Genomic DNA, 72,089 nt, shown 5'->3' with positions numbered 1-72,089 from the left:
GTGAGTTTGTTTCCAAACAAGAGCATGTAGAATTTTTCAAATTGCCGCCACCACGTAGAGGGCAGCACGGTGCTCTCATGATTAAAGATGGCTGCTGTCACGCGGAATTGCCTGCCACCACAGGTATCTAGCTAAAGAGGGCAGCACGGTGCTCAAAGATGGCTGCTATCAAAAAGCATTTTTCAAATTATCCGCCTCAAAGGTAAGTAGCTAAAGAGGGCAGCACTGTGCTCTATAGATTAAAGATGGTGGATGACAGCTGTCAAAAAAGCATGTGGATTTGTTTATCTCACGCTAGTGAGGTTAAGTTGGTAGCACTAAGGTTTAGACCCGTCAAGATGGCAGCACTGCGGATGACAGCTGTGACGAATTTACATCTACTACGATAAAGAGGGCAGCACTGTGCTCTATAGATTAAAGATGGCGGATGTCAGCTGTCAAGAAAGCACATGGCTTTGTTTCCAAACAAGAGCACGTGGAATTTGCCGCCACCACATTTCAAAGGTAAGTAGCTAAAGAGGGCAGCACGGTGCTCTCTGGATTAAAGATGGCGGATGACAGCTGTCAAAAAAAGCGCATGGGTTTGTTTCCAAACAAGAGAATGTAGAATTTTTCAAATTGCCGCCACCACATAGAGGGCAGCACGGTGCTCTCTTGATTAAAGATGGCTGCTGTCACGTGAAATTGTCTGCCACCACAGGTATCTAGCTAAAGAGGGCAGCACGGTGTACAAAGATGGCTGCTGTCAAAAAGCATTTTTCAAATTATCCGCCACCACATTTCAAAGGTAAGTAGCTAAAGAGGGCAGCACTGTGCTCTATAGATTAAAGATGGCGGATGACAGCTGTCAAAAAACACGTGGCTTTGTTTACCTCACGCTAGTTAGGTTAAGTTGGTAGCACTAAGGTTTAGACCCGTCAAGATGGCAGCACTGCGGATGACAGGTGACGAATTTTGCAGCTACTGCGATAAAGAGGGCAGCACAGTGCTTTGTGGTTTAAAGATGGCGGATGACAGCTGTCAAAAAGCACGTGGCTTTGTTTACCTCATGCTAGTTAGGTTAAGTTGGTACCACTAAGGTTTATTCCCGTCAAGATGGCAGTACTGAGGTTTGCGATGCGTTGTTGTCTGTCAAAAAGCACGTGGCTTTGTTTACAAATCTGTCAAAAGCACGTGGCTGTCAAAAAGCACGTGGCTTTGTTTACCTCGCGCTAGTGAGGTTAAGTTGGTACCACTAAGGTTTAGGCCCGTCAAGATGGCAGTACTGAGGTTAGCGATGCGTTGTTGTCTGTCAAAAAGCACGTGGCTGTCAAAAAACACGTGGCTTTGTTTACCTCATGCTAGTTAGGTTAAGTTGGCACTACTGGGGTTTAGGCCCGTCAAGATGGTAGTACTGAGGTTTGCGATGCGTTGTTGTCGATGACAGCTGTCAAAAAGCACGTGGCTGTCAAAAAGCACGTGGCTTTGTTTACCTCGCGCTTGTGAGGTTAAGTTGGCACTACTGAGGTTTAGGCCCGTCAAGATGGCAGTACTGAGGTTAGCGGTGCGTTGTTGTCTGCCAAAAAGCACGTGGCTTTGTTTATCTCGCGCTAGTTAGGTTAAGTTGGCAGCACTGGAAGAGGCCTCTGGCTGAGGTGGAGGAGGCCACTGGGAGGCCACTGGCTGAGGAGGAGGAGGAGGTGGCCACTGGGAGGCCACTGGCTGAGGAGGAGGAGGCCACTGGCTGAGGAGGAGGCCTCTCCCGAGAGCCGGAGGTGGCGGTGGCGGCCGAACCCGTATATTATACTACTCTCTTTCTATTTCTAGAATTTCTGATCCGTGACCAGTGTGACCAGCCTCTTGCGATGCTCTTATAAAGTTGTAATCGTTCAACGAGTAAGTTTGGGTCATTCCAGTATCTTACATCCACATACGGCAACAAAGGCTTGTAGATAACGTCTAGACTACGTGCAGTCGGAAACAGCTTAGAAAAGCTCACGATACTTGTAACTCTTATTCGCATCTACAGCTTCTGTTCTCTTGTGATTACGTCGTGTTGCATCAGTAGCAAAAAGTGTTGCTTTATACTTTTTAAGATCATCTTGTAAAATTATATCCTTGTTAGGTATTCGTGAGAAAAGAAGTTCTAAGAGTCCTTTCGTAGGTTTATAGGTAACACCTTTTACAATGAGTTTGTTGCTATTAATCTTAACATTTGAATTTCCTATCCGGAAACAGTCATCTTCGTAGCGAATACCGTAGGTAGTGTCAGTTTGTCCTGTAAAAAGTTTTTCTATATAAGGTGCGAAGAGAGATCCATAGGTATCTTGAATAAAAGTTCTAAACTGATTGCGATACTCTGGTGTAATCATAACCTCAGACAAAGATTGTAGATTTTGCGTCGATGTAGTAGGTGTTTCAGCAATAACATCTGTAGTTAAAAACTCAACACGCTTAGATGGTGATGTATCATTAAGTTCTTCTTCTTCTTCTTCCTTATCTTCCTCTTCCTCTTCTTGATCTACATACTGCTTCTTCTCTTCCATATCTTCTTCATGCTTTTCTTCTTCATGCTTCTCTTTATGATATGATGTTTGCATAGAAGCAAAACTTGAAGTAGACTGCGGTAATGAAGTAGAATTAAAAATTTCTTTGAGTGGTGTACTTAGTTGTGTTTTTAAAAATAAATCCGTGTCTGCTTGAATACGTTTAAGCTCTTTAAATTTCCGTCGAATATTGTTTCGAGCTTGGATGATATGTTTTGTGATCTCCTTGCTAGATGTTAACATGATGGTGGTTTTTAATCAAGTAGTTACTGTAAATCTGTGTTAATGCATATGAAATGAACGAAACCCAGGCGATATCGTCCATGCTGTACATCACTTTCTTTATCAATAACTAAAAAGCTGTAACGGTGTAATGACCAACATTTAGCACACATACGTTTAAAGTCATCGAATGTCATATCAGTGTTAACATGATCGTTATACACATGTCGCATGTTGCGCTCATCTTGCCGAAAAAGCACAATAACATTTGCGTTGTCGCGTATCAACTGCTTAGGCACACGAGAATAGGTTTGGCACAAATAGATGCAATCAACATATTTATGCCGACCCATACTAAAGAATGCACGAATAACGTTTTGCTGTTCTGTTGCGACATCATCAAAGATCATAAGAGAATTAGGAAGCACATCGTCTGGTGATGGTACTTGCTCATGTGAATTAAATTTAAAATATCTTATTCCATCTTTAACTAGATCGTGCATTACAGTTTGTAGAATAGTATATAGCGGCTGATAGAGTGACTTTGCGAAAACGTAAATATTCTCGAAGCGTACACCATTTACAGAAGTAATAAGTGTGAGTAAAAGATTTGTTTTACCGCATCCCGACGGACCTGATATAATACATCGAACAGTAAAAGAAAACAACGTTCCATGACGTTTTCTTGTAGTTGTACTAGAACTAGGTAAGAGATGTGGTACAATGTCGGTAACAAGTAGCGTGTCTTGCTGCTTTATAATCTTCATGATAACTGAATCATAAAGTGCGTAATAGTAATATATATATATTAAACGAAACAAGGGGCAACGGTTAGTTTATGATTTGCTCTTGACTAGTAAAGTCGTGTCCAGCACGGTGAAACAACGATATCCAAACGACATGAAGAAGAAGAAAGTAAAAACTGTTGGATGGAAAGATGTTATAAAGGCTGCGCAAAAAGCTATTCGAGGGGAATACAATCCTCGTGTAGCTATTACTAAAGCGTTACGCGCAGCAAGAGCGAGAATTTCTCCAAAGTACAGAGCAATATTTAGTAAACGTGCGCGAATTATTCCTGTACCAAAACGAGGAGGATTTCTTCCTGCGCTGTTTGCTGGCTTAGCAGCTTTAGGGTCATTGCTAGGTGGTGCTAGTGCCGTAGCGAGAACTGTCAAAGCTGTAGAAGAAGCGAAACAACAGTTGAAAGAGAGTGAACGTCATAACAAGACGATGGAGGCAATTGCGTTACGAGGCAAAGGTGTGAACATGAAGCTAGCGCCATACAAGAAAGGGCTTGGTATCTACATTTCTCCAAAAAACGTCTACTGAATGCACTGCCATATCGAGCTCTAACGCATGATGAAGTTTTTACGTTTGCTGAACAACTAGGAATTCATTATTTTCGAGGAGTGTATATGCGCGATCAACTACCAGTGCGCCCACGTGAACGTGAAAGTGCCGTAATTAACTTGGACGACAGTCGTGGACCTGGAACTCATTACGTTGCTTCTGTAAAACGTAAATCTAAAGTATGGTATTTTGATAGCTATGGAGATTTACCTCCTCCTTTTGAGCTCATACGTTATTTCGGAAGCAGTGCAGACACTGTTTACAATAAAAACCGTGTGCAAAACTTTAATGCACGCATGTGCGGGCGATTATGTCTTATGTTCTTATATCAAAACCAGACAGTAGAGAAAGTGCATTAGTGTCTACGTGATGACGAACAGTGAAAGAACGTTTGCTGTACGTGGAGAAGGACCTGAAACAACCGTCTATTTTAATCCACCAATCGAACTTGGTTATCAGCCGCATAGTCTTGGACTAGTATCGTTTGAAAGCTACAATAAAATCTATAATGTGCGTGATGGTTTAAACAAGTTCTATTGCGATGAGTATGTGCTAACACTACCCTCAGGTAGTTATACAGTAGACGATATTCATGACTATATTGAAAGTACGTTAATTGATCAGTTTGGGGAAGATAGTGTCAGTAATCATAATTACAAGTTCTCAATCACTATAAGCAACATTACACATAAATGTGTTATTGAATCATCATTTAAGATTGACTTCAAATCACAACCTGATTCGATTGGACCACTGCTTGGATTTTCATCGAGGGAGCTCCTACCGAACGTACGTTACGAGTCTGATCAACCTATAAAACTCTTCGATGATTATAATGTGAACATTACTTGTAATATTATTACAGACTTGAATAGTAATCTACAACCTTCGCACGTCCTGCACGACTTTATTGTTACAGAGGAACGTGGATATACTATTTGTGAGAAACCAGCAGTAGTTCTTTATCATCCTGTGTCTGTAAAACACATTAGCAACATTACTCTTAGACTTGTAAATAAACATAATCAGCTTATTCATTTAGATCAGCACGCGTACGTAGCTTACAAACTACATCTTAAACCAGTATGAAAACCATCTATAAAGCACGGTGTACATTCCGAAGACATACTACATGTGTGCAGAGACTCATCGAGTTAACAGATACCCATAAGCAGATACTCCAAGATTTAGGATATACACTACTACAACAGAATGGAAGAAATGCTAGACATTACGAATACAGTAGAAAGTCGTGAAGGTGTAGTACGAAGTGAGCTTCATTCCTATCAACCTTTTACGTTTGGATTAAATAACAATGATGAAATTCATTTTATTATTAATCAACAAGATGTTTACACCTTACCACACGAAAGCTACCTCTATATTGAAGGACGATTAGAAAAGTCTGATGGAAGTGGACCAAGCACTTCACAACTAAACAACCATGCTCTAGCTTTTCTCTTTTCTGAAGCGCGATATGAAGTAAATAATGTTGAAATAGATCGAACGAAGAATGTTGGTATTACAAGTGCAATGAAACTCTACCCTTCTTTCTGTGATGAAGAAAGTAATCTTTTGCGGATGGCTGGATGGTGTCCAAAAGCTACTAACAACGGGATGATTAATGAGGATGGTACTTTTAAGGGTATGTTATCACTGAAACATATTTTTGGATTCGCAGAAGACTTTACACGTATTATAATCAACGCAAAACAAGAGCTTATTCTAATCCGTGATCGAAGTGATTACAATTCTCTTAAAGCAGTAGAAACACCTGTAGAATCGAAAATAACACTGCATCGTATACTGTGGCGGATTCCACATGTAACCTTATCTGATCGTGAAAAACTTCGATTGCTCAAGATTGTAGAAAATGATACACCATTACCTATACGTTTTAGAAGTTGGGAGCTGCATGAATATCCTGTGTTACCACCTACAAACAAGCATAGCTGGGCTGTTAAAACATCACGTTTTACTGAGAAGCCCTTGTACATTATTTTTGGATTTCAAACTAATTGTAAATTCAATCACGAAAAAGATAGCTCACTGTTTGATCACTGCAAATTAAGACACGTTAGACTATATCTCAACGGAATTACGTATCCCTACGAAAACATCGACATTAACTTTGAGAGAAATAAGTTTGGGATGCTCTATGACATGTTTTGTAAATTTCAATCATCGTATTATCAGAAAGAAGATCGTCCGCTATTTACACCTCAAGAATTTAAAAATAAAGCACCGATTGTAGTTATAGACTGCTCTTACCATGAAGAATCTATAAAAGAATCTCCAGTTGATATTCGTTTAGAATTTGAAACATCTGAAAACATTCCTGCTAACACAGCAGCCTATTGTCTTATTATTCATATGAGTGATGTTACTTACCATCCGCTAACGAATATTGTTACGAGACTATAAATAAGAATAGATCTTTATCATTTTCATTAGTGTGTGCTTCGACATCGTACGCTATGGAACAAAACTGTAAATGTGCATGCTGTTTGCATGCTCATACGCAACATCTTATTTATGTTTCACGAGTGAGTGAGGCTATTAAGATGTTCTATAAACGTAGATCGTCGATGCCGAAACATCTTATTCAATACTTACTACCAGGATTTTTATATACGTACGCTGCCTCTTACGTACATAATTTTTTGGGACATCCTTCCTCTACACAGTAAGATGTCAATCGAAGTAGCTTTATGCAGAACTTGTGAACGACATTACAAGCATCGAGGAGAAAATGGTGATGATGATTGGGATGGACCAAATCCGAGGATTGAACACTGTACACAGTGTATGAATGAACTTTCTCTAGTACCTCATGATGATGATGATTCCGAAAAGGAATAACAGCAAGGTAAGAAGTATATGATCTTCTCTGTAAAGCATAACATACTTAGTATAATATATTTCTAAATGCTTTGTTTAATTTGAATGTTGCAGGAGGCATTTCAGAAGCATACGTTGTTAAGAAGCACACCAACCTTGTCAGCAGCAAAAAACGAACACTGTTGTAGTACATTTGTAAATAAATATTTGATCGCATTCAAAAAATGTTGTACTTATTGCATTGCTTTACACCGACTTACTCTTAAGAAAAACGATCAGGTCTAAACATGCACAATGACGTCATCACAACAGCACTTGCTTACTCTAGCTTTCCCGATGCATGTTTAAACTTGTTCGAATTTACCGCTACCACATTCCTTCACACCGACTTACTCTTAAGAAAACGGACAAGTCTAAACATGCATGATGACGTCATCACTGCAAGACGTGCTTACTCTAGCTTTCCCGATGCGTGATTAAACTTGTTCGAATTTACCGCCACCACATTTCAACTAAAGAGTGCAGCAGCAAGGTAAGCGATGTAAGATGGCGGTAGCTAAAGATGGCAGCACTGTTCTCTCTGGATTAAAGATGGCTGCCTGTCATAAAGATTTTTTCAAATTATCCGCCACTACATAGAGTGCAGCACTGAGGTTTGCGATGCAAGATGGCGGGTGACAGCTTGTCAAATAGATTTTTTGTTTCAAAGGTAAGTAGCTAAAGAGGGCAGCACTAAGGTTAGCAATGCAAGATGGCGGATGACAGCTGTGACGTAAAATATTACCCGCAAGATAGCACCACGATGCTCTTTTCATTAAAGATGGCAGCTTGTTAAATAGAATTTTTCAAATTAACCGCCTCAAAGGTAAGTAGGTAAAGAGGGCAGCACTGTTCTCTCTGGATTAAAGATGGCTGCTTGTCGAAAATAATTTTTCAAATTAACCGCCTCAAAGGTAAGTAGCGAAAGAGGGCACCACTGTTCTCTCTGGATTAAAGATGGCTGCTTGTCGAAAAGAATTTTTCAAATTAACCGCCTCAAAGGTAAGTAGCTAAAGAGGGCAGCACTGTTCTCTCTGGATTAAAGATGGCTGCTTGTCGAAAATAATTTTTCAAATTATCCGCCACCACAAAGAGGGCAGCACGGTGCTCTCTTGATTAAAGATGGTGGATGACAGCTGAAGAGCGCGTAGAATTTGTTTCCAAACAAGAGCACGTAGAATTTGCCACCACCACATTTCAACTAAAGAGTGCGGCACTGTTCTCTCTGGATTAAAGATGGTGGATGACAGCTGACAGAAAAGCGCATAGGTTTGTTTCCAAACAAGAGCACGTGGAATTTGCCACCACCACATTTCAACTAAAGAGTGCGGCACTGTTCTCTCTGGATTAAAGATGGTGGATGACAGAAAAGCACATGGGTTTGTTTCCAAACAAGAGCACGTGGAATTTGCCACCACCACATTTCAACTAAAGAGTGCAGCACTGTTCTCTCTGGATTAAAGATGGTGGATGACAGCTGTCAGAAAAGCACATGGGTTTGTTTCCAAACAAGAGCACGTGGAATTTGCCGCCACCACATTTCAAAGGTATCTAGCTAAAGATGGCAGCACGGTGCTCTCTGGATTAAAGATGGCGGATGATAGCTGTCAAAAAAGCGCATAGGTTGGTTTCCAAACAAGAGCATGTAGAATTTGCCGCCACCACATTTCAAAGCTATCTAGCTAAAGAGTGTAGCACTGAGGTTTGTGATGCAAGATGGCGGATGACAGCTGTCAGAAAATAGCACGTGAATTTGTTTCCAAACAAGAGCACGTGGAATTTGCCGCCACCACATTTCAACTAAAGATTGCAGCACTGTTCTCTCTGGATTAAAGATGGCGGATGACAGCTGTGACGTACTACATTTCAAAGGTAAGTAGCTAAAGAGGGCAGCACGATGCTCAAAGATGGCGGATGACAGCTGCACGTGGCTTTGTTTACCTCGCGCTAGTGAGGTTAAGTTGGTAGCACTAAGGTTTAGACCCGTCAAGATGGCAGCACTGCGGGTGACAGGTGATGAATTTACATCTACTACGATAAGGAGGGCAGCACAGTGCTCTGTGGTTTAAGGATGGCGGATGACAGCTGTCAAAAAAGCACGTGGCTTTGTTTACCACGCGCTAGTGAGGTTAAGTTGGTACCACTAAGGTTTAGGCCCGCCAAGATGGCAGTACTGAGGTTAGCGATGCGTTGTTGTCTGTCAAAAAGCACGTGGCTGTCAAAAAACACGAGGCTTTGTTTACCTCGCGCTAGTTAGGTTAAGTTGGTACCACTGAGGTTTAGGCCCGTCAAGATGGCAGTACTGAGGTTAGCGATGCGTTGTTGTCTGTCAAAAAGCACGTGGCTGTCAAAAAACACGTGGCTTTGTTTACCTCACGCTAGTTAGGTTAAGTTGGCATTAGTGAGGTTTAGGCCCGTCAAGATGGCAGCAGTGAGGTTAGCGATGCGTTGTTGTCGATGACAGCTGTCAAAAAGCACGTGGCTTTGTTTACAAATTCAAATCTCCCGCCAAAATTCAAATCTCCCGACAAAATTCAAATTTCCCGCGCCGCGGGAGGAGGGGGCGGCCGAACCACCCAATTATACTACTCAAGACCAGTAGCTTAGATCTTTTCCAACAGAACAAAGATGGCCTAGGTCACCATAGCTCAACTGGTAGAGCAAACGACGCGAAATCGAGAGGTTGTGGGTTAAGATTCTACTGGTGTCCGGTTGGCAATTTTTGTTTGGTACATAACATACTAAATGTACGTAACACGACCTAATAGGTTGAAAGTCGGTTTCGGGGATAGTTATCATCCTGAAATTGTAGTCACACTACTATTAAACAGAGAGCGCAGACATCTTTCACAACAACCTAAACAATCTAAGCAGTTATTTGCTTTAGAGGGGCTAATTTCCTTCAAACGTATAAAATGTTAGAGCAAATGGATTGGTCAAGGATTGTAGAATTTACAAACGCTGACCAGCCTGTTGAGTATTTATATGCTCAGGTACACTCCGTATTTTGTGAAGCTATATTAATGAAGAATTTTCACACTAAGAAGAAATATCCTCCATGGTTTTATACAGACATAATAAATAACCTGAAACTCAAGGAAATATTCAGAGTATAGTAAGGTAATATTTAGCCAGTTAAGGAGAGTAACGAAATATATGATCAATAAAGCGTATAAGAATTATATTTCTAGACTTGAAGAGAAGATAAAAAGCGATGTCAAACAGTTGTGGATCTATATAAAATGCAAAAGAAATACCACGGAAAGTCTGCAACAGGGCATGAAATTTAACAATATCTTACTTAATAATAACAAAAGTATAGCTGATGGCTTTGCGAACTTTTTTTGATCGGTATGTTCGAAACCTCCACCAACTTATGATATTCCTGACTCATCTGATTTATATGTTAATTATCCGTTATCTTTAGAATTCGTGGATGAAAAGGAATATGTTAGCTATAAAAAATTAAAAATTAAAGGCCATATGGTGTTGATGGAATACCGCCGTACCTACTGAAAGCATGTTCAAATGTGTTGGAATTCCCCTTACGACTTATATAACATTGTGGTAAAAACGCAAACCTTTCCAAAAGTACGGAAGATAGCAAAAGTTTGTCCAGTTTTTAAATGAGGGGACAGTAAATATATTGAAAACTATTGCCCTGTTTGTATTTTATGTGCACCAGCTAAGGTATTTGAGAAAATAATGTACACGCGTATATTTAAGCATGTGAGGGTCGCCATACATATTAGTCAGCTTGGTTTTATGCCTGGTAGATCAGCTACGACTAATCTATTAAAATTTATACAATTTGTGCATGCCCTTTTGAATAATCAAGGACATGTCGACGTAATACACACAGATTTTCAAAAGCTTTCGACAAATTAGATCATTACATTAACTAGACAACATTGGAAACAATCTCCGAGAACGAGACCGCTAAACTGAGAAGAAATTAAGAATGCTGCTATTCTAATTATTTTGAATTCAACGGCGTTTTTCCATCACTTATCACATGCATTTCATCTGGCACATTGTCTCCTCTCAAGTTTTTCCGCTCCCCTCCTAGCCATTCATAGTGTTGGCATTTCTACAACAACAAAAGAAACACTGTCAGACTGAATTTTCAACACAGGGTTTTCATCCTGTTTTCTGGATCGTAATCAAACTAGGCACTTATTGTTCGTTTCCATCTGTATCATTTCTCTATTCTCCTTAAGCTAGCACACTTTTTGGACTCAATTATGTTTTATATTAAGCTTTTTTCACCGAATTTGTCTCAGCGAGTTATTTATTGCTCAATATAAATGTAAATATTGTACTGTATATTGTCATTGTATTATTTCCGTCGTGTCTCCTTTGCCTTTCATTTGTTCCTTCATTATGTTGTTTAGCACATATTTAGCTTGTATTATCTAGACTACTTTAACCCCCCGCCCTTATTTCACTGAACGTGGCCCATCTAATGATAGAATTATTGTTTGTATTGAATTAGGAGGATACATTTATTTTATTGCTCCATCTAATGATAGAATTATTGTTTGTATTGAATTAGGAGGATACATTTATTTTATTGCTCCATCTAATGATAGAATTACCGAGCTCGATAGCTGCAGTCGCTTCAGTGCGGCCAGTATCCAGTATTCGGGAGATAGTAGGTTCGAACCCCACTGTCGGCAGCCCTGAAAATGGTTTTCCGTGGTTTCCCATTTTCACACCAGGCAAATGCTGGGGCTGTACTTTCATTAAGGCCACGGCCACTTCCTTCCCACTCCTAGCCCTTCCCTGTCCCATCGTCGCCATAAGACCTATCTGTGTCGGTGCGACGTAAAGCAATTAGCAAAAAAAATAATGATAGAATTATTGTTTGTATTGAATTAGGAGGATAAATTTATTTTTTCTCCTTTTTAAATTAGACCATGGCATTTTAATTAGAAAATTGTCGCGTTTTGGACTGACCCATCCTTGGTTAAAAAGCTTGCATGTTATCTTACTGCATGGAAACAATATGTTTGCTATCCTCAACATGAGTCTTATGCAAACAATGTTACTTCTGGTGTAGCCCTTTATCCTTCATTTTATAATATTAACGATTTGCCCACTAGAATTAGATTTTCTCAATGTTTATTACATGCTGATGACGTGAAACTTTATAAATAAATTAAGAATGTTGATGATAAGTCGAAATTACAATATGATTTGGATTTCTTATACGCATGAAGTATTGAAAATTGTTTGCGACTTAATATAAATAAATGCTGTTTTCTTCAGATTTCAAATAAGAAAAATACATTGAATTATAAAATATGAAATTAATAACGAAGAATTTAAAGTTGTCCAATCTGTTAATGACTAACGGGTAATTGTTACTAGAAACTTTAGTCTCAAGGAGCATATTAATACTATGGTTGATGATTCCTATAAGAAATTGGGTTTTTAATTAGAAATTCAAGAGATTTCACTAACACGTATGTACTCACTTTATTGTTCAATAGTACTGTCCGATCAAAACATGATTATTCATGTATAATTTGGTCTCCATGTTATAAATATTATTGAAATTGAGTTGAAAGAGTGCAGTAACGCTTTTTAAGATATCTTCATTATAAAAAATATAACATATTCCCTTTTAGAAATTATGTTTCATATGAATTTTTGCTGAATGAATTTAAATATGTATCGCTAGCCAGTAGGCGTGTAATAGCTCAACAAGTTTCTCTCTATAAGAATGTTAATGCTTTAATTGACGATAATAGTTTGCTTCACGAGTTCTGCTTTAATGTTAGAAAAGGAAATTTAAGATTTCGGCAATTGTTCATAACTCCATTCTCCAAAACTGTATTTTTGAGAACTCTCCGTTTATCAATATGTGTGAAACATACAATACTGTAACTTAATTAATAAATATCATATAGATCTTGACTTTGTGCATGAATATGACACATATGTAATTATATTAAAAGAATTTTGGTCGACAAAGTGATTTGTTTATATGTATAATATTTACACGACTTATTTGCAAGTTCTTTTTTAAATGTAGTAACAGACTTCCGTATATGAGATACTGTTTCATCCCTTTCATCATCTCATTTACACAGCATTTTCATATTTTCTTCTTTTTGGTATTTCTGTGTGATTTGTGTCAAATAATTCGAAAAAGCCACCTATAATTGGAATGTCTCTCTGTTGGTGGCACATTTTCATAAATAAATAAATAAATAAATAAATAAATATAATACTACAAAGATTTTAAGTTCACTTCTATCATTCTTAGACCATGCAGTATTTCAAGACACAAAAAGCTAGTGCTCTGCCACCTAAGCTACTCAGCCTAAGTTAGTCTGCAATGTTTCCACATCACCTTTGTCCAGTCATCCTTAGATCAGCCCTTTAGGCTGATGACAGTGGAGCTCTAACCTCCTAAGTTAGACTATATAGCTATCTCTCAACAAGCTGCCTCTGTGGATCAGCGGTAGAGTGCCGGCCTCCGGATCCCAAGATAGCGGGTTCAAACCCGACAGAGGTAGTGGGATCTTTGAAGGGCGGTAAAAAGTCCATTCGCCACTCCATGTCGTATGATGTCGGCATGTAAAAGATCTCTGGTGACACATTTGGTGTTTACCCGACAAAATTCATTAAATCTCAGCCATAGACGCCCAAGAGAGATTCGGTTTACTCGGTCTGCCATCTAGTGGGGACCTAGAGTAAAACGGAACGTCGAAATTGATGAGCAGACAGCCAGATGGCGTAAAATTGAAATGTCTGCACATGGTAGCTGAGGCCATACGATTATTATTATTTATTATTATTATTATTATCTCTCAAAAAAAAAATTATAATTCTGATCCAAAGCCTTAATCTCTAATTTATGTAAACATGGTATGCGATTAGAAGTCTCAAGTTCAAATCTATAAGTTCAAAAAGTTAAAATCAACAAGTGAGTCACTCCGTGGTCGCTCAGCTCTATGATCGACCTCCATTACATCCATATAATAAATTAAAATGTAGTAGGCCTTACATCACATTCCTAGTCCCATATAAACAATGTACACCCACTATTTCGTGCAGAACTTTATGTTCAACTTCGATTGCCTCAGGATCAGTATTGAACATTACACCATCGCCCTAGTCTCATTAGCAAAATGTATAGCCAACATCTTGTTCCATGTCCAGCACCGAGTCCCCAAGATCACCCTCCAATGTTTCCCCTTTATGAATAAAGCATACGTATTAAGCCTTACACCATGTCCCTAGCCTCATTAGTACAAAGTGTGGCCGCAATTTTGTTGCAATGTCCGCTGCGAGGGAGCTAATGCTTCTGCACATTGCACAAAAAATAATTTTAGGTAAGTTGTCAAGTTTGGAAGCAGTATTTTGAAGGCAGTTAATTACCTCAATCTTTGTGAAGTAAAGGATGGAGAGGGATACTGGTAATGACTTAGCTGTGTTTAGGTACATATTCATGCGTTTCCCTGGCTCATTATTGCCACCTTTAAATTTCTCACTGAACGTTGAGGCAATGGCCTCGGGGGAGGCAACTATTGTCATTAGAGTAGAATGTGTGCTGATTTGCCGTATTAAGGTATTAACTTATGTTTTTGCTGTTGTTACTTATCTTGTTTATGTTGTTTTTGTATGCTTCGTGAATGAATTTCTTGGTGGCATTCCTCACACATTTATATTTGTCCCACGTAAGATTGCGTGTATCCTGTTTCCATTTCCTGTAAAGTATATTCCTTATGCACATCATTTTGACTATTTATTTTGTGATCTATGAAGCCTTTTTTTTGTAACGATGGGTAGATTGCTTCTTAGAAGTTATGATAGCAGTTCCCAGTCAGCTAATACTTCTGCACATTGCACAAAAAATAATTTTAGGTAAGTTGTCAAGTTTGGAAGCAGTATTTTGAAGGCAGTTAATTACCTCAATCTTTGTGAAGAAAAAAAATACATATTCATGCATTTCCCTGGCTCATTATTGCCACCTTTAAATTTCTCACTGAACGTTGAGGCAATGGCCTCGGGGGAGGCAACTATTGTCATTAGAGTAGAATGTGTGTAATAGACTACTCTAATATATTATTTTACTGGTGTTTTCTTGTATTTTGTGTTAGCTGAAACTGTTAGGTGTTCGGAGGAACAGGGGATTACTGCTGTTTCCAGTACTGAGGATTGGAGGGTTAGTAAGGACAAGAGTTTTCATTATACAGGTTGGTTCAGTAATTAATTATTGAAGGAACAAGTTGTAGAATCCTACAACGAAAGTTGCTGCTAACGGACTGATGGGAAGAGGCAGGAGGTGAGGGCAAACACGCTGCCAGAACATTTCCAAGATAAAATCACCAGCCTTGTAGATACTTTTAAATCAATGTTGTATATTTTGTTCATGGTTTAGAGACAGCAGGTATTCCTCATTGATGTCACCGGTGGAGTTCGGAGCTCGGTACATGGAACCTAAAAGGAACTTGCTTCCAGCGAACATGAATTCCACCAAAACAAATTCTGCCATTGTTTCCAGCAATTCAAAATGCACAGGATTGAATTCGGGTTTCATGGCAATAAGTGATCCTCCCCCTGAGGTTTCCCAAATACTATGTATAACTGAGGTACCACATCTATGTCATAGATTGACGAATTCAGCCAGGTTTCACTAATGCACACAATTGCAACAGGAGTGGCCAGAACTGCCTGCCTACACTTCACATATTTCAGGCTGTACAACACAGTAACTGTCCTGTTATGTCAGTCCAATATTCTGAGTTGCTAACATCATAATTTACACTGCTTGATGTCATGTTAAAAAAGATACTGAGATTGAGGTGAACTACATTTCCAACATGACCATGTCTGCACCCCTGGGTTAATCTTCCACAGTAGAGATGTATTAATCATTGCACATGTTTCTAAACTGGTGAGTAAAAATTGTACATGTCACAAACAGCTGATTAACATTCTGTTTATAATTACACATGTCGCATGCATTTGAGTGAGTCTTCTGAGTTTGGTCCTGGGTTCAATTCCACATCTCCACTAAGAGCAACTGAACACATCACAAGGTGGGGAAATAATACGGGCGGTTTGGAAATTTTGCTCCCTCCGGTAACCCTCCAACCCCCCAGACGTCTGATACCCATTCCTACTGTAGCGGTATAATTATGAGCAGTATATGGAATTACCGCTACACCGGAAATCAGTTCGTGTGGAATTTAAAAGAAAAAGAGAAAGGAAACTACTGTTTAACCTTGCCCAATGGAACGCAACTCTGCGACAATTAACTGTTAAACGTTTAAGGTTCTTATTGGTGTAGATGGTACTATAACTGTGGGCAATTGCTTCGCCACTGGACTTTTATTGTACGTTCTTGCGTATGAGCTTGCTATTGGAAAACACCGCTGCTTGACCGTCGACTGTTCTGCACGGCGCTCCCTAGCTGCCGTTATTCAAAATCTGACTTCTGATCCAGCGTTCGACAAGTGCAGGCGTGATGTCGCTTGCCTTGCTGCCATTCGCTATGGCAGGCAAGAATGATTTGAATCCACCGTGAGGTGATTGTGAAAGGAAGGCGTAGGCCAGTGTAATACTTTTATATTTATGTTTTCTTTATTTGGTAGTGATGTAATTTAAATTTGTGTGAAAATTTGGAATGCAACTTTATGCATGCCTCGGAGTGCCTGCAGCTGACCATAATGTTATCCTTAGGAATATTTTGAACGAAATGGTACAAGTGAGTTCTTCAAAATTGTTGTCGCCAGACTGGTAAGTGATCATCTAGCATGACATTAACTCCAACAGACTTCCCATGTAAACTACGGTGCATTTTTGTGCAGCGAGTAAAACGCCAACATGGCTACCATCGTTGATGTTTCTGAATTAATATTTTTGGGAGATGTCTTGTGAAACACAACATCAGTTTACTACTTACAGGAGAGCAATGTTTATTCACTAAATTATATTCTGAGAAGATTTTCGTGTGAATCTTTTTGAAAGACAGGTATTTAAAAATGTCAATAATATTAATAGTAATAATAAAAAATCTAGTTGAGAGTAATGTGCTGGATTCGTAAACATTCTTATGGTTTTCTTACTCCCAAACCTGCTAGGGTTAATATTAATATCGTGCTGCATCTTGGTGATGTGATAAAGATGGTTTTCCAGGCATTAATAAAATGGAATTGTTTCCAGGCTACTGGATAAATATATTAGCTGTTGGACACTCTCTCATAATTATATTTTGTTAAGGTAAAATTTTAGGTAGATTCATTATATTTTGATCCTTCTGAAGTATAATGAAGTTGCTAATTTTCTTAATATTATTTGCCTTGTATGCATTGTTATATCGATCTTGTGACCGTTAGATTGTCTTATCTTGATGCTGTCTATGATATTCCGACACATTTTTTATTGAATTCCGCCAATGTAAATATGCCCTACCAATTATGTTATATTTAAACAAGTGAATAATTTCTATTGATGGACATACTTTCGCGCCACGAAAACAGTGTGGTTTCAAATGACCTCTTAACAGGAGCTGTGATAAGTAAATGTGTGTGTAGTCTGTTGTACCTCTAGCCTCATAAGGGTGACTGAATATTTAAAATTAATTTAAACCCTAGTGAATACTGAAGCGTGCTTTGCGTTGCATTTTATTCCATTTTTAAAATTAATTTATTCCTTCTTCTTCTTATTATTATTATTACTAAATTTTCCTACCTTTAAATGTCAATTAATGGCTACGGTTCTGAAGCTACACTCTATTTTAACTGCATTGTTGTTGGTATGCTTCCGTCTTTTATTTGCTTGATAACGGTTTGATTTGCTTGCATTGTCGCGGTGTAAGTCAATGTTGTAACAATATTTGAGTTGTGCGGACGTTCGTTGTTGTGTGATGTACTTATACCGTTGGTGTGATGAACTGCGTCACAAGATGAGTGTTAATTACTTCAGTATTATTGTGTTACCTTATAATGGTTTCCATACAATAATTTATTTGTTTCTCTCTTGATGTGGGCTCTCTCTTAACTTAATTTCACCTACCTTAATGCTACTTTAGGACATTATCGTTCTGTTGGGGGACGCGGAGAGATGTTTTCATTTGAAACGCTTCCTGTTCTCTGACAGATCTCAAACCATGTAAATTTTAAATGTATTAATGCCTGTTGCTTTTAGTTGTTTTATAACAATTTGGAAAATTGCAAAAGGTTGTAAATTGAAAGGGGCGCGCGTACCCAGACAGGTGCACCTAAAGTATAAATGACTTTAAAAACACTTTATATCTTCCTTAAAAAGAAAGGGGTTCGACCTCGAACAGTAATTTGTTATGAACTTCAAGGTCAAACTCAAGTTGATTACTTCTGGAAAATATTAGTGAAACTTTTAAAATGGTTGAGGTTGTAGGTATTCTAACTTGGTGACCACGCTTGGTGGTAATTCTTTGAAAACGAGCCTTGCCATTAGTTTTCCTTTTAATTTTAATAGATTTTAATTTGTTTTATACACCCGACTTATTGTCTCTTATATTGTAATAAATTTTGGTCTTTTAAGTGTGACGGTGAGTGTTATTATTGTCAATTGCTCTATCGTTTTAGCTCCTTCCACACTCTGTTATGGTCGCTGACCTATTGGTTTTTCCCACATTCCATCGCTTCCCCTTTCTATGTTTGTGTTTGATCGAGGCCCTTCCCTCCGTAGTTGGCGTGAATCCGCGCTGGTAGTGCTGACAGTCGAAGACTTGAGCTGCGGTATTGTGACCTTTTTTTTTTATTGCCCCCTTCTTCGATTGTTGGTGTGCCACACTACAGTGAACTGTAGACCTTCACGTCTACACCATGCCCAAGAATTAATCTCACATTTATATACTAATAATAAGCACTTATTAATTTCTAAATCTGTATACAATTCTCTGTTTGTCAAGGAGTACTTATATACTACTTCTGCAGATGTTATTACACTTTATACCATAAAAACGACACAAAATCGGAGAACTCATATCACTACAGAGCTGCTTGCCACCATTTTGAACTATTTCCTGCTTATTTTGTTGTTATGAGCTGCAGATTTAAATATTCAAGAATAGCATTCTTGCAAAACTAAACATTTCAATCCTTCACTTCCATCCAACACAGCCAGACATGAGGCAGTGTTGCCAACATTCCTATCACAGAATATACTTTCCACCTGCCTGAACACTGAGGATGCCGAGGCCAACCTCATGCTCTGAATCAACTCCACTTTTGCTTTTGTTTACTCACTTAATTTAACTGTAACAGGATGCATTTCTCAAATAGGTTGCTTACCTGTTACTCATGACCATATTTCAGTTCTATTGATTTGATAGTTCTTGGAATATTGTGAAGAGTGAGTGAGTGGTGTTTGGCACTTCTACCATACATTGCGCATGATTGTGTAGAAATCAGCCACTAGTTACACTGTCAGATGTAAGAACAAAGATTGTGGAAGAGCAACAGGAGGCCAAGTTAAATGTTGGAGAGCAACAAAGACTTGCCATTTAGACACCTAAATATATCCAAACTGCATAGAGCAGTGTTTATAATGAGGTGATAGAGGTGAAGAAGAATAAACAAAATACAGATGATGGAATATAACACACCAGCCACTGTGGATCATTGCTGGATTTTCAGACACTGGATCCCAAGATCAAATTTTCAAAGGTCAGAATAAATTCTGAGTATGGAAAGCAAATTGAGTACATCAGAACATGGTCAACCAACTGCAAATAATGAGGCCTTGAAATATAAGAAAGATTCCAGACATGTTTTTGGTGTGATTCCTCCACCTGAAACAACATTAACAATATGTACCTACTAATACCAAGATAAAAATCTACTATGCCATCATACGAGCCATTATATTTAATGGCATTGAAACTAAACAAGCTACTGAAGGCAAGAGTAAATATATCGATATCACAGAAAGAAGGTATTAGCAAAATATCACTAATGAAAAAAATAGGTAGGGGTTTCGAAAGAAGAATCATAAAGATGTACAGAGGTATAAACGGAGGCAGAATGAAGTGCCTAATACACAGCAGGTTGATTCTCTGGACTGGTCATGTTGCAAGAATTGCCAATAGCAAAATCATGGTCAACCAGACACCCCAAGAACACCTATTACAATATGGAGAAAGGAACTGGGATGGTAATATTAATAATCATTGTACTGGTTCAGATAAAAAGTGGTGCGAGCTATTGCAAGCTGTGCACTTCGTGACCATTTCAATGTTTTCAATCAACAAATTATTAAACAAATTAATTTAAAACACCACCTAATTTATACTTTATTTCTTGCCTTTTGGCACAATTATAAAAACATTATCATATACAGAACCTGTTTCGACAATTTCCTTCAAATAGCTTAGCTGAAACAATTTTATTAGTAAGTACATTAACATCTTAAATTACTTTCCCATGGAAACTTACAACTATTGCTTAAATCACTTGAAATTTGGGGGGGGGAGGGGGAATAAGTGTGGGGATTTTAGTGATGTGGTGTGTAAAAAGTTACTTAATTACAATTACTTAAATTACAATTCGCGTCTACAGTAATATTAAAATACTTATTTCCTAATTGAACATATTAAAAAATCTAAAAAGTCTGTATGGGCACTTTTATTAAAAACACTAGGTGGCTTGATCTTGCTTATGTTAAAATCGATGTATATAACAGTCTTCAAGTTTCTTACTGATTGTGTGTTGTGTTGATTATCCTCCTTTAAAGTTGCCTTTTATTTTTAGTACCAGGTTGTGTTGAACTGTTAATATACAATGGTCTTATGGTGACTTCTCTATTGAGTTGCATCAAATAGCGGTCTTCAGATTTACGCAGCTTGCCTCACAATATGCAACCAGCAGAATGTACGTAACATTTTAAAATGTGTCGTTCAACGAAATTGTTCTAATTTTGTTTGACCTCGGAAAGAAGGTATTGGTAAGGGGTATATTGTTTTAACTCACCTTTCTGGAATGGTGTTTATACTCCGCCGCCTTGGGACTGTTTTCGTGTACACGATCTAGTGTTATAGCGATGTGTCACAGTGTGTTCGTTTGTATGATTCGCCGGAGAGAGGGGTAGCGAAGTCGTGTCGTCATCTAATACGTCTCGCGAAGGGGGAGGGAATACTAGCTGTGCTTCCATGACGTCGTGTTTGGTTATTTTACTTGTTCGTTCTTTTTGTCTTCTGTTTACCCATTCTACTTATTTACTTATATGCTCATATAGGAGGTTATTTTGGTCATTCATTTCATTTAAATTCCGTTCTTTGTTTTCTCATTTGTCGAGAATAATGTGGATATTTTCTAGGTTGCTCATAAGACTTCCTTTATTAATCCCATTAATTATTTCAAGATCTTGCTTAATGTTAGTGAATTTATGGCTTGCCTCTTTCATATGAGCTCCCATAGCAGATAATCTCCTGTACTTCTCTGCATTAACATGCTCCTGATATCTAATTGTAAGGCTTCTCCACATTGTCCTACATGTTTTTTTTTACACTGATTGCATATCTACTTATAAATGCCTGACTACTGAAATTTGTCATCCTTAAGTTTATTGACCTTGTTATGATTGAAGAGTCTATGTTTCATGTTGTAGTTAGTTGAGTATGTTACTTCGGTGCATTGTTTCTTAAACGAGTTTGTTATTTCGTAAAGCCTCGGGTTATTAAAGGTGAATTTCATGTACACCTTCGCTTTCTCCGATTGTTGCTTTAATTTTATTTGTTGTTGATATTTGCACTTAGTAATGATTTTATTGATGAATTTCAAACTATAACCGTTAAAAAGAGCTTGCTGGCAGACGTGATCTAGTTCCTCCTTCCTATCTTTTTCTGTTAATGGAATTTCATAGGCCCTGTTTACGACGCTATAGTAAGCAGATTTCTTTCGTGAAATAGGGTACAAGGAGTCGCTTTGTATTGTGGTCGGTGTAAAAGTGGGTTTTCTGTGTATTCCTAAATGGAACTTCTTGTTTTCCTGGAATGCCCGAATGTCTAGAAAATTCAAGTATGCCTTCTTGTTCTTCTACAGCAAATTTAATGTTATGGTCTAGGTTGTTTAAGGTATTTAGAATGTTGTAACTGTTATCAAGTTCATTATTTATTATGGCATAAGTGTCGTCAACATAGCGCAGCCAGGGATCTAGGCCTTTAATGCAGCGTAATATCTGAGTGCGTTCTAGGTAATCGAGGTATATATATTAGCTAAAATCCCAGGAGCCGGAGCTCCAATAGGGAGTCCATCTTGCTGATATATTATATTACTGAAAGAAAAGTAATTATGGTTAAGTACGAATTCCAAGATAATCATAAAATTTTATATTTCAAGTTTTCTAAAGCGTTTGTGTTCCAATAGATTCCTTTTTATAATCTTAATGGTGTTTTTTATGGGAATATTAGTATACATACTGTATCTTTAATGTCAAAGGAGCTTCTTGTGTGGGAGGAAGTTAAAGTTTTTAACAAGCTTGCAAAACTCCTTGGAGTTTTTTAACGACGTTTTGGTGAAAAAGCGTAATTTGAGTTAAAACTTATGGATGAATTGAGAGGTTTTGTATGTGCAACTTTTACGAAAGTTAATTACCGGTCTAATAGGAACATCCTTTTTATGTAGTTTAGGCTTATCCCTTGCTTTGGGAAGTCCTGGGTTCATATTTATGAGCTTCTGTATTTCTTGGTTGTTTAAGAGGAAGTTACTTTGTTTTAGTATTCCTTTCAAGTTCCTTTTTATTTTTAGGGCGGGGTCCTTCTCATGACCTTAAATTTGTTGTTATGGAAAAAGGTTTCTATTTTCTTAATGTATTCGGTTTTGTTTATGATTGCAACTGTTCCACCTTTATCGGCTTTCGTTACAACTACATCACTTTGTCTAATTTTACATTGAAGTTCTCTATCTATCTTTTAATAGTTGGAAATCGATTCTAATCCTTTAATTACACTGGGAATATTTTTCCTAGCTTCATACCTTAGATCGTTTTGAATACCAATTGGTAGGGTCTGTATGGGCGATTCAGTTTCTGCTAACGTTTGTATTAGTTCTTGACTTTTATTGATACTATGCCAATTGAGATTTGGTCCTTTTCCTAACATTTGTAATTCCTGTTCTGTGAAGGTCGTGTTCAACAAATTTTTGACAGGAGGTGGGAGTTTTTCATTATTAAAGGGAGCCTTAAGCTGTGGTGTATTTTGTTTTGCTGGTGCATTGTTTTTTAGATTTTCTAGTTTCTTATTTAATGTGAACTGTTTCTTTTCAAAATGTTGGAATCAGGTAGTTATTAAGACATTCTTTAAAAATATTGCATCCTTACTTACTTTTGCAAGTTTCATCTTTAGTTTTAGATAGATGTTTTCACTATTTCTTGCTTTGGTTAGAGTTCGTATTGCAAACTGTGCACTTCATGACCGCATCGATGAATTCAATCAACTAATCATTAAACAAATTAATATAAAGGTTCGGTTAGGTGGTGTTTTAAATTAATTTGTTTAATAATTTTTGATGGTGCCAACTAGGCGGCCTGCTGATCACTAGATACTACAGGCTGACTTATTGTAATTTTGTGGAATTTTCTCATGAGCCATGATCAAACCAACAAGTTCGATCATGAGTGAAGTACAGGAGACAAAATTCGAGAATGAACTTGATGGACCTGTTCTCGCCTTGAACCCAAGATACTGGGATATCGAGGACTTCACTCCATGTCCTGTCTGCAGAGGGAGCTACTCAACATATAAACAGCAAATTCCATAATGTCGAGGATTAGGGGTGTAAAATCTAATTAAGCTAAACAGTACTTACTTGTTTTCTTCTTTGACACAAGCGACCAACTGGCCTACTGTGTGTTCATCTACACTTATTTCATTCTTAATATCGCTGGAAGGCTGTAAGGAACAAAAATGCAGAACAAAGTAAGAAACGTACAGTAAACAGATTACAAGAGTAAAAGTTTATAAATAGACATGACATAGCTAACAAAATAAACTACATAATTGCACAATAAAAATTACAATTTATTCTCCCAATATAAAAATGAAACAAGCAAACAAGTGTTAAGTCAAAGTTATATGAAGTACACGAACAAGAAAAGGAACCCATAATAAGATAAAGAGGACAGCACTGGAAGAGGGAGAAAAAGAAGAAGAAAACTTGAAGGACGACAATAATCTCTGCAATTCTTTTCTTCTTTTCCTACAACTTCCTGTCACCACGTTCATCCTTTGTGTGTTCTTAAATGACTGGTCACTTGTTTGTTTCTCGTGTTCCCACAGATGGCTCTGATTGTCAGATAGACATGCGTTGGATCTTAACCTGAGAAAGGCCGATCTCTTTCTTGCCTACCATGTTCAAGTTCGTACAACAAATAGTCAGTTGTTGGACTTTTCATTGACTCTAGACAATCTGAAGGCATTATTAATATGGACTTAAATATTTACATGGTTCATGGTGACTGTAGTCACGTCCTAGTTCGTGAACCGTGGACAACGGCTGAGTGGCCTAGTAAGTGGCCCTGAGAGTCGGGATACCAGTTGCTGTGGAATGGGAGTGGGCATCTCGGACATATTCTGAGTCATGGCCCTCCTTGTGCTCTGGCGACTTGGGCTATACAATCCACCGGTGGTTCATAACCCGTTAGAGGAGATATTCTCGCTTGGACTATGTGTAAGTAGGGTAGCATCCTGCTTCACGAATTTACCAAGCTAAGAACATTTTAAGCAAACCTCGGACTATGGGAGTAACGGAGTCCCACTCCCATTTGACTGGCGAGGGACTCCTTGGAAACAACTTGGCGAACGAAATGGAATTCGATGGGGAGCTATCAATATTAATGGGGCTTATGGAGGAATGAAAGTAGAACTAGCTGAGCCAGCAAAGAGGGTGCTCCTGGATGTGCTAGGAGTAAGTGATATTAAGGTAAGGGGAGATGACGAGGAAGAGATAGGAGATTATAAAGTGTACTGGACGGGTGTTAGAAAGGGAAGGGTAGAGTATGGGGTAGGGCTCTTTATCAGGAATACCATTGCACGGAACATAGTTTCTGTTAGGCACGTAAATGAGCGAATGATGTGGGTAGATTTGGCAGTTGGAGGAATTACGACAAAAATTGTCTCAGTGTATTCACCATGTGAGGGTGCAGATGAGGATGAAGTTGACAAGTTTTATGAAGCATTGGGTGACATCGTGGTCAGGGTCAAAAGCAAGGATAGAATAGTGCTAATGGGCGATTTCAATGCGAGAGTTGGAAATAGAACTGAAGGATATGAAAGGGTGATTGGTAAATGTGGGGAAGATATGGAAGCTAATGCAAATGGGAAGCGTTTTCTGGACTTAAGTGCTAGTATGGGTTTAACAGTTACGAATACATTCTTCAAGCATAAGGCTATTCACCGCTACAGATGGGAGGCTAGGGGTACCAGATCCATAATAGACTATATCTTAACTGACTTCGAATTCAGGAAATCTGTTAGGAATGTGAGAGTTTTCCGGGGATTTTCCGATGATACAGACCACTATCTGATCTGTAGTGAACTAAGTATCTCTAGGCCTAGGGTAGAGAAAGTGAAATCTGTCTGCAAACGAATAAGGGTGGAAAATCTCCAGGACGAGGAAATTAGACAGAAGTTCATGGATATGATTAGTGAGAAGTTTCGAACAGTAGATAGTAAGCAGGTTCAGGATATAGAAACTGAATGGGTGGCATACATCGATGCTGTAGTAGAAACAGGAAGGGATTGCCGAGGAAGAACTGTGTGTAAAGATAGGAAAAGGCGAACATCTTGGTGGAATGATGAAGTGAGAGCAGCTTGTAAACGTAAAATGAAGGCTTATCAGAAATGGCCCCGAACAAGGGCCGAGGCAGACAGGGATTTGCACATAGATGAAAGAAACACAGCGAAATAAATAGATGTTGAATCCAAAAAGAAGTCTTGGAAAGATTTTGGTAATAACCTGGAAAGGCTAGGTCAAGCAGCGGGGAAACCTTTCTGGACAGTAATAAAGAATCTTAGGAAGGGAGGGAAAAAGGAAAGGAACAGTGTTTTGAGTAACTCAGGGTGAACTCAAAAGATACTAGGGAATCACTGGAGAGGTGGAAGGAATATTTTGAATATCTTCTCAACGTAGAAGGAAATCTTCCTGCTGGTATTGCAAACAGCCAAGTTCATGGGGAGGAGAAAAATGATGTTGGTGAAATTACGCTTGAGGAAGTGGAAAGGATAGTAAATAAACTCCATTGTCATAAAGCTGCAGGAATAGATGAAATTAGACCTGAAATGGTGAAGTATAGTGGGCAGGCAGGGATGGAATGGCTTCATAGAGTAGTAAGATTAGCATGAAGTGTTGGTAAGGTACCTTCAGATTGGACAAAAGGAGTAATTGTTCCTGTCTATAAGCAAGGGAACAGGAAGCATTGCAACAACTATCGAGGTATCTCATTGATCAGTATACCAGGCAAAGTATTCACTGGCATCTTCGAAGGGAAGGGTTCGATCAGTAGTTGAGAGTAAGTTGGATGAAAACCAGTGTGGTTTCAGACCACAGAGGGGCTGTCAGAATCAGATTTTCAGTATGCGCCAGGTAATTGAGAAATTTTACGAGAGGAATAGGCAGTTGTGTTTATGTTTCGTAGATCTAGAGAAAGCATATGACAGGGTACCAAGGGAAAAGATGTTCGCCATACTGGGGGACTGTGGGATTAAGGGTAGATTATAAAAATCAATCAAAGGCATTTATGTTGACAATTGGGCTTCAGTGAGAATTGATGGTAGAATGAGTTTTTGGTTCAGGGTACTTACAGGGGTTAGACAAGGCTGCAATCTGTCACCTTTGCTGTTCGTAGTTTACATGAATCATCTGCTGAAAGGTATAAAATGGCAGGGAGGGATTCAGTTAGGTGGAAATGTAGTAAACTGTCTGGCCTATGCTGACAACTTGGTCTTGATAGCAGATTGTGCCGAAAGCCTGCAGTCTAATATCTCGGAACTTGAAAATAGGTGCAATGAGTATGGTATGAATATTAGCCTTTCGAAGACTAAATTGATGTCGGTAGGTAAGAAATTCAACAGAACTGAATGTCAGATTGGTGATACGAAGCTAGAACAGATCGATAATTTCAAGTATTTAGGTGGTGTGTTCTCCCAGGATGGCAATATAATAAGTGAGATTGAATCAAGGTGTAGTAAAGCTAATGGTGTGAGCTCGCAGTTGCGATCAACAGTATTCTGTAAGAAGGAAGTCAGCTCCCAGACGAAACTATCTTTACATTGGTCTGTTTTCAGGCCAACTTTGCTTTACGGGAGCGAAAGCTGGGTGGACTCAGGATATCTTATTCATAAGTTAGAAGTAACAGACATGAAAGTAGCGAGAATGATTGCTGGTACAAACAGGTGGGAGCAATGGCAGGAGGGTACTCGGAATGAGGAGATAAGGCTAATTTAGGAATGAACTCGATGGATTAAGCTGTACGTGTAAACCGGCTTCGGTGGTGGGGTCGTGTGAGGCGAATGGAGGAGGATAGGTTGCCTAGGAGAATAATGGACTCTGTTATGGAGGGTAAGTGAACACCTGAAATTTGGAATTTATTATTATTATTATTATTATTATTATTAACGATATGATTGTTATAAACTAATTTCGAGTTTGTGTTGTTAGTCCTAAAAGCGATTCTTAAATTACGTTTTTTGAATAGATTCGTAATACTATATATTTTACTGATATTATATGTAAATACGGCAAATTTCTTATTATCTTTTTCTTTTTGTTCTTGTATTAACGTAGTCTTAGGCTTATTTTTCATTTTATTTATAATCCTGTTTACAAAAGAAATTGATACTATATACCATTTAGCATACAAGAATGGCTATAATAAAGAGTTTGTAAATGGTATCCTTGCACGGTTGAAGAGATAAAAGTGTATTATTTGCTGATGATTCTCGTGAGTCAGGTAAGAAAACCTAAACTCAAGTTGTGCTGGTCCATCAGGAAGGTTCAGAAAGTAAACTATTTTCAGAGACTATGACATTTGAACTATTCTGTCAAATTTCACAATTTCTGCACTTCTCTGATGACACGTTTACAGATCGATATGACCGTCTAAGAAAAATCAGACCAGTTTCAAATTTGCAAAAAAAGTTTCAGAATATCTACAATCTTGACAGAGTTATAGGTATTGATTACAGTGTTACAAAATTTCTAGGTAGACTCCCATTTGAGCAATACAATCTTTCAAAAAAAGCCAGGTTTGTTATTAAAATTTATAATCTCTTCTGGATACTGTTCCCAGTTCAAAATTTATACCAGACAAGGCAAACAGGGTGTTATTACAGCAACAAAAGCAGCAGTGCTGGAACTAATGGAAGCAAACTTGAACCAAGGTTATATATTATATCTTGATAGCTGGTATGTCTCTCCTGAACTGGGTGTATACTGTTGCTTCACATCCGTAGGTTAAACCTTAAAAAGCCCTAAACGTGACCCCTGGGTGGTGCTAAGGAAGCAACAACATTGCTGCTGGAGCTATCTTCTAAAGATCTCCCAGCAAAGACGCAAACTGTACAAAGTAATCCACTCAACGGCTCTTTTAAAAACCAATTGACTCGAAAGCATGGACACGGTATTAAAATTTATCAACTAAACACTGAAGGTATCAGTAGATCTAAGTGTGACTTTTGTCAAAATTGCCACGTAATAATGACACTGATCTGGTACTCATTCAAGAAACGCATGCTTCTACAGAAGATGAGTTAAGGAAGAGAGGGAAGATTTATGGTTATAGTATTATTGGTGCACCCTTTGGTAATGTATATGGTATTGCTTCATATGCCTGTAAGAACTTGGAACAGGTTGAATTCATCTCATTTTGTACAATTAATAATATTCATACTGTAACAATAAAACTGCAAGATGTAACCATCGTAAATATCCACACACCTCCAGCCATCTGCTGCCCAACCCCAGCTTTTCCAGATGCAAGTCATCCAACTACCTATGCCGGCGACATCAACAGCCACCATGAAACTTGGAAATATGCAAGAAATGACAATAAAGGCATAGCTTTAGTAGAATGGTCAGTAGACCAAAATGTATATCTTATACTTGATGCACATGAGAAGGGCATGTTTAGATCTGCTGCTTGGAAGCGAGAGTCCAACCCAGACCTCTATTTCGTCACACATGACTCTGTAGGCAACCCTCTACCCATGATGAGAGAAGTCTTGGGGGACTTCCGAAATAGTCAACACAGACCAATCTTCCTTGAGATGGGCATCTCTGTTTCCTTAATTACATCTTTCCCATGCCCACGCTGGACCTTTAAAAAGGCAAACTGGAGGAAATTCTCTGAAGAGCTGGACATATGCATCAGATAGATTCCTGCAACTAGCCATAATAGATCAGAGAATTGTAGGGCTTGTGAAATCTGTAGCCAAAAAGCACATCCCAAGAGGTTACAGGAAAGAATATAACCCTGGATGAAGTGAACAGTGCGATGCCATATACAAAGATTTTCTTGAAACAGGTGCCCATGTGACTGATGAGGAGGTATTATGGAGTATAGATGAAAATCGTACACAGAAATGGACAGCAACAGTTAGGGATTTCAAAATCAAATCAAAATCTCTTTATTTGCAAATGAGGTGTCTACTCTCATTCCAGTAGAGAAGCCTGGAGCCTACTAAGAAAACTTGGAGGAAGCTCAGCAGGAGTTAGAGAGAAGGCAACTATCTCACCAAACAAAGTAGCCTCCCATATTGTTTTAACTTCAAGGGTTACTAAAGACAAAAAACATACAAAAATGGTGAAAAAGAACCTAAGGATGCTTAAACATACCCCTCCAACCTCTTCCAAGTACTCTGAAGCCTTCACGATTGATGAGGTTGATACAGCAATAAAGGACATGAAAGTTGGTAAGGCACCACGTTTTGATGGAATACATCCTGAATTTATCTTAAATATGGGACGGAATGCGAGAAGGTGGCTGACGTGCTTCTTTACCCACATACTTCAGACAGGTATTCTTCCCAAGGAGATTAAGAACACTAAAATCCTTGCCATATTGAAAACTGGCAAACCGAAAGATATACCACAAAACTACAGACCAATCGCTATCCTCACTTGTTGCTATAAATTCCTTGAAAGACTACTATACAATGGAATTAGCATTGTAATTAATCAACATATTCCTATTGACCAAGCTGATTTTAGTCAGAATCGTAGCTGTTTTGACCAAGTCCCTGCACTCACAACATGCACTGAAGCAGGCTTTCAGCAACAGTTGAAAACCTCTGCTGTTTTTTTTATTTTTTATCTTTCCGCTGTTTATGACACGGTTTGGAGAGAAGGGCTGCTGTATAAACTTCTTCAGGTATACCATGCAAAACCACAGAACAATTATTTGGAAACATGCTTAATAGTAGACTCTTTCAGGTTGTTCTAGGGAATAGGACTAGCAAGCTGAGAAGATTGATTAATGGTCTCCCTCGAGGATCAGTCTTGGCTCCTCTCCTGTTCAATCTGTATGTATCACACTTGCCACCAACAAACTCTACAAAATTTTGGTATGCTGATGATATAGCCTTAACTACAAGCCATAGTAACCTGAAGGAAACGGTGAACATTTTAACTGATGATCTTCCATTCTTAGTGACTATTTTCAGAAATGGAGACACCAACCAAACACCAGCAAAACTGAGGTGTCCTGCTTTCATCTAAATAACAAAGTGGCAAGCTGTACTCTCCAAGTGTCTTCTAATGGTTATTTATTTATTTATTTATCGTATGATGTGCACAGATAGATTATATAAATAAGTATACAATATATACACAATATATACAAGCAGAAGCCTATAGTTCCAAATCAAGTCCATTGATCCATTTCAAGGCCTCCTCAGTTGCGTTATGAATGTCCTCCAAAGGACCTTGAAATGCTCTCCGTGGACACTCGGCAATTACGTGGTGGATGGTCTGTGAGGTAGCTCCACAATCACACCCAGAAGACTTCTGCCAGCCCCATTTATAAAGCGTATAGCCGCATCTTCCTTGATTGACTCTTATCCTGTTTAGAGTCCTCCATTGACGTCTGGGTAGATGGAATCCAGGAGGTTGAACATGAGGTAGAGTCACAAGATGTTGATTGGGAACAGAAGACTGCTGCCATTGGTGTAACCAGGCGTTCGTGATGGAGAATCCAGATTCTTCCAGTGTAAGTGCAGTGCGCCAGGGTGGAGATCTAGACTTAAGTCGAGGAGGGGCAGGTTGAGTAATATCCTGGTGAACGGGGAGGTTGGAGTCCTGGCTGGTCTTCTTCCACAGTTTTAGAAGAGCTACAGACCTTCTTAAGCAAGGCGGAGGAATATTACTGAGTGTAGGCAGCCAGGCCACGTTTGTAGAGCGAATACAACCGGTTATGATGCGCATTGTTTGATTTAGTTGAGCATCAATCTTCGCAGTATGAGCACTGTTCAGCCAAATTGAAGCGCAGTATTCAGCAACTGAATAGCAAAGAGCTAGAGCAGTAGATCTCAACACTTGGTTGTTTGCGCCCAAGATGTGCCGGCTAATTTTTGAAGAATATTATTCCGACTTTTAATCTTGGCGGCTGTGTTGTTAATATGATGTTTATATGTTAGGGATCTGTCTAATGTGACACCTAAATATTTTGGGAAGGGACAGTGTTGTAAGGATTGATTTCTAAATGTTATTGAAGGCCTGTAGTTGGCAAATTTATTTCTGAGATGAAACACAGATACAACAGTCTTTTGGAGATTTGGACGGAGACACCACTTTTGGAAGTATGTATCTAGCTTTTCTAGATCTGCTGTAAGAATTTGTTCAGCTTCTGGAAAACTTGGTGTTTGGCTAACCAGTAGTATATCATCTGCGTAAATAAATTTCCTCAGGCACAATAACTACCCAAAATACTTAGGTATAACATTAGATCGGACACTGTCCTTCAGGCAACATCTAGTAAATACAGCAACAAAGATTAGGAGTCGTAACAACATTCTGCACAAGTTGTGTGGTACAACCTGGGTGCTTCTGCAACTACCTTGAGATGTTCTGCATTTGGTTTAGTTTTCTCTGTGGCAGAATATTGTTCTCCTGTGTGGATCAACAGCTGCCATGTGAAACTTGTAGACACTCAACTCAACAACACAATGAGGATTATTTCAGGTGTAATAAGATCAACTCCTACCCACTGGCTTCCTGTCTTGAGCAACATCATGCCTCCTTCATTCCGTAGAGCACAAGCACTGTTGAGAGAATACTCCAAGATAAATGAGAAGTCTGACTTGCCCATCCATTCCAATATTCCTGACCTTCAGAGGAACCGGCTGAAATCTAGACATCCACCGGTTGAGTTTGCTCAGAGGCTCACAGAAGACAATTTCAACCCCTATGTCCAGAGGAAGGAAGAATGGATCTCAAAAACAGCTGAACATTTCTGGCCTTTCTTCCCACCTAATTCGAGGTCTGATCTTCCAAGAAGAACTTGGACCATACTTAATAGGATTCGATGTGGTCACGGAGTCTGTGCTGCATCCCTGTATAAATGGGGAAGATACAATCCTCCGAGTGTGAGTGTGGTGCTCCTATTCAAACCATCGAACACACTGCAATGGAGTGTAGCAGAAGAGCCTACCCTGGAGATTGGTTTTATTTTCTTATTTTCTAGAGGCCAATACAGAGGCTCTAGAATGGATAACAACTTTGGACATTAAAATATAATGTAATTGCTTTCCTGTTTCTGTATATATATGCCGTACGATAAATAACAATAAATCTCTTGAACTTTTTCACACCTTGTTGGAGAATGGAACTCAAGCTGTGGGTACCATATGCTGTAACAGGAAGAACGTGCCTCCAGAGTTGCACGCAGTAAAACTGACGAAAGGTGAGGCTATTAGTATGACAGCTAATAATATTCTCACCATAAAATGGAAAGACAGAAAGGATGTGCATTTACTTTCAACTGTTGATAAGGACTTGGACCTTGATGTGAAACTTCAAAGAAAATGAGGTGAAGGAGAGGAAGTGGTGAAAGACTCCAAGGATAATGGAAGATACAACCGGAAAATGAATGCAGTATATCGTCAAGACCAAGTCCTTGCATGTTTTCCCGTAACGCAATGGACTATCAAGGGTCATAAAAAAGATAACGAAGTACCTATTAGATTTGGCTAACTTGAATTCATACATTGTGTTCATGAAGGATACTGGCAGGTGGCTGCACTATACAAAATGTCTCACAGCAATTGCGAGCGAATGTTGCAGAGTGTTGCTCTCCTGCCTAGGACAACAAAAGAAAGAATGCCTACTCAACACAGCCCCTGTGACTTCAGGCAAATGTATGGGGACATTTTCCGGTGCCTATTCCTCAAACAGAGAGAAGAAACATCCATCTAGGACATGCAAAATATGCTAGGGTCATAAAATATGGCCCAAAGTGAGGTGGCTATGTAAAAAGTGCAGTATTCCACTCCATCTGGAAAACTGCTTCAAAAACTATCTTCAGTACTCGGGAGATAGTGGGTTCTAACCCCACTGTTGGCAGCCCTGAAGGTAGTTTTCCATGGTTTCCCAATTTCACACCAGGAAAATGCTGGATTAAGGCCATGGCCACTTCCTTCCCACTTCTAGGCCTTTCCTGTCCCATCGTCGCCATAAGAATTATCTGTGTCGGTGCGACATAAAGCAAAAGAAACCAAACTGCAAACCCCATGGTGCAACAGCCCCTGAAGGGCCATGGCCTAACAAGCAACTGCTGCTCAGCCTGAAGGCCTACTGATTACGAGGTGTCGTGTGGTCAGCACGACGGAACCTCTCGGCCATTGTTCTTGGCTTCCTAGACTGGGGCCACTATCTCACCATCAGGTAGCTCTTCAAATTTGATCACATAGGCTGAGTGAAACATCCACCAGCCCACATATGCAGGTTAAAATCCTTTCCCTGGCTGGGAATCAAACCCGGGGCCTCCAGGTAAGAGGCAGGCAAGCTACCCCTACACTGCGTGCCTGGCAAAAAAATAATACAAAAAGGAAGCCTACACCATCAGAAATCTTTCTGATGTACAACATACAGGCAGACAAGGTAAAAAATATGGTATATCCAGGGAGTAACATAGGACCATTGTGCTGAAATCAAATGCTGGATAGAGAAAGCGGAGTCCATCATCATTAGCATTTGGCAACTCCTATCTTGAAACGATCTCAGAATAAAGCTCAAAAAGAGAATAACATATTGCTGTGTCCTCTTCCCCCTACTAAATGCTGTAGAGCCCTATATATTTTATTACCCACAGAAAAGAGAATCCAAACTTTCAAGATGTGGATATATAATGGTAAGTTGTGTAATTCCTGTGGGTTATTTCCATGTCGCAGCAACAGAGATAGGTCTTATGCCAACAAAAGAATAGGAAAGGGCTAGTAGAAAGGAAGCAGCCATGGCCTCAATTAACGTACAGCCCCAGCATATTAATGATATGAAAATGGGAAACAATAAAAACCATTGTCAGGGCTGCCGACAGTGTGGTACACCACACAACGAGCTGTCGACCTGAGCTTATCAAGTCAATTTAATTAAAGAGGCTGGAATACATGTATCACATTATGAGGACTCCTAAAAAGGAGAGTCTGTTACAAGTAAAATTTTGAGGAAAAATCTTGGCAAAAGAGGACTCAGGAGAAGACTGGCATCTCGGATAAACATTATGAAGAAATAGGTTGGAGCTCTTCGGCACATGATGAAAGGAAGATAGCCATGCTCATAGCCTAAATCTGGTTAGGATAAGGTAGCAGTAACCATGAAGAAATCAGCCACAAGATGCTATGCAGTGGAGGGACTCTGAACAATAATAGCTGCTATACATATCCTAGCATAAAATTGTGAACTACATGAAGAAAATATGAAAATTGTTTAAAAGTATTGGAAACCTCACTATACATCTTTCCAAGCATCTTCAAAATGTCTGCTATAAAATGAGAAGTTGCTCAATTAAGTCCATTCAGCAGTTTGTAAAAATTTCCGTTATCAGAAAAATGTCATCAAAATAATAGATTACTACAAATGTGTTCACCTGTGTTTCTCTTGGCACTGCCAACTCTGATTTTGGTTCTTCTTTCAAATGTACCTCTTCTGATATAATTTTGTGATTGTCCTGTGGAAAATTAAATATATTAAACAAATTTTCCAGACACATCTGTAAATGTATTTATATACGAGTGGGCTTAACAATTCATGATTTCCTATTAAATGAGACAGTTTCAGTTCCAAATCTTCATTATCATTTGTCAGAAAATTACCATGTTGAGTATCCATAAAAGCATGACAACTAAGAGAACTTCAGGAGTGGAGGAAAGTCCTATTTAAAGGCTCAGAGTTATTTTTGAAGAGTAGAACAATTATGTAATATAAAATCTTTCAAAATAACACTGAATGATCAGGAAAATGTACAGACATACTTACGTATAATCTGCTTTTTAAATTTTTTTTATAGTTGCTTTACGTCGCACCGACATAGATAGGTCATATGGCGACAAGGGGGCAGGAAAAGCCTAGGAGTTGGAAGGAAGCGGCCACAGCCTTAATTAAGGTACAGCCCCAGCATTTGTCTGGTGTGAAAATGGGAAACCACGGAAAACCATCTTCAGGACTGCCAACAGTGGGATCCGAACCCACTATCTCCTGGATGCAAGCTAACAGCTGCATGCCCCTGACCGCATGGCCAACTCACCCAGTCAAATAATCTGCTCATTATATACAAACCAATTCTGAAATATTAAGAACCTCACAATTTATCACTTATCTTTCACATCCTGTACCAGCTAATAAAACTCAGCAGGAAAATGTATCTTCCAAATTTCTTCTTGTATATGAAGTACTCCGCCTGAAGGCAGGGAGGATCCTCAACAGCTTTGCCATCAGCTGCAATACAGAGCAAGGTGTCTCTGGGGAGGCAAACTAAGGATATGAAGAGTAAAGTAGTTTCACATTGCTTTCCTCTTTCAGCAAGACAGTGCTGTTACATAACGGTCTCTCATATTCACTGAACTGTACACACAGACCAGCTATTTCACACCTTTTCCTATAGGATCTGGCTGTATTAGGAATAGTGTTACCCATACTGCTCATATCTCAGTCACTTTCATATCGTAAGAGCCAAGGATGAAACTGAGACCCTAAATACAAGTGACAAACTTGTTCTGGGCCAATCCAGAAGACAACAGGCATTGAGCACCAGAGATGGATTAGAGCAGGCCACCTCATTTGGACGGCATCAAGGACATAACCCCTAAACAACATGAACCATAACCTATAGGTTATCTACAATATCGCAGAGGGCCTGTATGCCTGACATCAGTGCTCCTTGTGAAGGCACGAGTACATATGGTCAGCTGACAGGGATATTGCAACTTGCTCTACGTTGCACCGACACAGATAGGTCTTTTGGCAGCGATAGGATAGGAAAGGGCTAGGAGTGGAAACTGACCACGGCCCTAATTAAGGTACAGCCCCAGCATTTGCCTGCTGTAAAAACAGGAAAATAGAAACCACCTTAAGGCTACCAACAGTGGGTTTGACCCACTATTTCCCTAATACAAGCTCACAGCTGTATGACCCTAACCGCATGGCCACTTGCTCAATATATATATATTGTGCACTGGGACAGGACTTCATATTTATTGAAAAGCAAAAGGTCAGATTGTTGTCCCAAGAATGCCAGACCTATGTTCAACATATGGCTGCACTAATCAGAGTAACTAATCCAAGGATACATTTTGTTTTAACTAAGTTTACTGAATTATAACTGACATTGCTTTTGCAATTCCTGTTTGATATTAAACCCATTTTAATGTTTAAGCACAGGAAGTACTGTGAGACAGAGTTATTATTCACTGTCCATGTTTCTGATTTCCTTTTCACAGACCAAGGAATTAACTCAACAACGGATTGTGAGGATGAAAAACGACAAATTTTATCCCACCTAGTACAGTCATTTATGCTCCGCATATTTCGAAGTTAAGTACATGTATCAAATGACAATTGGCTATTTCTGCCAAACATGACATGGTTCTAAGCATTTTATTTTCCCTCACATTTGCAAACAAGGAAAATAGTGTGCTCACTGCCAATAAAATGTAACCAAGAAAACCCACCAGATGCCACCTGTTCAAATTTAAGTATATAAAGTGAGACAAGATAGATTTAAATTATATTTTCCTAACAATTTGCTGCTCCTATTTATGATGCAACTTAAAATTGTACTGATCTGGTGACGCTGTTTTAAATTTTTTTTTTTTTTAAATCACCAAACCTATGACTAAATCTACAGCTTTTGCCCCATTCCTAAAAAATTAATGCAGTAATTGGAACAGGCTACCAGAAAAATAAAATGGCTGAAATCAAAGCAAAGCAAACAAAGAGGAACAGGAGGAAAGTCTTCCATCAGCAAGAAATCATTGAAAGTCTTCACAAGAAACATAATGGTTCCGGTCTCAATGTTCTGGGCAGCTATTTCCAAGAGGTGATCCAAGATCTTGTCAAGCTTTAGACTTTATGGTGGCAACAGTGAATAGGAGCTCAAAAATACCAGTTTATGGAGGGCTCATACAAAAAAATCGTATAGTCAGCAGCTGTGATGGGATTGCGACTAATAACTGTAGGAATGAAATCTGTTGGACTGAACTCCCTAGTGTTCTTTTCCACATCCAGCAGAGTTAGAGCAAAAGGCATTAACTTTCCTTGATGCTGCTCACCATATAAAATTTGCAAAGAATTCCCTAGCAGAAAAGCAGGTGTTTGTAGATGGTAGTGCTCCAGACCAAGAAAATATTACTGAGGTGAAATACCTGGAAGAACTTGGTACTATTACGGGAAGTGAAAGGCCTGCACACTGGTTATAGATTAAGGAGAAAGAATTTAGAGGGGGTGAGACAGAAGATAAACATTTCCTTAGGTGCATAAACCTTCAGTAATTGTGTGGGTAATACCCTTAAATTTTGCAGTGATCTAGGTCTTGAAGCGTTTACTGATTGTGAAAGTACCATTCAGGTTGCAATGTTCCTAGATTTTGCATTTCATTTAATAAATTCAAGGCGTCTTACGAGTAAGTGAACCAAGGCTGCAAACAGATATTCCAACCAGGACAAAACCTGTACTGATATTGAAGAATGCATAAGTTATCCTAATAATACTATGTTAACTGATGGTTTGTACCTCTGTAACACTAAGAAAATAAATGAAATGAAATGTCGTATGGCTTTTAGTGCCGGGATATCCCAGGACAGGTTCAGCTTTCTGTTTGACACCCGTTGGCGACCTGCACATCGTGATGAGGATGAAATGATGATGAAGACAACACATACATCCAGCCCTCGTGCCAATGGAATTAACCAATTAAGGTTAAAATCCCCGACCCGGCCGGGAATCGAACCCGGGACCCTCTGAACCAAAGGCCAGTACGCTGACCGTTCAGCCAACGAGTCGGACACTGCAATGAATGGTATCATTTCTGATTTGTTAAGGGTACAAGGTCTTGCAGAACATATGTCTGGGGAAAGGATTCTGCACTAAGATACCATCTCACATTGAGTTTGAGATGGATATAAAATTCTGGTCAACTCAAACCTGTATATAGGAAGTGTCTCAATGGTCAGATTGTTCGGCTCGATTCCCGGCGGGAATTTTAACCGTAAGTGGCTAATTTTGCTGACATGGGGGCTGGGTGTATGTGTTGTCGTCATCATCATTTCATCCTCATCAAGACGCGCAGGTCGCCTACTGGCGTCAAATGAAAAGACCTGCATCTGGCAAGATTAACTTGTCCTCAGATACTCCCGACACTGAAAGCCATAAGCAATTTAATTTTCATTACTGGTCAGATCGACCTGTCTTGTAATTGTAATATGTGTTTTTGAAAGGTACTGTTTTATTGAACCCTGGTCTTGTACAGAGAATTCAACAAGAAATGGATTTTGATTGACATGATCAAGATTAAGTCACCAACTATGTAGTCCTTTCTTTATATAGTGAATATGTTGATTATATTGCAAGCAGTGTGTAAAATATTAAGAGATAAGAATTTCATAGTGTTTCGTATTGAGGTGAGTTCACTATTTTGATAAAAGAAGATATATCATGGTTCAACCTTTCAATACTATTAAAATACGAAATGTAATTTTTACATTCCTACTTAATTACAATTGGCACCGGTGTCGACCATTATCCTTGGCCATCATCAGCCAATCACAAATAAATATAAAAGACAATGCACAGGTAAATAAAATGAGAAGTTTAAATAATTCCATCAGTTGCTGTTTATGAAGCACTAAAACACTTCAGAGAGCACTGTGTGTTGAAATTTCAGCTGATCAGTAAAAAATATAAAAGACAATGCACAGGTAAACAAAATGTGATCAAGAATAAAAGTTGACACCAATTATAATTAAGTAGGAATGTAAAAATGTTAATAGTACTGAAAAGTTGAACCATCATATATCTTCTTTTAACTCAATAGTGTGTTAATTAAATTAAATTAATTAAATATGTGCAGTATTTGCATCTTTTGCAGTGTTACATAACATCAGCTCATATTCGTACTGGCAGTAATGAATTATACACCTACAAGACTTTATTACATCCTCCTAATCAACACAAACTCCTGGATAACTTAACTGATAACTTCAGGCCAAGCTGCCAATAGGGGAAAACACAGACACCCCAATAATGCAATTTATATTTTGTATTGTATATGAGGATCCAATAGAGTTCTATAAAGGTATAATTTCTTTGTAGTGCACAGTATGGAACATATGACACATTTATTGTTCTTTGCCTCAGTGCTTAGACATTCATGTTTTTCTAGAGGTGTCAGTTAAAAAAATCTGCAACAAGCCACTATTATTATTATTATTATTATTATTATTATTATTATTATCATCAACATTCTGAATGGCTAAATTACGATGAGAAGGACCATTCCTTGAAAATTTAGTTCCATTCTTATTCAAATAGCAAGACTCTTTTGTAATGGGGCTGACTGATCAAAAATCACCATCAAGGAGGTGAACTAAAAGTGAACCAACACTCAAATCAGATAGCATTTTTGTATATCATGTAATATGGCAATAAACTGATGATTGTATGTAAGAATGCATTTAGTATTTTGTACTGCATAAAGAACAGAGGAATCTTCCAGATATCTTCAGGCCATGCTGCCAATAGCGGCAAACACAGACTCTGTGCTAATGCAACAGTTATCCATGAGCACATTATGAAATGCCCCGTTAAAGGAATAGATACATACATATTCATTATAGACTGTTGTTCCTTCTGGTGTTCAGTCTGCAAGCCTCTGTGAATGTACAAATCACCACAACAATCCCCTATTTCAAACTAGTTCTATATCTCTGATTTTTAAATCATTAAAAAATGAGTCTAGTCATCATTGCCATGGTCTCCCTGTATTCCTCTTACCCTCCATGACCGACTCCATCATTCTCCTATGTAAACTATCCTGCTCCATTCGCCTAACATGACCCCACATGACTACAGCTTCATTCATTCAGTTCAATCCTAACTTAGCCTTTATGTCTTCGTAACAAGTACCCTCCCGTCATTGTTCCCACCTGTTTTACCTGCAATCATTCTTGCTACTTTCATGTCTGTTACTTCTAAGTTGTGAATAAGTTATCCTGAGTCCACCGAGCTTTCACTCCCGTAAAGCAAAGTTGGTCTGAAAAACACCTATGTTAAGATAGTATCGTCCAAGAGCTGACTTCATTCTTCCAACTTCACATCCCCAATCTGACATTCAATTATCTTGGATGCCTTACCTACTGACATCAATTTAGTCTTAGAAAGGCTAATTTTCATGCCATACTCATTGTACCTATTTTCATGTTACAAGACAGTAGATCGCAGGCTTTGGGCAAAATCTGCCATTAAGATAAAGTTGTCAGCATACGCCAGATTGCTTACTAAATTTTCACCTTACTGCCACTTTCTACCTCTTAGCAGATGATCTATGTAAACTACGAACAACGAAGATTTTTCAAAATTCTGGCTAATAGAGAAAATACAATCCTGACAGCCCCTTTATGGCTTGGAACCTCACTGCTATTCATCCTACTTCCTCTGAATCACTGATCTCACCCTCCCTTCAAGGATGCCACTGAACACCTTGCCTGGTATACTGATTATTAAGATACCTTGATAACTGTTGCATTCCTTCTTCTTTGATGGATTATAGGTAGGTGCAATTACAGCATTCATCCAATCTGAAGGTGCCTTACTAACACTGCATTATAATCTTATTTTATGAAGCCATTTCAACCTTCCTTCCTGCTATACCTCACCATTTCAGGCCTAATTTCCTATATTCCTGCTGCTTTATTACAAAGGAGTATATCTACCATCCTTTCCAATTCCTTAAGAGTAAATTCACCAACATCATAGCCCTCTTGACACAAGAGTTGAGAAACAATAGGGATTGCAAGTAATATATGACACAGCAATGTTGCAGAAAAAGACTGTGTACTATAACTGAGAAAATTATTCATGAGAATTAATTTGAAGTGTATGATGCTGTACTGGAAGAATGGGCTAAATATGGTATTGTTGAAGAGAGACATTATGAAGGGGCTAGAGGTAAAGGCTACATTTTGCCTCATCAGGGTGTAATTAAGGACAGTGCAACGATGCGAATTAGGCCCATATTCGACACATCCAGTAAAAGGAAGAGGAAGTTGTCACTGAATGACTGTATGACAAAAGTCCAAACTTAATTGAACTTATTTTCTCTGTTGTGTTCGGGTTTAGAGAGGGGCCAGTGGGTGGTAGAATATTAAATGTTGGCACTCGCATGTTACTGCTGCATTTGCGTGAAAGATTTTCTGTTATACAAGGATGAAGAAGAAGCCAGACAATGATGTCAAGATGTGTGAGATGAAAAACGGCACAAAGCTAAGAAGGCGGTAGCTGATTCAGGAACTCTATCGGTATTTGAGGTGCTGGACTCTTGATACTGAAAGTAAAAAGGAAGGGGTGGATTATGTTCTTTACATTTGCTGTGTTCAGGGCAGTGCACTTGAACAGGTCAGCAATTTCATAACGAATGGATTTTTACTGAGTCTTCCACAGTTCATCACTCGATGAGAAAGATCAAAAGTTTCTACAACAAAAATGGAACAAATTTCAATGGTACAGGTAATTTGTTTTGAACTGTCGACTAACACCACACAGAAAGAGAGTCCACAATGCAGCAAATACAGTACAGAATTAACCCTCCCACAGCAGGCTGGTGGGGTGGTCAGTGGCAAAGTCTGATTCGGATAGTAAAGAGAAATTTGAGATGTGTCTTCGGGAGAGCTTCACTGTGCTGTGAAGAGTTGACGACACTACTGTGGAAGTGTGAAGCCGTCGTTGATTCCTGTCCTCTTGCCTACTTGCCTGAGAAGCCTGAAGATCTCAAACAACTTTCACCTTCAAGTATTTTGCAAGACAATGTCTGCATGGGAATACTAGATTTAGATCAACTGGATTCTGTGAACTTATCAAGGAGATGTTGATTTCTACTACAGTTGCAGCAAGATTTTGAGAAGAGTACCTAAGTCATTTGATCCAGGAGCAGAATACAATGTCTACAAACACTGGATAAGAGGATGTGGTGCTGGTTGCAGCTGATGGGAAAGAACTGGATCGACTGACCATTAACACGGGTGCTGGAAGTGTATCATGGGAAAGTTGGACGATTTGTGAGGTTGAGAACATTGTCAGGTGAGGTGACTAGGAGGATGCTGATGACTGTCCCAGTAGCTTTCACTCTCATGAAGAGTCTGACTCATGAGATTCCTCAAAGTGCTATTATGACAGCACGTCTACTGTTTCATGTGGATATAAAAAATTATTCAATCTAAGTGATTTACAATAAATATGAAGTTTCTGTCATGTAGAAAGAATGTTTCTCACAGGCTATGTGCTTTAGGAGTTAAGACTGTAAGGCAGCCTGAAAAGATATCTCCCTCATTAATCCTCCTATCAAAATAGTGTACATGAGCAGGAAGTTTTACAAATAGATTTCCAGTAAGGTTGGTAGATTTCAAATCAGGTTGGCCATGTATATTTTTTGGGAGAGTAAAATCATTGTTTCAGTCTTCACATAAATCCACAGTCAATTCAAGGATGTTGAAATGATATTGAACCTAAAAACTATCCATGGATAAGAGGATTCTAAATGTGGGTTCAAATACAGCCAGTAGTTTTTCAGTTACAAGTACTCAAACAACAACAACAAGAAATAGGCAAGACCCCCTAAGGTAAAAAATATTTAGGTAGCATTATTAGACCTGAAATGGAGAATTAAAAGAAAATGCTGCCAAAATAATCAATATATATTTACCCAGTTGTGACAATTTTATTTATGTAGATTACAGTCATTACTAATATGCATGGCTCATGGTCCATGGACTAGAATGATGCAGGTTTCCATGTAAATTTATCCTGTCCTACCAGTTTCTTCTCTAACTAGTGCAGTGTTTTCCACAGAAATTTTGTCACCCGAGTATCAGGAATGAGTGGCTTGGTGCAGAATACTACGTAATAAACGGATATGAAAAAATTTCAATTTATTCCCCTCACGCATTCGTATTAACAGACGGGTAACAGTAAATGCAAAATTGAACTATTTTAGTATTTTTAGCCTGAACAAGACAACAGAGGATTTCTAGTGTTCTACTGTTCATTCATAATCATTCAATACCAGGGATTATTATTCTATTGCTGTGGAGGGCCATACGGGTCTGTGACATCATTGAAAACTGCTAAACATTTAAACTCTGATGTAATTATGCTGAAAATAATGATTGATCACTGAACTAAACAGTTTTACAGTATGTAATTAGTGCATATCTAGGTTATGCTAGCTGGGCGGTCTGTAACCATGGCAGGGGACTTCACCCATTAACAGGTCTTAGGGATAGCACTCTAGTTGAACTAATATTTACTACAATTCTTTTATCACATTAACATCATGGCCTGCCCTATCACTCTAAACCTTGTATTCGCAGACGGATTAACATTCTTTACCCGATACCTCCATTTTCTTACTCGTCGTTGGGCGGCCTAGTTTGACGAAATGGAGTCGCTCAGCAGATACCTCAGGGTTTACTTACGGCAAGTAAGACATGTAATCTTACTGTAGAATTCGCTTTACGTGAGTTCAAGAGAATTCCAACTCACGGGTGACACCTATCGTTACTCACGACATAATAATAATCATCGTCGACAACCTTATCAGAGTATAGACTTCGAGAGAACTTACCATGGTTAAATGAACACTTAATTACATGGTACCTTTCTTAACTATTAATTAACTTACAAACTAGACAGTAATTAAAGAATTCATGACACCAGCAATTATAGAAAAATAACAAGATATTTATTAATAAAATATTAAGTTATTAAATTTCCATATACTGCGTCGCATTATTTAAAAATTGACTGAAAATACATATGGAGAATGAGTCAGCGCTGGCTCGTATAATAAACGAAAAATAATATTCAGTATTTTAAATTATTAAAATGATCAGTTCCTTTGTGAAGTAGAAGTTCAATATTTACACATTTACAATAGATCACTGGACACATCTGAGGTCCACCTCGCATTTGAAATGTAAGTATAACATCGACACAAATAACTAGTTCCGATAGTTCACTTTCTTTAGTCTGATTAAACCAGTCTCACTTGGACATAATATTCAGCCGAAATACATCTTAAATACACAATAAATTAAGTCTGAATAAATTGGAATACATTTAAGTAGATCTGATTAAATTGATGGAAATCGAAAATAGATCTAAGTAAATTAAGATAATTTTTGAGTAAAATCCGAAGTCATGATTTTGTTGCAACGATCTCGTTGTGCTTGGATAACTACTTACGAACTAAGGCATTCTTTCCTAGTGCCTGGTAAATGCGGCTCCTACTCTAGCCTTTCCCTAGCTGAAGTTCGTTAAAGAAATGTACGTTCAAACGTAGAATATTAATCGATCTAGCTATCTAACTAATTTTCAACATAATCTTTGGCTGTCATTCACATGTCCTTTTAGGTTCAATGTCCCTTTCTTTAGTTATATTCCAATAACATTCAATTACAATGCAAGCTACTTTACTCTCTTGCCATCAGTATGGAAGCGCTATGACGCGAGGTTTAGAAACATAATCTCATATATATCGGTGTCGTAATGCATCTGGTTAACTACAGCTATTCAAAGTATCGTAGTATTCTAATGTTCATTATAAATCATCTACACTGACATACTAATACGTCACGAGCATACATCTATAATAGAAAATCCAGTTCGTACCTTGGCTTGTGTAGCTCCAGCGGTGTGGGCACTCTTACGCAAATAAAACATAAAATAAACTTGTAGTGTGGCATAACTTAACTTGCAGGTACACGATGGTCCTGCACCGCGTAAAAACATCTCATACCACTATATATATATATATATATATAACTCGAAACTTTCATCCAATTACCATAATCATATTCTTATTACAACATCCATTTAATATTAACACCGTAGCCTCCATAATAATATATCGCGTTCCCAACTTCACGACTACGTTAAAATACCACACAATTTCTTAATAATATTTACAAGTCACAGCTTCTCATAACCTACGGACGAGTTCAATGCCCTTTCTATGAACCAAACAATGCGTAATTCCATTTGTTTCTTTCTACACCGCGCACAACCATTCGTGACGTCAACTTTAAGCATTACTTCAATGAAATCTCTATAATCTCCCAGCATGTCATTTCAATCAGCTGTTTCACATTTCTCTTCAAACCTCACGCTTCCTACAAGTATTCTGGTCGATATAGCATAAACTATTGCTATATTACTAAATCGTAACTACGAACTTAATTATCTCACACATCGTTGGTAATCCTCACTTGCATTGCCATATTTATCGGTCTACAATTAACCCATCGGCACATACCTAAGGTACATGTGTAGGCAAACCAAAAATTATGTGATTAAATATTATGAATGATTTAGCTCGCTCATTGTTGTCCCTGGTCCAGCTGTTCCGTTCCCAAATGGATGTGGTTGGGTCTTCGGTTCGGTCACGGGTTAGACATCTGGTACGTCATCCGCTCCTTCGTTCTGGAAGTACTATCCGGATTCCCGTTGCCTTCCTTCGTCATGGCTCGGTCGGATGGTTACCCGTCGCCTTCCTCATCATTGCCTGGTCGTATGGTAAGATGAATTGTTCCCAGGTCGGTCCATCATGTGAATTTAGCACATCATCTTGATCATCTTCTTGTCAGTCTCAAAGTTGAAGATTATATTGCAGTATACAGCCATTTATGCTATTCTTCTCTGACGTCTTTAATCCTTAATTTTATTTATTTTTATTTTTCTTCGTAGCTCTTCGACGTATCCGCAGTTTCGTATGTAACGAATTCAGTACGTCTATTCTCGTCTGAACTGCTTTTGAATCTTGACGAAAACTTATTCTTTATTCTTATTCAATCGTTGAGATATTTCTTTCTTATGCACGATCCTTTGCTTCTGCTCAAGAATTATTCTGCTGACGGTGATTGCGTCCGCTCTCGTTGTCGTGAAAATTCAAGATGAAGATTTTTTAATAATAATGTTTTTCTATTTTTTTGAAAACAATACTGTAGACCGTCCACTGTCCGTTTTTACTCGAATACTAGACCATTCCATGACGTATATGGCCCTCTGAGTCATCATAACAGGTGACTATTCCTTGCTTGTAATAGATTACATGGCCCATACCTTCGGTCGGCGCCATTTTGTAATCTGTCGTGGACGTGCGAACGGGCACAACCTGTAGACTTGCTTGTAAGATAATTAATGAAATCCTGCAGGAATTTGTTTCTATAAAAAAGAATAATAAGGTTGTTATAACATTCCTTCAGTTGTGGAACATTAATACAGCTGTTGCAGTACCTACAACCACACATTCAGGTCAGGTGATACCAGTGATGTAATATCATGCTGGAAAAAGAGGTGGTCAACAATTTTGCAATTAACTGGTTTTTAAATACAGTATAAGGTGACTTCTCATTTCAATGTAGTACTTAACCATCTCGCTATCCACATGACCCCTGTTACCTCCTGACAATAACAGGGAAAAATTATAGTACTCCCCTAGATTTATCCATCTGTGCAATCTCAAAAGCAACACTTTAAGAAGCCTTAAGAATATTGTGACAGTAGAAAATTAAATTACCAAAGTTGTCGATCAACATTATGAAATCTTTTTAATCAGGAGAAAAGATGAGTAAAAATCAATAATGAACAAGCTCCCCATATAAAAGTAAAATTTAAATCTGTTTGTGCCAAAGAGGATAATATAGAATTATCAATACTGCATTAATGGAAACGACCCCCACATGATTTTAGGCGAAAAGGAACCGACAAGTGACCACCAGTAATTTTATCTCGAAAAGTAACTCAAATGTCACTGTAGTAATTTTACCTAATGAAGAAAAGTCCATAGCACTAATAGGATCCAGAACAAGCATTAAGTTTCAGGTACTGATATCTTGAACTCATTGGAAATCTTACTGGGGCCTTCTAGGTAACATAAAGGTGCTCATTCTTTAAAGAATAGGGCCTGTTCAGTTAATTTACACTGAAAATAATTAGTGTTATGTAACCAATCATTAAACTATCCATGGGGAAAAATATTGAATACAAGATTCCATGCCAACAACTATCCACTATTTCCAATAACAATGAATGACATCCAGCATGTAATATACTACATGTGATGGTTTGGTCTGCCCTGTCAATATATTACCAATTTCTAATTTTGTACAATTATTTCACTTGTACATGTTTCGGGAGCCCCAACTCACTTCATTAGCGATTTCCACATCATAAATCAATATTCCCCATAACTTAAGGTCTAATATTATTCATCTATACATACGACATCAATATATACCATTATTTTTAACACATAAACATATAATGCCTATTTATTGATAATGTTTGTTGTAATGGAACACATTAGAACATTTATAAATAGTTCAACTGGTTATTCTTATGTTACGTGACACTTCAAACATTTATTAAAACGTCACATTATTTACTTAGAAAAATAAATTATTGATAAAAAGTTTCTTGGTACTGTTTGTTCTGTTGTAGCCCTCTTAAGCATTGACCTATTAAAAAATTAACTATTATACTACCAAAGTTAATATCATTGCCTTATTATTCTTAGAACATTTTCTAGAATGAACTGGTTTACCATTGAATTATTTGACTCCTTATGATGTAAACGTGCAATTCATTATATCATGTCAGACGGAATCTTTCTATGTTGGTGTTGGGCTGGAATTTAGACAAGAGCGGATCAAACCTCCCATCATGTCCATGAATTCGTGGCTATTATTTGCTGTTCTTACTGTAAATTATTGAAACAGAGGAAGACTACCCGCTCACCAGCCTAACACTTATTGATTCTATGTGGTGCAACACTAGCTTTAAAGTTTTCAAAACACTAAGATGATGGAAATCGTTCCTGCAAGAGGCAAATATATTTGAGCACCTTTAATACCATCAGGGTGATAAAGGATTTAATATGCCAACTTGAAACCAGAAGGCAAACCCTCCACAATCTGAGCTACTCAGATCGCCATTTTTCCTGACAAGAGCTACAAAGCCAAGAGAGATGAAGAGAATAACCACTTCGTCAGCTTTCAGACAGCTGTGCCATATAAAAGGTGCATACCTGGAAATTCTGCATTTGTGTAATCATAAAAAATATACTTAGTCAATTTGAGATTAGTATACAAATATATATGAGCTTTAGGAATAGACAGCAAGATAATCATACATCTCCTGAACATCAGATAAAAGTAGAGTTATGTAACCAGTCAAACTCAGGCGACTGCTAAGGGTTTAATTGTAATCACTATAAAGTTACCTGTAATGATACTTACACATGAAGTATTTGAAGTTTCCTCAAAGCAGATTGGTTCCTCTTTGACCTTTACTTCCAAGTCCATTTTAAAGAGCGTGTGAAGGTCTAGATGCTTTCGGGATGTAGATTACTTCCACGGACCTTGCACTGAAACATGAGCAACAAACACTATTACTGCTGTTTTGTAGTCAAGTCTGTACTTTTAGGCGACTGTTGATACTGTGCTCATAGCCACAGGACCTCCAGTTTTACCTGGAAAATGAACCTCAGGGAAAAACATTTTCAATGACAGAACAACCCACACCCACAGAATGGGATTAATTTCCATACCTCTTTTGAAAAGCCTGTGACTATGCAACTTACATATCACCCCCTACACTGGCAGTCTAATGACTTGGTTTAATGTACCTTCCTTTTTTACTATTTACTTACATCACACTGACACGGATAGGACTTATGGCATTATGGCTAGGAGTGGGAACCAAGTAACTGTCACCTTGAGTTATGTAGAGTCCCAGCATTTCCTTGGCATGAAAATGGGAAAACACAGAAAACTTTTTCTAGGGCTGCGACTTCCTTCCCACTCTTATCCCATCATTACCATAAGACCTATCTATGTCAGTGCAATGTAAAGCCAATTGTAACAAACAAAAAAAGAAATTCTACAACCAAACCTTCGAAACTATTCATTTCTTGCTCAACTTGCAGGGCAAATGATCCACATTTAGCCACTGTGAAGACACAATCCCTGTGCCCTGTCCCTCCGCTAGCTCTATTGGCCATGTACATTTTGTACTGCTCAATATAAACCTCACTCTCTTTATACTAGAGTCCAGCGGAGATTCAGATACAATATAAAATTTGAAAGTCACTATTAGGAATGTTTGATATAGTACATCCAGTTTTGTTTTCAATCCACAAAGCTTTGGAAGTAAGTGGTGGGCCCCATCTTATTCAACACACTTACCAATTATGTAAATCATTCTGAATGTTAATGACAATTGTGGGGAACCCCTGTGCATTATGTATTTTAATAAGCCAGTTTCTTACATAGATATAGCCATAGTTCTTCTCTCGACGCACAGTACTCACCTGGGCTAGCAGCCCCTTTCATAGCCTCCAACCAATATGTTGAATTCAGTAGCAGTTCAGCCAGATTCCTTATTGATCAAACAAATTATTTGATAGAGAATAGCCAGGTACTCACTGGCAAGTTTATCCAGAAAGTTGCAACCATTACTGATTATGCTACAATATATACTGTATGTCCACTAAAACAAACAGTTCTGAACTGGCTGTCAACTCCTTTGTTACAAGAACAGTTCCAACTGGCTATGAACTCCTTCATTACAACAGTTCCAATCAACAGTTCTGAAATGGCTATAAACTACTTCGTCACAACAAACAATTGCGAACGGGCTATGAACTCCTTCAAAATTATCTTAATGAGCATACATGAAACAGAATGCTTCCAGACGTGATTGTTAATAATGGTTTGTTGGAATTAGTAAATAGCATTTGTGAACTGTATAAACGGCATCTACGAATTGTTACAAAATGTTAAACAATGGATGATGGAAGACCTCACTATTCCAGTGAGAAGTACTGCATGTAGTCACACCATTTACTGGTCGAATCAAATGTGCATGTATACAACATGCAGTTCCTAGTATTGAACCCACGCTGCTGGCATGGGCTCTGAAATGCTTCTGAATGTAGTTAGAACAGCTTGAATTCAGAACTCACAGTTTCGAAGAAGTTCTGAATTTCTGTTGGAACAGCACCTACAATATTGGCACAGACACCGTTTTGCATATAATACAATTATATAAATACTAGGAGCATTATAAGTATACCATTAACCCTTACTCAATAAAGGAAAAAATATGCATATTAAACTATTTTCTAAACACAACATAAACTCATTCTATTCAATCAAGATTTTCTCCTGCTCAAAAAAGTATTGGCACACTGTACGTCATTTGTTATTGAGCTTTACAGACAGCGCCGTGCATACCAGATTTGTGCAATCGGAGATGACAAATAGTTCAGTCGCTTGCCTGACGCCAGTGTATGGGTCATTCACTTGTCAGGATAAATCTGAAGGCAAAGGAGCATTCCGTGTCATTCCACACCCTGGTGGTTTTCTTGCATTCGTAGGGTAAAAGTTACCATGAATTTGGTAAAGAACTTTCTGTTACTTATTCAACAATGCGGGCAATCATCAAGAAGTTGCAAGAGACAGGTACAACAAACAATACACACAGATCTGGACGTCCCAGAGTTCCTACATGTAGGAAGCATCAAAGCCTGGTTCACCTTGCACTAAAAGAGTCCTTTAAAATGCAGGGTCGATTGTATCGGACATCCAGACAACATCCAACAAACAGGTCAGTCTTCAAACTATTATGAATATTTTGAACGCAGTTGATATTCATGGGAGATCTCCCAGAAAGAAACCATTTATTTCGGAAATTAACCGAAAAAAACACTTCCAGTTCGCCAAAGATTATGTCAATAAATCAACTGAATTTTGGAATTCTGTGCTATTTTCTGACGAATCCAAGTTTAACTTGTTTGGGTCTGATGGAAATGTAAAAGTGTCGTGCAAACGAAATACAGAGTTCCAATCACTACATGCCCTACCTACAGTAAAACATGGGGGAGGGAGCATAGTCGTTTGGGAATGCATGGGAACTTCTGGTATTGGTGACTTGGCTATTATTGAAGGTGTCGTGGATCATCATAAATATACCGATGTGTTGCAAGGCCACTTATGTAGCAGTGCACAGAAACTGGGTCTTGTAGGCATCTTTAACTTTCAACAAGACAACGACGCGAGACATACGGCTCTGTGAACGTGGGAGTGGTTACTATATAATGCACCAAGAAAAGTTTTCACTTCACACAAAGCCCTGGTCTTAACCCAATAGAGCACCTTTGGGCTCACTTGGAGACAAAAGTTTGAAAATGTTATTCCGTAACAGTTGGAGGAATGGTCAAAGAACTCACGAGAGATAACTCGCAACATGGTTCCCTCCATGCCAAGACGTCTACAAGCTGTCATCAGTGCCAACGGTAAGCACGAAGGCTACTAGACTTGAGTTATGTGAATTACAGAGACTTTAATTTCATTTGTGTATAGGTGTGCCAATACTTTTTTTGATGTGTAGAGCAACTGATTTTGTTTTGTAAACTATTATTTTTGTTGTGAGAAACCAATTATACTCGAAGAACATTATATTTACTACGGTACTGTACATTTCAACAAATATATCAGTGTTTTGACATCACATGTATTTGTGTGGAATGTATATATAATAGTAGGTGTGCCAATACTCTTTGGTGCCAGTGTATACTACTGAGCGTGAGCAGGCTATTCAGGATCAATCGGTACCATGTTAGAACAAATTTGCATGTTTTATCGCTAGGAATGGTAGCTGAGATATATTTAATGTAGACACCCTACAGTAGGCTGAAAAACAGAATTATCTACCGCTGATCTTTTATGTTTAAATGAGAACTGAACAATAAAACTTACCTTATTTCCTATCACGTACAGTACGGTATAAAGTTCCTTATAGAGATGCATAAGATTGAGACTCCTTTGGACACGGTGTAAAACGTAAGAGACTGCAATTTCCTGATGTAGAAAATATTAACGGAAACAGCGCAATCCACAGAATAAACCGGCAGAAGCAGCCGCAATATGTCCGAGATGCACAGCACAAAACAAATTAATTCGAACATTAATTAACGACAAGCCAAGCACTTCGAAAGTAAACCGGAAATGGTGAATACGGCCCCTCACAAATTTATAAACAGTGCGTCGTTCCTCGACCGTATACATACACATCCGGTATAATTCACTTATCTCCAGCTAACTACTGCACATGGATAGAAGTCAAAAGTCATCTGGGACAACCAAGACCAACCATTACACAAAACCACAAGACAGAAAACACATGGCGTGCGTACCAACGACAATCATGAAAGATATAGACTGCTACCTTGTCTTGTCTTGTCACGACAGCCACGTAACCTAGAATAAAAAAAACAAGTATGGAGGAGGCGGACAAATAAAGTCAAACGTGTAAGAAATGTGGGAAATTAAGGAATGAAACAACAAAACGACTACACAGGAAAAACACAAGGACACAAGGGGACTAATCTTCACGCCAAAGCGACCGGTACTTGGCGACTTTCTACCAAACACAAACAGACCGGGTCAACACCGAGGTTAGAGATAAAGGTATCTAACTTCGATCATATATCCAATAGATGGCTGATGACGTCACATTCTTGAAGCAAGGATCTCAATCAGCTGACTGGTGGGTAGTGCGAGCGTTTTGAACATTGTGTTATAGGCGAGAATAGTGATCAGCGTACTTAAAAGTGACTTTTAGCTACTGTAAATGAAGCGATGGTGCACTATTGCGTAGTGTATGGATGCAAGGAGACCTTCAAAAAAGGATCTGGCATTTCCTTTCACGGGTAAGTAAATATTTACGTAAATATGATGATGATGTAAGGGGTTTCATACAGTTGTTGTCAGGTGTCTGTAGAATACGTACGTTTATTGTATTGGTTACAGTTCCAGTTTCCCGGTTACAGCAATTTTGAATACTGTGCTTTTATTGATTTCAGTTTTCCTGCTGATGAGACAAGGAAAAAGCAATGGGTAGTTGCATTAAGAAGAGAGAATTTCATACCTGGAAAGCATTCAAGATTATGCTCTACGCATTTTTCACCGGAATGTTTTGATAATGAAGCATTTGGTGTGGGAGTTAAACTGAAGCCAAATGCAGTACCAACAATTTTTAATTTTCCACCCCCACCTTTTACCAGCTGAGAAGAGGAGAAAACCTCCTGTGAAGAGGAAACTTCAAGTGGATCCTGTTGCATCAACAAGTTGTGTGTGAGCAGATTTTTTTTTTTTTATTTATTATTTTCCATAGATTTATGCAGGAATGTGGCCTGTCATCCTTACGTGAAATATTTGTGTTTAAGATATTTAACATACTGTTCAACTGCAACATCTATTGCAGCATATTAGGTTACTATATTACACATAGGTAATACATTTTTGTTGTTGACCCTTATAATTTTCATATTTTTTCAGTGTTCCTCAGGAAGAGGAGAATGAGTCTCTTCCTAAAACAAAGGTGTTCAGAAAATCTTATGTTGGTGATTACACTGAGGAAATGGTAAAGTCACCAAGGAAAGCCCAGACCTTCATGCAGGTTGCCAGGGAAGTTATTCATAAATCCCATAAGAAGCTGAAATTGGAAAGGCAGAAGTATCGGCGAGCTATTAATCAGTTGCAGAATGGGAAAGCCTTAGTAAACCATCTGAAGGAGAAAATGATGATAACTGAAGATACTGCTTGCACGCTTGAGGTAAGAAAACAACAGCTTAAATATTTTTTTCGGTTTCCCTATATCCGCTAGCCTTTGGTGGTGCTATTTGAGGATCCAAACAGTCTCTGGGTTGATGACCTAACAGACAGACATACATACATAAAATTTGGAGCCTTTAGAAGTCTGTAATTTGTTTTTATTGTATCACAATCTCTGTTAAACAAATATTTCAAAAATAATGTAATACCATAAATTAACTTGTGAAAAAGCATAATGCACTTTTTAACTTCCATTGTTCCAGAAATGTCTTTCTCCTGCTGCTGCCCAACTTCTGATGCGAACAAAGGATGGTGATACAAGAGCAGAGTATCCTCCTGAACTACGCTGCTTTGCACTTACATTGAATTTCTATTCAAGTCGTGCATACAGCTACTTGAGGGATGTATTTCCTCATGGTTTGCCCCATCCAAGTACACTGCGGAAGTGGTATCAGTCGGTGGATGGTAAGCCAGGATTCAGTTCAGAGGCTGCAACTGCTCTCATTTCAAAAGGGAAGGAGATGGCTATCAGTGGAAAGCCCCTAGTGTGTGCACTGATGATGGATGAAATGTGCATCCGGAAGCACATTGAATTTGATGGAAAACAATTTCTTGGTTATGTGAATTGTGGTACTGAAATCGAGGATCGGGATTTACCAGAAGCCAAGGAGGCTTTAGTGTTTATGGTGGTCTCACTAAATGGACACTGGAAAATTCCAGTGGGTTATTTTTTTGATTAACGGTTTAAGTGGCTCGGAGAGAGCAAACCTAGTGATTGAGTGCCTTAAATTTTTAAATGACCTAAATGTAATTGTAGTGTCACTTACTTTTGATGGTGCTGCTTCAAAATTTAATTTAATTTAATTTAATTTAATTTTGCTTAAATTCACTTACTTTTGATGGTGCTGCTTCTAATTTATCCATGGCCCGTTGTTTGGGAGCTTCTTTTGATGAAAATAATATGGTGAACTGGTTTGAAAATCCCTCAAATGATTCTAGAGTGTTTATTCTTCTAGATGCTTGCCATGCTATAAAATTAGTGAGGAATACTTTAGGAGCTAAGAGAACTTTTGCCAGGGGTGATAATGTCATAGATTGGAGGTACTTAGAAGAGTTAGAGAAACTTCAGAGTATCGGGGGCCTTCATCTAGGAACAAAACTTTCCAAAAGGCACATTCACTGGGAGAAGGAACCCATGAAAGTAAAGCTCGCCACACAAACATTCAGTGAAAGTGTTGCAAGTGCAATGACATATTGTGACAGAGACTTAAATCTTCCTCAGTTTCAAGGGTGTGAGGAGACTGTAAAATTTGTTAGGCTCATGAACAATATATTTGATATCTTGAACAGCCATAATCTTTGTTCAAAGGGATGGCAGAAACCATTGAAAGCAGAGAATATCCACAGTACGAGGGCCTACATTCAGGAGGCTATTGAATATATACAATCACTGCAAGAGATGGATGGTGGTGTTTGTCTAGTGAAGTGCTCTAGGAAAACTGGTTTCATAGGTTTGATTGTGTGTCTAAAGTCTGTCTTAGGAGTGTATGACTCAATTTTGAACATGCCACAGCTGAAGATGCATTTTCTGCTCACCTACAAACTTAGTCAGGATCATTTGGAAGTATTTTTTAGTGCCATTAGGAGTCATGGTGGTCATAACAACAACCCCACAGCTAGGCAGTTTGAAGCAGCATATAAAAGACTTCTGCTCCATATACAGATAGGTACTACAACCAGTGCCAATTGCTCTGCAGTTGACCCTACTGTTATTATGAATTGTAGAGACAGCAGTCAAATAACTGGTGATCCTATTCATCTGCCTGCCAACAGTACTGATGTACTTTTTGTTAGTCATGATCATGACTACATTCCACACCCAGCCAACCTGACACTGTATGTTGAGGATGTAGTGGAATATATAGCAGGTTTTGTTGTGAAAAGATTACAGAAAGCAGTTAAATGTGATGTTTGTAAGGCAGTTCTCCAAACAGCAGTTTCACATTCAGCACTCCTGAAGAGGAAAAACAGAGGTGGCCTTTCAATCCCATCATTAGATGTGATATACCTCTGCAGGGAAGGTGAAAAGATGATGCAACAATTCCAGCACAAAATGACAAGGATGAAGGACCCTTTAAATGTACTTGTAATGGCAGTACTGAACCATGCTAAGAGAGAAGTGTTTGATGAACTTCAGGAGCATACATTTGCTTCTCCGCCCCTTGACAACCACATTCATCAGCTGAAGCGAGCAGTTTTGATGGAATACTTTAAAGTGAGGTTACACCATAAAGCACGGCTTGAAACAGAAAAACTTCACAGTGTGAGGGTACGAAGCTTTCACACAAAGACTGTTCTATTCAGGAACCAGTAATATAAGGTAGGCTGCTTTATAATATAATTATTGCATTTGTTATATAAACGTGTTAGAGTGTGTAGGCCTATATGGGTATTTCTATGCTTCCTATGACTGGAATATTTATATAGACTCAAGTTGCTAATGTAAGAGGATGCTGGTGTGGTATGCTAGTTTCACTGATTTGTATAAGTGTTCTACTTTTAGGCATATTCCCTCTAATCATTCTGTCTATGAGTCAGGTTGATTTTTATAGAAATTCATTCTTAAATTACTTTTATATTGGCATGTCTTGTTTCTGTATTTTGGGAACAACATTACTGAATGCTGCAGGATGTTTTCTTTTCTTCAGATGTGACCTCCTATTTATAGGCCTACTTCAAATGTGGCATGTGCATTAGTTTATGTTGGGCTTTAAACTAAGCTTAATTTAGTAGGTGGCAGTGGAGTGAAATTTTACCCGTGTAGCATTTTATGTATCCCTTTATTATTATTATTATTTATTATTATTATTATTATTATTATTATTATTATTATTATTATTATTATTTTGTTGTTGTTGAAGCAGCATATTACAACAGATCCCTGCTTCATAGGCATAAATAGGTACTACAACCAGTGCCAATTGATATGCAGTTGACCCTACTGTATTGTGAATTTTTATAACTTATGATAAGTGAATATTTCTTGTTATAGTACCTGTTTATCGTTTACCCTGGAGAGTTCATTTTTGTTGCCATCTGTTGGTGGTGTATGGTTCACTTAAGTGTGATACTTGTGTTATTTTCTTTCCATAATGGTCCTGTAGGCTATGTGTCATTCTTTGCATCTTGTGTTGTTGGGCATTGGTTTGAAGTAGGCCTATTTCAGTCAAAAGTATACCGAGCACGGTAAATACAGTATTTTAAAGTTGTTTTTGGAAGTTATGAAGTGTTTATTGTAGATGTCAGTCGCATTAATATTTCAAATTAGGCTACACTTCCTTACGGACAACTTTCAGAGGTTAGCTTTCAGCTATTAATCCCAATATGATGTGGTAATTGGAAAAAATTACTTGGTCTCTTACATTATAATAAATAATTAACATTAAACAATTAGTGTTACTCACGGGGATGTAATACTTGCAAAAAAACGATCATAATGAGGGTGTATCCTATCGTAGCTCTCTTTTGGTTTTAAACATTTTCGTCGTAATTATGCATTTATGTCCACGGTTTTTATTGTAATTAACGCTTAACCACAACAGCTAAGCAGGGTACATATCATATTCCGATTTCGCCGCCTTTTCGAATGTCACTGTTTGACAATTTCCTTATATCCTCTCGGACTCTGCTTCGAACTACCCCCCAGTCAGCTGATCGAGATGTTGGCTTCAAGCCGCAACATGGACGAGGTGGCGCTAAGCGCACTCTATAGTATTAATGCTCTAAGGTATCTAAACTACTGGACTGGGTGGGTGGCAGAAAAGAAATGAATAAGGGGACGACGGCTAGATATCGAGTATCTAACTCGCCTATATATTGGGTACCGCGAGAATATGAATGACGAGGATATTAGGTAGATATAAAGCAAGTATCGGAGGGAGTTAGTGTTATTTGGTTACATGACTACTGGCATTCCTAGGAGACCTAGTCTGTGAAGCAACATAAGATTCCAGGTTGTTTAAAAGAGCCACAACTTCCTCCTGCAGAGTAAGGAGCCTTTTTGACCATGTGGCATCGTGCTCAGCTGCCTTAGCATACGCCCCTAGTTTGTCGGAAATAACTGGAATTAATTTCAAAAACCGATTCGAAGCCCGGGATGTTTCTGGCTTTGCGGTCTCAGGCGACACAGCCTGCTTGGAAGGAACTGAAATGTTCGTCCCGGATACAGAGACTTTGGGAGATATTGCAGGTGTAGAGTTCACGATCTCCCTGAACATCATAACCTGGAGACCTATCCGGACTCGGGGTGGGTGATGATACAACCGCCGTAAATTTACGTTTTCTGGGCTGCTGATTTTGTAGAACCGGCGCAGATTTCTGGAGTGGAGGAAAATGTTGTATGGTCAAAAGGGGGTTGAATCTATTGGACACTGGGGTGAAAAAGGACTCTGAGGATAAAGGAGAAACTTCCAAAGCCTGCTTTTTTTTTCATATCCTGTTGTCGTTTCTGTTCTGGGGATTGTAAAGATCCTACTGAATGCTCCCCGGAACAATTGAGACAAAGTTTGGTAGGAGTTGTACATACTGTAGTTTCATGATCTTGTGCGCAATTGGCACATCGAGGGATTTGAGCCCTACAGTTTTTTCTGGTATGGCCATATCGTTGGCATCGCCTACAGATAGTCGGTTGAAAGACAAATGGGTCGACCTGGGTACGAACCCGATAAATGGAAACGAAGGCAGGTAAAGTCTGGCTACGAAACGTGAGTTTAATGGTGCCAGTTGGAATATAACTAACCCGGCCATCCTGAACGGAGCGTCGGTTCATTCTCTGAGCTCCAACGATAGGGGCGGTCGATTCAGCAACCTGACAAATTTCCTCTACGGACAAATCTTTATCAACCCCTCGAATAACTCCGATCTTATATAGTGACGCGGAAGGAATAAACGCTTTAAGATTTTTTCCTTTAAGATAGGATTGGTGAGAAAGTTATTAGCTTTTGTGCTTGTCTGAAACTCAATTTGAATCCTATGGCGAGCTCGCCTAGCAATTTGAGTAACACCCTCAAATTTACGGTCATAAAAAAGTTTTCCTAAGGCCATGGGATGTATACTGCCCAATTTCTTACATTCATCAATGGCCTCCACAAATACTAGATAGGGGCCTTTATGTGGATCATCGTATGTCTGCGTTTCAGGTTTAAGAGCATACACATCAACCTTAGTAGAGGAAGCACGGTGACGATCCGATGGGGTTGGGTCATTTAACACAAGTGTATTTTCCATAGAGTACTCACGAATATCAACTCCTCCATACTCTGTCCCCCACTCGACTCCGCCATAATGTGGGGAGGGAGTTAGAATGTAAGACATATAATACAAAACCTCGTACCGCTCCCAAGGAACCTACTCGCACACCACACTGAGTAATATACTAGCACGTCCACTCTCCAACGTGCACCACAATGTGAGATTGCGATTAACTGATGACTGCTACCTAGCGATGGGCATTCAGAATTAAAACTATGGAATTATTCGATAGTCGCAAACTACCGTTTCATTCGATTGTTTTCAACAACATTCGATGTTTCATTCGGTTTATATGATACTGAATTCTCCTGCTGTAGTTGCTCCCACTTCGCTCAAAATGATAGCACGCAAGTCGAATGTTACGGAAACTATAGGAACCAATGCAATAGTATTACGGTGGCGCGAATTTTAAACAGTATCCAATGACGGTCCGTAAATATTATTCCCTGCATTACATGGGCAATCATAGACATTCCCGGTATTTTCTCCGAATAATTTTATAAAATTGTATCTCCATACAACCTAAAAACTGGAGAGCAAAGTGTCAGTATGTTTCTGATAAGTTAATTATTTTTCAACAATACTACAATGCCAGTAATTCATAATGTAAATTCTCTTCCCATCCCAACCAATGAAATTAACCTATTCTCGCGGGTTTACTCTCAGTTTAGCATTGAACACTACTGTGAATGCAGATTGTGCCGATATTTTAATTAAACTGTGTGTGGTATTTTATGTATATCAGGTAGAACATACACTCTAATATGAACAGAAAAAAATTTATCAGCAGTTTGGCAACATTTTAGCAAAACTTCAGAATTTTATGCGAAATGCTTAATTTGCAGAAATGAATTTCAGTGCCTGAACAATACATAAAATTTAAGGGATCGCTTTGAAAACGAAAGCATTTCATTGCTTTTCAGCAATCTGATAATGTTGATAGTATTGATGTATTAAATATAGATAATCCTTTAGTGAAAAAAATATCTCAGTGTGACCAACAACCGTCAACTTCCATCTGTGATCATCCCTGAACATTGTGAAGGAATCCTGGCTTCAAAACGAGGCTCGCGTCATAAGAGCTTCAAATTTGGTGAGTTAACTCCTGAAAAAGTGAAAAGACTCCATTCACTGGTGGGTGAAATGGTGACTGAAGATTTACAACCTCTCTGTATTGTTGAAAACAAGGGATTTATTAAATTACTTCATGAAATTGAACCACGTTACACATTGCCCAGCAGACGTCATCTGACCAGAACTGTACGAATCATGCAAGGCAGATATTCAAAGAAATCTGCACTTCACATCATATGTATCGATCACAACAGATATCTGGACCTCTTTAAATACAACATCTTTTCTAACTATCACTGCCCATTATTTCAACAGTGAATACATTTTACTCTCAAAGGTACTTGCAACAATTGAACTTGAGACAAAACACACAGCTGTATACCTTGCAAGTGTCATAAGAAGAGTTCTGGAAGAATGGCATATCATGAACAAAGTTGTAGCTGTTGTTACCGACAGTGGAGCTGCAGTGAGCAATCTTGGTATTCCTCACCTGCCATGTATAGCACATATGCTGAACCTGGTTGTACAGAATGCAGTGACCAACACAAACAACTTGGACAACATTCTCAAGGCATGCAGAGCACTGGTAACCCATTTCAAATCCAGTGTTACTGCATCAGACAAACTACGAGGGATTCAAGCGGAAATGGGAGTCGCACAGTACAAACTGAAGAAAGATCTTGTAACGAGGTGGAATTCAATATATTACATGCTGGAGAGGTTGCTGCAAGTGAAAGAATCTCTTTCAGCTGCTTTAACATCTCTACCTACTAGTCCACCACCCCTTACTGCAGAGCAGTGGTCTACCATTGAAGACTGTGTGGCTGTATTAAAGCCAGTGGAACTTCTGAAAAAGAAATTTTCTGCAGAAAAATACCCAACAATTTAAAAGGTAATTACATTAGTCAGAGGTATCCAAGTAACTTTAATGAACAAAGAGCCACAAACTACATTCGGAACCACATTGAAGAACAAGGACAAGTTGGGAAGATGGACATCCCACCATCTGCAACCTTACTGGATCCTAGATTTAAGAAGGTAACATTTGGAAATGAGACAAATTCTGAGCAATCTCAAAAACATCTGATTACGGTAGTGAGTTGTCAACACTTTGTGAGAGACAGATTACAGCAGAAGAACAAATTGTCTATCCTGCCACAACCAGCACTAATGACAATATTTGATTCTTTCTAGAAGATTTGCCTTATACAATGTATGCTCTTATAAATATGGTATAAACAGCTTGAAGTTCTCTGCGATCCAGTTATTTAATAACATCCCTGTGGAGATAAAAACAGCACCAACTTTGGCAAAATTCAAACAAAGAGTCAAGCATTATTTTTGGGAAAGGTACAGTGCTGTTTAAATCAAAATTTCAGATGTCATTTAAGGCATTCTCCCAAACAATCTTGCAAACTGTCCGGAACTATTCTTGTACCTCTACAACTTTTATGTTATGTAAATGTAAATACTCTGTAATCTGTTCTTGTACCTCTGCAACTCTGTGTTATGTATATATACTGTAAATACTCTGTAATCAATTCCTGTACGTCTGCAACGTTTGTGTTATGTAATTGTAAATAATCTGAAATCTATTCTTGTACTTCAGCAACTCTTATGTAAATGAAAATACTCCATAATCCATTCTTGTACCTTTGCAACTTTCATGTTATGTAAATGTAAATACTGTCAGAAATAATTATCTATAATCCTCATATTGATGATGTACATATTTTATATATTGTATGTGTTTATATGTTCAACAATTTACTAATTATCTTATATACACAAACTATATTTTGATGTGTAAGTGCCCGCCAGTATGTAATGTCCTGTACAATTCCTATGTATGAGCCTGCAGGCTCGTTGGAATTAATTGAAATAAATGAATGAATGAATGAAAGGCTGAAAGCAAAACATTTAGATCTTTTAATATACCTGAACACAAATATTTGAATATAGGAAGACAGTGGTAGCCTAAGTGTCTGATTAATTGTACTGCAAGTTTGAAATGTTGTTTTAATTATCCTAACCTGTTCTCCTATGTGCACAGAATGAAAACGTTTCATCTAGCTACTTTATGTACGTTTTACCACGACATATTATTAGTGACTGCACATATAAATGCTTATTGCTCTACTACATGTGTGTTTCACTCAGTTCGCGGTTTGGTTGCATTGTTTCATGTTAAAATGCCATTTTTAAAATATAATGTAAGAGTCTGAAAATCTATGACAGTTTTGAAGAGAGCTATGTTTAACGGCTGTTTGCACATGTATATTATTTGACATGATACCAGTTACATAAATAAAAATGAATTTTACTGTACTTCCTCCTACGAAGAGAAATTGCCTAACCTAAAACTGACCACGTGCACCATTAAATATTTCATATTAAAATAAGTAGGCCTATGTGGTCCTAGTGTCCATAATTCTATAAATTGTTCCTAATGATTGGCACAGATCTTGTGGGAGCCGAAATTGCAAGGATCAGAGTAAATATAAGACCGTACACTGTAACAAGCGTGCATATTGTAGTAATTAGTAACTACCGTAAAGAATGTCAGCAATTGGAAAACCGATTGAAACTATCGAATAAAAACATTCGGTTGTGCTCCTGGACTATCGTTTAACTATCGATAGCAGGAAACATTCGATATGCCCATCACTACGAGCTACCTGCCGAACATCCTTGAACTGCTGGCAGCCATGACACTTACAGGCAAAACAAACGACAGACAGTGGTTGTACTTGTATAGACGTACGGTACACATTAAATTCCGTCAGGAGCGCTGTAACGAATATGTTTAGCAGTCATATCGTTGGTGCGTACCTACCGAGAGACGGCAGACTCCATCTTTATCTTCTCTTTCAAAGGTGATGTTGGGCTCCCTTTGCGACGGCAGACGAATGGGAATCAGAAACTAGTGCTGGGACTGGGTAGGGAAGGCTCCAGTTAGTTCATTTGCTGGAAGTAGTTCATTAGATACCGTTCATAGCCTTGAGTCGTTCAAATGAACGAGGTAGTTCATGATGTGATATAGGCCTAGAAACAGCCCTCGCGGCACTTCGTTCAGATGAACGAGTTAGTTTATTATGAGCACGAACAGAAAACAGCTACACAGTGCTTTCGACCGTCTGCCTAAGTAAAGAAATGGTATCTAAGAGACGGAGAGACATATAAGCTTTCTAATTTTTTATAACTCCTTCTCCCCCATTTGAGGAGGGTGAGTGATGTGCTGTCACGTGACCATTAACACGTCACGCCATTGGCCATTCTTGAGCAAGCTTATTTGTCGTTCAAATGAACGAGGTAGATAATTATGAACATACGAGCAATAGCATAGCGGCGCGAGTTAAATACGTATATTTTACGATAGCTGGTGCTTGCTCAGGTCTTAATATGAACGACAAACCACATAGCATTCAACCGCACCGCACCTCTTACGCTATTTAAAGCTCGGCGGTTCGAGGGGCTGTTTGAGAGAGAAGAAGCGATTTACCTATTTTATCCACGGAAAAACATTTCTCTAAGATGATAATTGTCCTTTTTAGCTGTTAAAAGCTGGGGAAGACGAGTCCTGTTGAAGCGTCCTCTTAATAAGGAATGTTCCTGAATAACTAACTAATATTACAATGTTAGATATAAGTCTATACAAGTATTTACTCTATAAAGCCAATGTTTTTCCTTCTGCCTGACACTGCACTCATCAGAGTGGGATGTGTCAGGCCCTACCCACTGACGGTGGGATGTATGCAGGTGTTTTATCAGAAGCCCGTTAACTTTTGATATGCTCTATTGGTGTGTAAAATCGAATTCCCTTGATATTTCCATTAATATTACATTGTAATAAGAGGAGTAATGACTGAAATTAAGAACTTATATAGTTTTCTGTCGATCACCACCTAATTTTAACCACTACTTCATTCATCTTATTTTAGACATCATTACGCATGGGGCAGGACAGATAGTAACCGAGAATAAGAATCGTCTCACAGGAAAAGGAAAAGGGGTTGAGCAGCTATTATTTTATGAACAGTAGTATCTGAACTCTTTTACGGCCCCCATTTATTGTTAACGGTTTCCATGGAGGTCGAGGTGGCGAAATTCAATCCCGCGGGATTTCTTTTACGTGCCAGTAAATCTTCTGATAAGAGACTGTCGTATTTGGGCACTTCGAAATTTATGAGCGTTTTCTAACTGGTGTGAACAATTTTAACATATGTTGTCATTTTAGTTTATTCTTCTTCTACGCCAAGATAACATATGCGTACTGTCGGTTACCATGTGATAACATGATTTTGCTACTCCGCTCCAAGTGTGTGTGATTTCGTTGTCCCTCATGTTGTTGACATTGATTGTTTTGTGTGTAGACAAAGTATTTATTTTCCAGTGCCCGTGTATAATTCTCACAACTGTCGTGTATTATAGAACGCTTACAGTACGTAAGTGCCAGACTATAAACAAGCTTTTTTTTTCGTAATGTTTTAAGAGGTAAACCGGCGATATTACCACCCCATTGTGTGTATTGTGGACCGTATTTTGCATAAAACCGGACCCAAACAAACACGAGCTCATTTATAGCTAGCAGGCAAGTACCGGCACGACATTTTGTGAACTTGGAATTTGATTGTCGTCTCTCGGAGCTCCTAGCACGAACAGCAAACAAGTACCCAATGCACAGACTTGTGTCTAGCGCCTGACAATGTGCAGCCACTTGGAGCAACTCGCCTAAGTTCGGTCCTGCTTGCAGGGTGCAGCCACTCGGAGTAGCTCGGCTACGTTCGGTCCTGCTTCGTTTAGCATTCTGTCTGGCGCATATTTTCACATGAACTGGCGCCTACAGCTGGTTTTATAGGTACAGTGTCCCTCTGAAGCGTTGTTGTTTAGTTTTGAGAATTGGTGAGTGATCGTGTATAGAGAGAACTTTGGCATTCTACCTGGCGCGTCTTTTCACATGAACTGGCGCCTACAGCTGGTTTTATAGGTACAGTGTCCCTCTGAAGCGTTGTTGTTTAGTTTTGAGAATTGGTGAGTGATCGTGTATAGAGAGAACTTTGGCATTCTACCTGGCGCGTCTTCTCACATGAACTGGCGCCTACAGCTGGTTTTATAGGCACAGTTTCCCGCTGAAGCATTGTTGGGTAGTGTTGAGAATTATTGATGAGTAAAGTACGGTATATAGAAAGAACGCTGTAGAGTCTTCTAATTAGTAACTGGAGGTGATAAACCAGTTCCGCGGAATTCTTAAAATGGAGGAATTCAGGTGCGGTGTGTGCAATAAGGATTTTAAATATAGGAAAAACTTAAACAGTCTCGTTAGATCGAAACATTCGAATTCCTCTCCCGAGTTTCAATGTGATTTGTGCTCCTTTAGCGCGAATAATAAATTTAGTTTCATTCGTCATAAAAATTTAAAGCATAGGAACCAGATTTCAGAAAATCAATCGAAAGTGAAATTCCCCCTTTATGTAGAAGGTCGTGGAACTAGAGACGAAATTGTTCAACATTTTATTAGTGATCATGACATTCCAGTTAAGACTGAACTTTTAGAATTTTCAAACGAAGAAGAGTTTAAAGACCGGAAAATCAAAATAGAAAAGAACGATTTGTGTGAATTTGTTACATGGCAGTCAAAATACATTCGAAAGATTGATGGCTCAGCGAAGTATTCCTATCGATGCCACAGAGACGGTAATTTGAAATGTAAAGGAAATGAACTGTGCCATCGAAAAATACTTGGTAGCAATAAAATAAATCGACACTGCACAGCGTCAATTGGTGTTACGAAAAGTATCAGTGTCGTACTGTAGATCTCATGCCGGTCACGAGGGCGAGTTGGATCCGTTGAGACTCTCTGAACCAGACAGAAAGTAGCTGGCAACGAAAATTGCCATGTAAATTCCATTCGATAATATATTGGGTGAAATTAGGGATTCTGTCCGTGGTACTGTCATAGAGCGTGTGCACTTACTTGCTAGAAAGGATCTTTTTAAACAATGAGCAGCAGTACAATTTAAAGTCCGAAGCTGTACGCCATAGTAACGATTGTACGAGTGTTGAATCGTGGATCCAAGAGATGCTGGAAATCGGTGGCGTAGTTCGTTTCTACAAAGGTCAGAGAATACCTTCCGAAACAAATCCTGAGCAAAAAGAGGAAGATTTTGTTCTCATTATTATGGATGAAGCGCAGTGAGAAATACTTGAACGTTTTGGAAGGAACATCGTTTGTATTGATGGTACCAAATACAGTAGAGACAATACGCGGCACTTCCGGATATAACTTTGTTAAGAAATGAGAGACAAGTCGCAAGTGGCTCTCTCCTAGTGGCTTGACCTGAAAATTCGCGCTAAATTCAAATATCAATGAAAATGTATATAAGGAAGTGGATAAATAAATTCCGTCTAGAAAGAAAGTGTGGCTAAGATATTAACTTCAAAGTTGCTAAATCCATTCTGGATAAATTAATGAAGAATTTTTGAACAGGTTGTTATTTAAAGACTGAAATTAGACATATAATCAAGATGTGAAATGGACTGCTGTGAAAGGGCTTGATCATTCATTAATGCATTACTTTTCTTAGCTTTAGAATTCCTGCCTGAACGTTCACGGCTGGAGTTTTCTTTTTCCTCATTTAAAAGCATTATATCATCATATTAAAACACTTGTCAAACAAAAATACCGGCACATTCCTTACACACGTGATTCAATGAATTTACATTTAAGAACTGGACAATTTTCCTTTTAAGTTGAAGCCTACTAACAGAAAGAAAATCTATAAATTTAGCCTCAAAAACATTCAAACTTTCCCTATAAGCAATAGTTGCCATAATGCTATTATTTTGGGGTAAAGCAAATTTGCATCATCATATTGTTTCAACAAAACATGTACATTTCTTAAATCACCCATATTTTCTTCAGTGCTTCACAACGCATTACGGCATTCCAAATGGGGTAACTTGGAACATAACCAGCCACACACATATGCATATGTATTTTCCTAAATTAAATTAAACCCACAGATCACACCTACAATAACGCATCGGTATTGAAGGTTAGCTGCTGCACTACACAATAAAATACGCGTATTATATTTTAAGCCAGTTGAAATATGGGTCGAGTAGGTCAGAAGATAATAAGTACTATAGAAATCTCTTTTTCACTCGAAGAATATATATGGAAACACAATATTACATATATTTTCTTGTCACGAGGGGAACGGAAGAAAGATCCCTACTTCATAGTTACTGCAGCCAAACACAGCACAAACCTTTCCCCTCGTGTTGAGAGGAGATATCAAGGAATGACACACACTACTATTTAATTACATCAACTCACTGTAAACGCATAAATAACACCAAAAACTTCACACACAAATACACGTGCTCTTATGACAGAATGAGTAGTTCTCAAGTCATCCGCTAGAGAGAGCCCTCGATATCTCGCTGAGTGTCGCGTATTGTCTCTGCTGTATTTGATGGTACCCACGGTCTAAGTAAGTACGCTTTCGAACTGACTGCCCTCTTAGTGTAAATGTCAGGGTTTCCCTTGCGCTTCCATGCTATCGGACACAGCATTACTTGAAATTTTATTTACGACGTTTAGAAATGCTCTTCCAGACGCGTTAAACCCTGAAGTGTTCATGTCGGACATGGCTGAAACATTTTTAATGCATCGCTTGCCGTCATGATGCCGGCCCCGTGGTGTAGGGGTAGCGTGCCTGCCTCTTACCCGGAGGACCCGGGTTCGATTTCCAGCCAGGTCAGGGATTTTTACCTGGACCTGAGGGCTGGTTCGAGGTTCACTCAGCCTACGTGATTAGAATTGAGGAGCTATCTGACGGTGAGGTGGCGGCCCCGGTCTAGAAAGCCAAGAATAACGGCCGAGAGAATTCGTCGTGCTGACCACACGACACCTCGTAATCTGCAGGCCTTTGGGCTAAGGAGCAGTCGCTTGGTAGGCCAAGGCTCTTCATGGGCTTTAGTGCCATGGGTTTGGGTTGGTTTGCAGTCATGATCCCCCCCCAAGTTTCGTTTATTTTGTTCGTGGCATGTAGATCGGGCATGGAGGAAAGACCTGTGCAAAATCAAAGGGCGCGAGAAACAAGTTGAGATCTACAAAGGGCTTAGAGTACTCCTGGAGGAAAGAGACGAAGTTGCCTTTTCTAGCTGAAAGGTGATCCCGACACCAAGGAATTCGGCGAGTACTTTGAGGCTAACTACGAACGGACAGTGACTAACTGGGCTTATTGTCATCGCCTCCATGCAGGGCTCAACATTAATATGCACCTAGAGCGTATGCATGGAGTAGTTATGCACATTTATTTGAAAGACAGGAATCCCAAGAGACTGGACCTAGCTATGCATACTCTTATGAGATTTGTCCGAGACAAACTGTTCGATCGCCTCATTTTTTTAAATAAAGGAAAACTTACGCATAAATTGTCGGCGCTGAGACAAAGGCACGTGAAATCACTGTCACTCTCTTCCGAGGGAGTAGACTTCTGAAAAGCAGACTGACTTTTATGAAGCAAGGAAGGTGGATGGCGAATACTGTGACTGCAGTTTAAGGTAAGTTCTGCCTCCGTGCTCACATTTGTACATGCACTGATTCGTCCATCAGATTTAATATGTGCAAACAAATTCATCTGATTGGAAAGAGTTTAACCAGCATCAGAGACGGAAGTGGCAGGAATGAAAGTGCATGAACTGACTATTCAAGAATCGCCCCCTTGTGACGAAAGTGCAGCTGTTTTCAACGAACTGCAGAATCCTCTCAAGAGAAAACTTTACAGTGACGTAGAAAAGGGGAAGTTACAACTTCGTGAAAATTTTGAAACAATTCTTGCCGATATCCAGTCACCTGAGCATGCAGGATTTGTTGAAAATCAGCTTAAACCTATAATTTCAATTATCCATGACAATACTGGCTCCATTGACTTCATCACCTGGGGCAACCAAGTTTCAACTTCAAAGAAGACTCTTCTCCACGAAGAAGGCCCACAAAAAGATACCGTTCAGTTTATCAAGACCTACCGATAGCGAGCAAGAAGCTATTGCTGCCAATTTATTGCTATGCTGATTTGTTTAAAGTGTATTTTAGTGTAAATACGTGAGTGTACATAGTGTATGTTAGTGTAAATACGTGAGTGTACATAGTGTATGTTAGTGTAAATACGTGAGTGTGCATAGTGTATGTTAGTGTAAATACGTGAGTGTACATACTGCATGTTAATGTAAATATGTGAGTGTACATAGTGTATGTTAGTGTAAATACGTGAGTGTACATAGTGTATGTTAGCGCAAATACGTGAGTGTACATAGTGTATGTTAGTGTAAACACGTGAGTGTACATAGTGTATGTTAGTGTAAATACGTGAGTGTACATAGTGTATGTTAGCGCAAATACGTGAGTGTACATAGTGTATGTTAGTGTAAATACGTGAGTGTACATAGTGTATGTTAGTGCAAATACGTGAGTGTACATAGTGTATGTTAGTGTAAATACGTGAGTGTACATAGTGTATGTTAGCGCAAATACGTGAGTGTACATAGTGTATGTTAGTGTAAATACGTGAGTGTACATAGTGTATGTTAGTGTAAATACGTGAGTGTACATAGTGTATGTTAGTGTAAATACGTGAGTGTACATAGTGTATGTTAGTGTTTTAGTTACGCTATTGCCTCGCCATTAACACCGAGGCACGACCAGTTTAATAGGTTGGAGTGCTGTTTAAGTTTACTAGGAGATGTCTTGAGGGAGCAAATTAGGTCGGCTCTAAATTACAAAAGCCATAAAAATGTAGGCTACTACTTAGTAACTTGCCATTCGGTATTGAATTTTAATTACAATAAAATAACGTAATATTTGAATATTTGCTAATATTTGGACACTCGTATTCCGTTAGTGATGGCTGGTAAATAACGTAACGAGTATTTTAAACAAGTACGCGCTTGTAACGGTTATAGCATGTACCGGTTACAGGAGATATCCAGTTACTGAAATAACTCTGACTCGACAATACTCGGGTAAACTCGGTTAACACCGGCAGCGCGTGGCCGTACTCCCCAGCAGTAACCGCCTCTATTAACTAGTATTTTACTCTCAACGCGGATTTACTGACGAGTATTGAGTTGTAACCATGCATTTATATCGTCAACGTTTTGAAGAGGGTAAAGGCGAGCTTTATAGATAGTGAGTTCGCGAAATGTTCTATGTGCGGGAAGAAATGCTCTTACAAGTTTTCCATATCAAATTTTAAAAGAAACGCGCGGAAAGGATTCAGCCAACAATTAATTAAAATAGCAATGCTAGCAGTCGAGATAAGTATTTTTTAAGTGCACCAATTTTGTGTTCATACTCTTTAATGTAAGCAGGCAAGGTAAAAGTGGGGCAAGTGCATAAGTGTTCTATAGGCTTTGTATCTCTCTGCCTCTCTTTGCTCAGTGTTGCGGAATCCAATTTAAGAGACTCATGCCAATAAATTAAAGAAGAAACGAACCTCTTTTCAGGATGAAATGCCGCAACCCCGATGTCTCTCAAAAACCAATAACAGTTGAAAAAAGATTAGACTATAGAATTATATTATTATTACTAGTAGTAGTAGTAGTAGTAGTAGTAGTAGTAGTAGTAGTAGTAGTAGTAGTAGACTTGTTTTACGTCACACCGACACAGACAGGCCTTATGGCGAAAATAGAATAGGGCAGGGCTAGGACTGGGATGGGAATGACCGTGGCCTTAATTTGTTTGGTGTGAAAATGGGAAAGCACGAAAAACCATTTTCAGAAATGCCGACAGTGGGGTTCGAACTCTCAGTCTACCTACTATGTGCCCTAAACCAAGTACCATCTCGCTCGGTATATTATCATTATTATTATTATTATTATTATTATTATTATTATTATTATTATTATTATTATTATTATTATTATTATTATTATTATTACCTGCTGATATTACCAGTAAATATCGAAACTCTGATTAAGTCCTCTGATGAGTTTGACGCCATGGAGAGCATCCGATCGTAAAAATCTGCTACGAAGCTTCATCTCACATCCTCATCACGACGCGCAGGTCGCCTACGGGAATCAATTCAAAATACCTGATTCTGGCACGGCGGCACTAAAAGCCATACACGCCATATCATTTCATTAAGTCCTCTGATGAGTTTGTTGTCGGGAAGGGCATCCGGTCGTAAAATTTCCTACGAAGCTTCATCTCACTTCATACTGTACCGGGAACACCGCTACGACAGAAGTCCGAAGTATGTTTGTTGAACTTCGCGCGAGATGGAAGGTAGGCAGCCCGCCGAACGCAGTGACGTACCCAGCGAGTGACGTGGCCGCCGTAAGCCAGCTAT

General features: G+C 38.7%; 1 long non-coding RNA gene across 1 annotated transcript; it reads right to left on the bottom strand.

The window, feature by feature from the left end:
• Positions 1-35,055: 35,055 nt before the first annotated feature.
• On the bottom strand, positions 35,056-52,740 carry LOC137502408 (uncharacterized). The gene is made up of 3 exons (XR_011018776.1): positions 52,489-52,740; positions 48,967-49,094; positions 35,056-35,132 (listed from the first exon to the last, which is right to left on the bottom strand). It is a non-coding gene; the product is annotated as an uncharacterized lncRNA (long non-coding RNA).
• Positions 52,741-72,089: the final 19,349 nt, after the last annotated feature.

This window comes from Anabrus simplex, chromosome 10 (assembly GCF_040414725.1).
Source record: "Anabrus simplex isolate iqAnaSimp1 chromosome 10, ASM4041472v1, whole genome shotgun sequence".
NCBI classification, from domain to species: Eukaryota; Metazoa; Arthropoda; class Insecta; order Orthoptera; family Tettigoniidae; genus Anabrus; species Anabrus simplex.
The sequence above is the reverse complement of the archived record's forward strand: the minus strand, read 5'-3'. Positions and strand labels throughout refer to the sequence as shown.